At 51.6% G+C, this 71167-nt stretch overlaps 2 long non-coding RNA genes across 3 annotated transcripts; one reads left to right on the top strand and one right to left on the bottom strand.

Annotated features, from left to right (window-relative positions):
• Positions 1-42483: 42483 nt before the first annotated feature.
• On the bottom strand, positions 42484-49576 carry LOC120384661. Its single transcript, XR_005589020.1, has 4 exons — positions 49415-49576; positions 47979-48123; positions 47423-47557; positions 42484-42543 (listed from the first exon to the last, which is right to left on the bottom strand). It is a non-coding gene; the product is annotated as an uncharacterized LOC120384661 (long non-coding RNA).
• A 7330-nt stretch (positions 49577-56906) lies between these two features.
• LOC120384793 lies at positions 56907-63821 on the top strand. 2 transcript variants are annotated; one of them, XR_005589114.1, is made up of 4 exons: positions 56907-56970; positions 57660-57786; positions 61189-61302; positions 63777-63821. It is a non-coding gene; the product is annotated as an uncharacterized LOC120384793 (long non-coding RNA). The 2 variants fall into 2 exon arrangements; XR_005589113.1 differs by lacking the exon at positions 63777-63821 and having other exon boundaries at positions 61189-61337.
• The last annotated feature ends 7346 nt before the right edge of the window (positions 63822-71167 follow it).

Genomic DNA, 71167 nt, shown 5'->3' with positions numbered 1-71167 from the left:
TCTAACACAAAAGTCTAACATCGGTACCGGGCAAATTAGTTGAAACAATAGTAAAGAATAAAATTGTCAGACACATAGAAGAACATAAACTGTTGGGCAAAAGTCAACACAGTTTCCGTAAAGGGAAATCATGTCTTACTAATCTATTAGAGTTCTTTGAGGGGGTCAACAAACATGTGGACAAGGGGGATCCGGTGGACATAGTGTACTTAGATTTCCAGAAAGCCTTTGACAAGGTTCCTCGCCAAAGGCTCTTACATAAATTAAGCTGTCATGGGATAAAAGGGAAGGTCCCTTCAAGGATTGAGAACTGGTTAAAAGACAGGGAACAAAGGGTAGGAATTAAGGTAAATTCTCAGAATGGAGAGGGGTAACTAGTGGTGTTCCCCAAGGGTCAGTCCTAGGACCAATCCTACTCAACTTATTCATAAACGATCTGGAGAAAGGGGTAAAAAGTGAGGTGGCAAAGTTTGCAGATGATACTAAACTGCTCAAGATAGTTAAGACCAAAGCAGACTGTGAAAAACTTAAAAAAGATCTCACAAAACTAAGTGATTGGGCAATAAAATGGCACATGAAATTTAATGTGGATAAATGTAAAGTAATGCATATTGGAAAAAATAACTCCACTTATACATAAAATATGATCGGGACTAATTTAGTTACAACAAATCAGGAAAAAGATCTTGGAGGCATCATGGATAGTTCTCTGAAGATGTCCACGCAGTGTGCAGAGGCGGTCAAAAAAGCAAACAGGATGTTAGGAATCATTAAAAAGGGAATAGAGAATAAGACTGACTATATTATTACCCTTATATAACTCCATGGTATGGCCACATCTTGAATTCTATGTACAGATGTGGTCTCCTCATCTCAAAAGATATACTGGCATTAGAAAAGGTTCAGAGAAGGGCAATTAAAATGATTAGGGGTTTGGAACGGGTCCCATATGAGGAGAGATTAAAGAGGCTAGGGCTTTTCAGCTTGGAAAAGAGGAGACTAAGGGAATATGATAGAGGTATATAAAATCATGAGTGATGTGGAGAAAGTAGATAAGGAAAAGTTATTTACTTACTCCCATAATACAAGAACTAGGGGCCACCAAATGAAATTAATAGGCAGCAGGTTTAAAACAAATAAAAGGAAGTTCTTCTTCACACAGCGCACAGTCAACTTGTGGAACTCCTTGCCTGAAGAGGTTGTGAAGGCTAGGACTATAACAGGGTTTAAAAGAAAACTGGATAAATTCATGGAGGTTAAGTCCATTAAAGGCTATTAGCCAGGATGGGTAAGGAATGGTGTCCCTAGCCTCTGTTAGTCAGAGGATGGAGATGGATGGCAGGAGAGAGATCACTTGATCATTGTCTGTTAGGTTCACTCCCTGGGCTGCTTCTGCTCTACAACTATAATTGTCTTTTTACACCAAAATCACTAACTTGAGCACCCAATTCCATGTACAGTCCTAGTGGATGTAAGGCACAGGTAACTTTTGCCTCAGAGTAGCTTGTTGGCATCAACCCTCTCTCCCCCACCTGGAGCTGATGAAATTCCTGGCTGGAGGGACACACGCTCTTACAAGTCAAAAGGAAAGGAGGTGATAGAAAAGATCACAGGACTGACCCCAAAGAAGGGTGAGCTGCAAAAGGCAGAAGCCGGCAACTCATCTGGCAGAGCTGAGAGACCACAGTGAAGCTGGTGCAAAGATCACTATATTGGAATTAGCAAATGTGATTTTTTTTTTAAAAGAAATCTTTGGGAAGCCCTAATAAAGGCATTTCTTACAGTTCTCTCCGATTTGGATTTTCTGATCTCCAATAGGGAATGACATCTGATTGAAGCTTTTCCCAAATGCAGAGCCTGTGTAGGGTCTCTCTCCACTGTGGATTCTACGATGTCTGACAAAGTCTGAGTGCTCAATGAAACTTTTCCCGCACTCAGAGCATGTGTAGGGCGTCTCTCATGTGTGGATTCTCTGATGTGTGACAAGGCTTGAGCGCCGACTGAAGCTTTTCCCGCACTCAGCGCACGTGTAGGGCTGCTCTCCTGTGTGGATTCTCTGATGTCTGATAAGGCGTGAGCGCCGACTGAAGCTTTTCCCGCACTCAGCACACGTGTAGGGCGTCTCCTCTGTGTGGATTCTCTGATGTCTGATAAGGTGTGAGCGCCGACTGAAGCTTTTCCCGCACTCAGCGCACGTGTAGGGCTGCTCTCCTGTGTGGATTCTCTGATGTCTGATAAGGTGTGAGCGCAGACTGAAGCTTTTCCCGCACTCAGCACACATGAAGGGCGTCTCCCCTGTGTGGATTCTCTCATGTCTGATAAGGTGTGAGCGCCGACTGAAGCTTTTCCCGCACTCAGCACACGTGTAGGGCTTCTCCCCTGTGTGGATTCTCTCATGTCTGATAAGGAGTGAGCGCTGACTGAAGCTTTCCCCGCACTCGTGGCATGTGTAGTGTGTCTCTTCCAAGTTGATTCTCTCATGTGTAATAAGGGCTGAGAGGCTACTGAAATTCTCCTCTGGCCTCTGCTGAGTCTCAGAGGCTTTTACTGTTTCTCGGAGTGCACAACTCTTGGAAACATTCCCTTTGGGTCTTCCTGATAATGTCCCATGTGGTGCTCCTTGTTCAGCATCTTCCTGCTGGGGTTTCTGCTCCTCATTCTCATGCACCATCCCATCGCCGGATGGGAGACAGAGAGAATCCAGACATAGATCACTCCCTGTGCCTGAGAGAAAGGAAATCTCAGAGACAGGAATTTTAAAAGGGATGAACAAACCAAAATATGTGCAGGAGAGATCAAAGTTATCAGGAGCTGATTTTCCCCAGAGGAGAGAGGAAGGGATCAGTTTTGGTCTGCATTTCACCAGAACATGGAGGGGGGAAAGTGGGATCAGGTAGGGATCTGCTGCCAGTTGTTAGTCAGGATAGGTGGGAAGCCATGAGTGACATCTGCCTAATTATTCCGCATCTGCAGAGAACAATCCTGAACTTGGAGAGCTCACAAGGTCTTTGTAGGGCATCCCGAATGTTTCCTGTAATCACGGACAGTTTTTGACTTGCTTTAACCAAGTCCTCACCTGTGCAGGCAGCTCTTGGAAGCACTTCTTTCTCAGAACCCTGGAGGTCCAGGACCCATGGCTCTTCCCCTCGTTCCAGCTGGGAGACCACATCAGGTTTGGAATTTAGAAACCCTATGCCAGACAAAGAAAACAAGGGAGGTCGGTGGAATTTGTGGGATACTTGTCACAAAGAATATTCCATGGTTTTAAGCTCAGATCATTTTTAAGCAGTAACATCCCAAGACCAGCTTCCTTGGCTCCAAGTGGCACGAGAGTTATTATTATTATTAATCATACGCATTACCTTAGAGCCTAAGGACCAACTAACAGTGTGTCTCCGTTGTGCTAGGCACAGTACAAATGCAGAATAGTAGATGGCCCGTACTCTGAAGAATTTACAGTCTAAATAGACAAGACAGACACAGGCTGGGGGAAGGGGTAGAATGGCGATATTCAGGCCTGCCTGCAAAGCCTGTATTTTAAGAACTTAGGTGTATTTTTATCACATAGCTAGTTACAGGAGTATGAAAACAAAGAATCAAAATCACAGTCTGCCTGTGTCTGGGCCTTCTCTCACTAGGATAGGCTGAGGCCTTGTTCTTAGGCTAAGGCCTTTGGCTAAGCAGCAGGGGCAGCCATAAGCTGGGAAGCGAAGGGTCACATCCCAAACCAGTCACACTGAAATAAGGTGCTATTGGGCTGTTAGGAAGACAGTCCTGTCTGGATCTTAAGATGGTTAAAGAAACCTTAACTTGATAGCATTCTGTCTGGCAAGAAATCACTTATCAATGGTTGTGGTTGTGAAACCCTCATTTCTGTATTGCTTTATCTTTATGGCCACCACTTTTACATTGTTAATCAGTCTGGTTCTCTAATTGTTTCTCTCTCCTGTATAATTAATGTTGCCAGGTGTAAGTTAATTAGGGTAGTGTTTTATAATTGGTTAGAGCAGGAGTAGGCAACCTATGGCGGCACATGAGCTGATTTTCAGTGGCACTCACACTGCCCAGGTCCTGGCCACTGGTCCAGAAGGCTCTGCATTTTTAATTAATTTTAAATGAAGCTTCTTAAACATTTTAAAAACCTTACTGACTTTACATACAATAGTTCAATTATGTATTATAGACTTATAGAAAGAGACTTTCTAAAAATGTTAAAATGTATTATTGGCACATGAAATCTTAAATTAGAGTGAATAAATGAAGACTCAGCACACCACTTCTGAAAGGTGGCCGACGCCTGGGTTAGAGAATTATGTCACAATATGTTAGAATTGGTTAGTTAAATTTCAGCACAATTACTGGTTAAGGTATAGCTGAGAATATTACTCTATAAATGGGGTCAAACAGGAGGGAGGAAGGAAATTGGAATAATAGAATCTCAGGGTTGGAAGGGACCTCAGGAGGTATCTAGTCCCACCCCTGCTCAAAGCAGGATCAATCCCCAACTAAATCATCCCAGCCAAGGCTTTGTCAAGCCTGATCTTAAAAACCTCTAAGGAAGGAGATTCCACCACCTCCGTGGGGAACTCATCCCAGGGCTTCACCACCCTCCTAGTGAAATAGTGTTTCCTAATATCCAACCTAAACCTCCCCCATTGCAACTTGAAATCATTACTCTTTATTCTGTCATCTGCTACCACTGAGAACAGTCTAGGCCTGATCTACACTGGGGGGGGGAGTTCGATCTAAGATACGCAACTGAAGTCGAATACCTTAGTTCGAATTACTTACCTGTCCTCACGCCGCGGGATCGATGTCCGCGGCTCCCCCGTCGACTCCGCCACCGCCGTTTGCGGTGGTGGAGTTTCGGAGTCGACAGGAGCGCGTTCGGAGTTCGATATATCACGTCTAGATGAGACGCGATATATCAAACTCCGAGAAATCGATTGCTACCCGCCGATCCGGCGGGTAGTGAAGACGTACCCCTAGATCCATCCTCTTTGGAACCCCCTTTCAGGTAGTTGAAAGCAGCTGTCAAATCCCCCCTCATTCTTCTCTTCTGCAGACTAAACAATCCCAGTTCCCTCAGCCTCTCCTCAGAAGTCATGTGTTCCAGTCCCCTAACCATTTTTGTTGCCCCCCGCTGGATGCTTTCCAATTTTTCCACATCCTTCTTATAGTGTTGGGCCCAAAACTGGACACAGTGCTCCAGATGAGGCCCCATGAATGTCGAATGTTGGTTAGGGGGAGAACGGGAACAGGGACAGAGGCCAGGCTCTGCGGCATCAGAGCTGGGAAGGGAACACTGGGGATCGGCATATAGAGATAAGCCCGACTGGTGTGAAGGGCTTCGGAATATGTAATCTTATAGGTGTAAAAATTGTACAGACTATACCACCCTGACACATCATCAGTGAAGTGCCCATTTGTGCCTGGGTAGGGGCCCTGCTCTGGGAGGGAGGATGCAGCAAGGACTCAGGGTCGGTGGCCGGGGTCGCTGTGCATAGGAGATGGGGAGGTTATGTGAGGAGGGGGGTAATGAGTGGGAGAGGGAGGTCAAGAGTTAAAATAATAATATTTGAGGAAAAAATTTATAATAAAGTGAAACTGAACAGAAATAAAACTGGAGTGGAGGCTCTAAAGCAACAAGGCTTCGGTAGGGATTTGGGGTTAAAGGTCTGGGATCCCCAACAGCTCCAGATCCCCAAACCTCTCCTCCCTCCCACTGACCCACCCACCCCACTTCCTGGGTGCCCTTCCCCCACACTCCCCTCCGCTTCTTCCCATTACTCTCAGCCAGCACCACCTCCCGGCACCTTGAGAACTTCTTGTATTTTCTCCTCGTCTCTCACAGCCTCCTACCTCCCTGCTGCTTCTTAGCTCTAACTGCACACACCCGCCCCATGTCCTGGCATATCTACTACCCCCCCCCGTCTCCGTCCCTCCCACGGCTCGCTTAACCCTTCACCCATGGGATCCTGAATGGCAACATTACACGCTCTCCTAAAAGAGCTCATCTGACTGTCACACAAGCCATGCATGAGTCACACACCTATTTACTCAATTTAGAATTCTACAGGCGGCATATTTTCCTCTTAAAATGAGGAAAAGGCATGAAAGCTACAGTGATTAATGTAGTTATGAATGTAGCCAATAAGGATACATTCAGTGATTTCCCTACACCCCCCACCCCCCCTGAATTTTCCCAACACCCCCCCAGTTTTGTGAGCTAGTTACATACCAATTTAGTGACTGTTTGGAAATCTGAATTTAAACTGAAACATTAATACACACTTTAAAAGCTTATACAGTGTATGATAAAATATGTGTATCTGAAAAAGTATAATAGATTTGAAAAGTATGAACATAGACTAGCTTCCTTGCTTCCTTATACAGCTGTTTTTTATGACAGTGTCAGTGCATTCATTTCGGTGATGTTGGCCAACCTAATAATTTCAAATGATGATTTGTAAGCAAAGTCTAAATGAGTTCTCCCTGACAGCTAGTGATGAGCTGGGGGCTAAGGCTTCAGGGCCAGATTATATTTACATTCACACCTAATCTACCTAGGTATCCAGCAAACAGAGCTGTGTTGTCCAAGTGATAGATTTTGGCTGGGGTTGGGTTACAAACCACTTGAATGTGGGGGAAAGGGGGGATGAAATGTTGTTCTTATTGATGAATAAAGGGCAGTAGAACTGTACTTAGTCTGTGATGTGGAACTTAGTCAACTTGTGGAACTCCTTACCTGAGGAGGCTGTGAAGGCTAGGACTATAACAATGTTTAAAAGGGGACTGGATAAATTCATGGTGGCTAAGTCCATAAATGGCTATTAGCCAGGATGGGTAAGAATGGTGTCCCTAGCCTCTGTTTGTCAGAGGATGGAGATGGATGGCAGGAGAGAGATCACTTGATCATTGCCTGTTAGGTTCACTCCCTCTGGGGCACCTGGCATTGGCCACTGTCGGTAGACAGATACTGGGCTAGATGGACCTTTGGTCTGACCCGGTACGGCCTTTCTTATGTTCTTATGATTTGAAGGCATCAAGAGAGAGGGTGGGGACCTGTCCCTCTCCACTGTTTAAAGACAGAGCTGATTAGGCTCCATAGATAGTCTTTTGTTCTGTTAAGTGACCACTGCAGCCGAAATCACTGACAATCAGGTCTAAGTGCTTAGTCCTGTTGTGGGGACAGTGTTCCTGTGGGTACAGTGTTTTTGTATAAGAGACAGCCCAGACTGCACTAGCAGCGAGGTTCCCGCATTGAGGGCTCAGCTGAAATCACTGAGAGCTCGCAGAACCTCAAGAGACCAACTCGCAGAGGTCAACTCACAGAGGTGGTAGGTGACAGCAGAAGGTGACTGTGCAGGGCCATGGGCAACAGAGCGGTGGAGTAAACGGTGGCACAACGAACAGCCGTGGCCAGAGCAAACTGTGCCTTTTTGTCCCCCACCTGGAAGGTGTACTCACGTGAAAGCACCTCTGAACTCTGAGTCTCCACTGACCAAGGACAACACCGGTGAGTGGAGTGCGGTGGAGGGAAAAGTGAGGGGCATGTTAAATAAACATTTGTTTGTTAGACTATATTTTAGTCACTTTGCTCCAGGATGCTAGATTTGTGACTGGGAATGGAAACTTATATAAATATGTTTCCCAGTAGGCCAAGATTTTTAAAATGCAGTATTTGCCAAGGTTGTTATCTCACATTGTTGCTATCTTGGGAGGTCATTATGTTGGGGAGTTTCTGTACTAAACATTTTTATTATAATTAATTTTTACATAAGAATGGTCATACTGGGTCAGACCCGTGGTCCAGATAGCCCAGTACCCTGTCTTACAACAATGGTCAAGGCCAGGTGCTTCAGAGGGAATGAATAGAACAGGGAATCATCAAGTGATCCATCCCCTGTCGCCCACTCCCAGCTTCTGGCAAACAGGCTAGGGACACTCAGAGCATGGCATTGCATCCCTCTCATCCTGGCTAATAGCCACAGATGGACCTGTTCTCCAGGAATTTATCTAGTTCTTTTTCAAATCCTGTTATAGTTTTGGTCTTCACAGCATCCCCTGGCAAAGAGTTCCCTGGGTTGACTTTATATTGTGTGAAGAAATACTTCCTTTTGTTTTTTTTTTTAAATCTGCTGCCTATTAATTTCATTGGGTGACTGCTAGTTCTTGTGTTATGTGAAGGATTAAATAAAATTTCCTTATTCACTTTCTTCGCACCAGTCAAGATTTTGTAGACCTCTATCATATCCCCATTAGTCAACTCTTTTCTAAGCTGAAAATTCCCAGTCACTTTAATCTCTCCTCCTGTTTCATGCCCCTCATCATTTTAGTTGCCCATCTCTGTACCTTTTCCAATTCCAATATATATATTTTTAGGATGGGTGACCAGATCTACGCACACTATTCAAGGTGTGCATGTACCATGGATTTATATAGAGGCAATATGATATTTTCTGTCTTATTATCTATCCCTTTCATAATGATTCCCAACATTGTTTGCTTTTGTGACTGTTGCTGCACATGGAGTGGATGTTTTCAGAGATCTACAGTGCTCCTGTTCTTTTTAAAAAAGCAAACAGAATCACTGAGTGGATGTTTTCAGAGAAATATCCACAATGATTCCAAGATCTCTTTCTTGAGTGTTAACAGCTAATTCAGACTCCTTCATTTTGTATATATAGTTGAGATTGTTTTCCAATGTGCATTACTTTGCATTTATCAACATTGAATTTAATTTGCCATTTTGTTGCCCAGTCACCCAGTTTTGTGAGATCCCTCTGTAGCTCTTCGCAGTCTGCCTGGGACTTAACTATTTTGAATAGTTTTGTATCATCTGCAAATTTTGCCACCTCACTGTTTACCCATTTTTCCAGATGAATATGTTGAATAGGACTGGTCCCAGTACTGACCCCTCAAGGATACACTATTTATCTCTCTCCATTCTGAAAACTGATAATTTATTCCTACTCTTTGTTTCCCATCTTTTAACCAGTTACTGATCCATGAGAGGATCTTCCCTCTTACCCCATGATGGCTTACTTTTCAAAAGTCAATTTAAATTCAATACATTTTTTTAAATTATATATTTTTTTAGAAATCTAGATCTGTTATGTGTTTTGGTGTAACTTTTATTTTCCTTATGTTAAATTTGGATTATCCTAACAAAACATTTACTTTATTCACTTTCTTCACATCAGTCAAGATTTTATAGACCTTTAGCATATCCCCCCTTAGTCGTCTCTTTTCTAAGCTGAAAATTCCCAGTCATTTTAATTTCTTCTCCTGTTTCATACCCCTAATCATTTTAGTTGCCCATCTCTGTACTTTTTGCATTTCCAGTATGTCTTTTTTGGGATGGGGTAGCCAGAGCTGCACACAGTATTCAAGGTGTACATGTGCCATGGATTTATATAGAGGCAATATGATATTTTCTGTCTTATTATCTATCCCTTTCTTAAAAAAGCAAAGGTTTCAGAGTAGCAGCCGTGTTAGTCTGTATTGCAAAAAAAACATAAGCTTTCGTGGGCTACATCCGATGAAGTGGACTGTAGCCCACGAAAACTTATGCTCAAATAAATTTGTTAGTCTCTAAGGTGCCACAAGTGCTCCTGTTCTTTTTAAAAAAGCAAACAGAATGTTGGGAATCACTGAATGCCGCTGCACACTGAGTGGATGTTTTCAGAGAAATATCCACAATGATTCCAAGATCTCTTTCTTGTGAGTGTTAACAGCTAATTCAGACTCCTTCATTTTGTAAGCATAGTTGAGATTGTTTTCCAATGTGCATTACTTTGCATTTATCAACACTGAATTTCATCTGCCATTTTTGTTGCCCAGTCACCCAGTTTTATGAGATCCCTTTGTAATTCTTCGCAGTCTGCCTGGGACTTAACTATCTCAAACAGGGCCGCCCAGAGGGGGGGGCAAAGGGGGCAATTTGCCCCGGGCCCCGGGCTCTGCAGGGGCCCCCAAGAGAAGAGCGGGGGCTCCCACCTCCGCCCCTCTCCTGGAGCCTCAGCGCATCAAGCGCCGAGTCTCCGCCGGAGCCCCTGAGCCCCGCCCCGATCCGCGTGGTGAGGGGGCGGGGCTGGGAGCTCCAACGGGGCCTGAGCCCCGCCCCACTCAGAGCAGCGTGGTCAGGGGGCGGGGCAGCTGCCTCCGCTCGGCGTGGAGCTCCCAGCCCCGCCCCCTGACCATGTGGCTCTGAGCGGGACGGAGCCCAGGCCCCGCCAGAGACGCGCTTGGGTAAGAGGCTGAGGCTGAGGCCAGGGCCGGGGCCGGGGCGGGGGAAGCGGGACACGCCGCTGCCGCCGCTGCGCAGCCCTGTCTTCAGCGGCGGGGGACCCTTCTGTTCCGGGACCCGTCGCCGAAGTGCCCCGAAGGCCCGCGGCGGGGACCCCCCCCCCGCCACCGAATTACCGCCGAAGACCGGGCTGCGCTTCGGCGGTGGGTCCCGCTTCGGCGGTAATTCGGCGGGGGCTCCGCCGCTGGTCTTGGGGCACTTTGGCGGCGGGTCCCGGAACGGAAGGGCCCCCCACCGCCGAAGACCCCGGGCCCCCGGAATCTTCTGGGCGGCCCTGATCTCGAATAGTTTTGTATCATCTGCAAATTTTGCCACCTCACTGTTTACCCATTTTTCCAGATCATTTATGAATATGTTGAACAGCACTGGTCCCAGTACCGACCCCTCAGGGATACCATTATTTATCTCTCTCCATTCTGAAAACTGATAATTTATTCCTACCCATTGTTTCCCATCTTTTAACCAGTTACTGATCCATGAGAGGACTTTCCTCTTACCCCATGATGGCTTACTTTTAAAAAGTGAATTTAAATTAAATACTTTTTTTAAAAATGTATATTTTTTTAGAAATCTAGACCTGTTATGTATTTTGGTGTAACTTGCATTATTCTTATGTTAAATTTGCATAATCCTAACAAAACATTTACTTTATTCATATCTCTTTTATATATCTCATTGGTCCTGACACCCCCCCCTGTAAATTCAAACACCCTCCCTAATTTCAATTCCTGGGGAAACCACTGCTTCTGCCTGCCCCAGGGAGGCTCCTCGCCCCCTCCATCGCCCCCCCCCCCACTGCAGCTCCTGCAGGGGCCCGGGGCTTCTCCTCCCCCCCCCACCCGCCAGCTCTGCTCCTCTCCCCCCCCGCGGCTTCTGCCGTATCTGGAGCTTCTCCTCCCGCCAACCTCCCCCTGCCCCCGCCCAGCTGGGCTCCCCGGGGCACCCGCCGCTGCTGTGGCCGGAGCTGAGCCTGGCGGGCAGGGAGCAGCGATTCACGCGGGGGCCCTGGCAGAGCCCCCAGCCCGAGCGGGGCGGGGCAGCCCCAGGGGAGCGGGGGGGGGGCTCTGCTGCTGCTGGCCCCGCCCCCCACCGACCCCTGGGGCTGTTTGGGGGGGGTCACTCAGCCCCCCAGGAGTGGGGGGGGGAGCAGCGGAGCGGAGCCTGCCCAGCAAACAGCTGATCGCAGCTGCGCCCAGGCCGCCCCCGGGGAAAAGCTCAGCGGAGGAGGCACCACAAGCTGCCGGCAGCGGGTCATTCCCGGGGGGGCCGAGCACCCGCCTGCAGCCGCCGCAGCCTCCCCCCCGGAGCCCCCACGGGAGGGGGGAGGAGCCTCCCCAGCCGGGGCTCAGGGCATTGGGGTGCCGGGGCTCCCCCCCTGCGCACGCCTGGGCCCGGGACACTCACACACACACTCTGCCCCGGGGCTCCCCTGGTGCCCAGAGACCGATCAACCCCCCGCCCTTCCCCGCCTGCAGCTCCGGCCTCTCCCCTCCCGCCCCGCCAGCCGCACCCAGGGGAGCCCTGGGCCCCAGGCTCTGTCCCCACCTGGAGCCCAGCGGGGCCGGGGGCAGCTCCTGCGGCAGCTGAGAACAGCGGCTCCGCTCCGCCCGGGCGGCTCCAGCGCTGCTGGCAGCACGTGGCCACCAGGGAGCAGCTGCTGGGCCCGGGCTCCTGCCTCACAATGTGCCAGAGCCCCGCCCCCAGGAGCTGCCCGGCCCCCGGCCTGTGCCAGAGCCCCGCCCCCAGGAGCTGCCCCGCCCCTGGGCTGTGCCAGAGCCCCGCCCCAGGAGCTGCCCCGCCCCGGCCTGTGCCAGAGCCCCGCCCCAGGCACTGCCCTCCCCGGCCTGTGCCAGAGCCCCGCCCCAGGAACTGCCCCGCCCCTGGCTGTGCCAGAGCCCCGCCCCAGGAGCCGCCCCGCCCTGGGCTGTGCCAGAGCCCCGCCCCAGGAGCTGCCCCACCCCGGCCTGTGCCAGAGCACGGCCCCAGGAGCTGCCCGCCCCGGCCTGTGCCAGAGCCCCGCCCCAGGAGCTGCCCCACCCCGGCCTGTGCCAGAGCCCCGCCCCAGGAGCTGCCCCGCCCCGGCCTGTGCCAGAGCCCCGCCCCAGGAGCTGCCCCGCCCCTGGCTGTGCCGCTGCCCCGCCGGCCTGTGCCGCTGCCCCGGCCTGTGCCAGAGCCCCGCCCCAGGAGCTGCCCCGCCCTGGGCTGTGCCAGAGCCCCGCCCCAGGAGCTGCCCCGCCCCGGCCTGTGCCAGAGCCCCACCCCAGGAGCTGCCCGCCCCGGCCTGTGCCAGAGCCCCGCCCCAGGCACTGCCCCACCCCGGCCTGGGCCAGCGCCCCGCCCCCAGGAGCTGCCCCGCCCCCGGCCTGTGCCAGCGCCCCGCCCCCCGGAGCGGCCCCGCCCCCGGCCTGTGCCAGAGCCCCGCCCCCAGGAGCTGCCCCGCCCCCGTCTGTGCCAGAGCCCCGCCCCCAGGAGCTGCCCCGCCCCGTCTGTGCCAGAGCCCCGCCCCAGGAGCTGCCCCGCCCCGGCCTGTGCCAGAGCCCCACCCCAGGAGCTGCCCCGCCCCGGCCTGTGCCAGAGCCCCGCCCCAGGAGCTGCCCCGCCCTGGGCTGTGCCAGAGCCCCGCCCCAGGAGCTGCCCTGCCCCGGCATGTGCCAGAGCCCCGCCCCAGGTGCTACCCGGCCCCGGCCTGTGCCAGAGCCCGCCCCAGGCACTGCCCCACCCCGGCCTGTGCCAGAGCCCCGCCCCAGGAGCTGCCCGCCCCTGGCTGTGCCAGAGCCCCGCCCCAGGAGCCTCCCGCCCCTGGGCTCTGCCAGAGCCCCGCCCCAGGAGCTGCCCCGCCCCGTCTGTGCCAGAGCCCCGCCCCAGGAGCTGCCCTGCCCCCGTCTGTGCCAGAGCCCCGCCCCAGGAGCTGCCCCGCCCCGGCCTGTGCCAGAGCCCCGCCCCAGGAGCTGCCCCGCCCCTGGCCTGTGCCAGAGCCCCGCCCCAGGAGCTGCCCCACCCCTGGGCTGTCAGAGCCCCGCCCCCAGGAGCTGCCCCGCCCCCGGGCTGTGCCAGAGCCCCGCCCCCAGGAGCTGCCCCACCCCTGGGCTGTCAGAGCCCCGCCCCCAGGAGCTGCTCCGCCCCCGGCCTGCGCCTGAGCCCCGCCCCCAGGAGCTGCCCCATGTTGGGTCTCTGGGCTTTGTTCGCCTGCCTCCTACTTCCCAGCACCCCCCACCCCCAGCTGCTCCCTTCCTGTGTCTGTAAACCCCCCCCCCCCGGGCTCCAGCGCTCGCTGGGGCTGGCTCCAGTGGCTGAAGTTGCCTCCATCTCTGCTCACCTGGCGGTGGGGGAGGGACGAAGAGAGGAGATGGGCCCAGGGTGTGAAAACAGAACCAGGGGGCAGGGAAAAAAGGACTGTTTGAAAAGGTGGGTTTTTGTGAGGGGGGGGGTGATCCAGATGGAGTCAGAATCAGTTGGGCAGCAGAGGCTCAGGGAAATTGAGGGGAACCCCCTGGGTGTCCCAGTGTTGGCCAGGGATTGTACAGCACCTAGCGCAATATGGGGTCCCAGAGCCGTAACAAGCTATTTTTACACCCAAGCCAAGAATACAAAATTGCCCCCCCCACTGTGCCACCCAGCCCCCTTGAAACACCCCCCCAGCCCCACCCATCCCTGTGGAAACAACCCCCCCCAGCACCGCCCGCCCCACAGAAACAAACCCTCCTTCCCCAGCGCCGCCCCCCTGAAACAGATGTGGGCTGAAAAGGAAGGTTTGGGGGAGGGAGAAGAAATGGCCCCCATAGGGTGACCAGATCTCACCGTCACACCCCTCTTCACCCCCCAGCTCCCCACTGGCCTGCTGCATCTCCTGCTAGTTAGTCCCCCACCCACCACTCACCTCCTTTCACCTCCTCCCTCCCCTGCCAGAAACCCCCCGTGCCCGCCCCTAGAGCCCCTGCTGGCTCACTGCTCACCTCTGTGCCCACCTGTCACTCGCCCACCCGCTCACCCACCTGCTCCCCACTTGCCCCCTCACCCCCCCAGTGTAAAGCCTCATTCACAGACCCAGGGGTCACCATATCACTGCACCCAGCAGTCACTCAATGCGGTTGTAGATAAATCTCTGCATTACGCATTTTTGTATAACTTGTCTATGACTTTGTATTGAACCTTGGTAATATGTTATAGGGGGCCCCTAAGGTAATGTAATTAAGGTAACACAAAAATGTCTTTTTGCTAGAAGTAGAATAATATCTTCCCCCCACTTGGTAATCCGTTGCCCTGTGGAGTGAATGAGGTGGGACTGAGGAAGGCGTGGAAGGCAGCACCTCCAGACAGCTGCACCCCTTGGAGAGGGGCTGGGAGCCCGACCAAGGCCAATCAGATCTGGCAAGTGGGCTGGCTAGAGAAGAGCCGACACACTGACAGCCTCAGGGGTTAGGACCAAGCACCTTCCTGTGGGAACCCCCTCTGTGCAGCTCTGGGACAACCCCCAGCCCAGAGAAAAGCAGCAAAAAGCACCAACAGACACTGTCCCAGATTTTGAATCTGGGAGATTTGCCCCTCTCCATCCACTGACTCGCCACTTACTGTGGGAATGTATTGCTAACTTGGCGGATGGGAGTGTGGGAAGCTAAGGCATGTAGGCTTCAAGGACGGGCTAATTAGGCTGTGAGCTGTGTAGTGAGATGCTGGCCTTGGGCTGGTTCTCATCTGCCAGTAGGCAGTAAACAGGATAATAAATTAGAAAGTTGTACAATTACCCTATGAAGTTATAGCTGTGCCTGTGTGTATCTTATTAACCAATTAGCAATTGCTTGATTGCCTGCCATAATTGTATATAAGAGCATGCTGGAGAGACATAAATGACTTTTGCTACCAATCACATTGATTGTTGGGCTCTGTCCATGCCCGCTTGAGAAGCACTGAGATGCAACAACTTACCTCCTCGCTCCCCCTCCCCCAGTATAAAGCCTCATTCAAAGCCCCAGGGGTCACTATATCACTGCACCCAGCAGTCAATCAGTGCAGTACCAAACATTAAACTATTGAAAACACCCCCTCCAGCCACCGACGTTTTGGACTAGAAAGCTTTGCCCCAGACATCCCCTTCAGAAGACACCCCCAGACGGGCTGAGGGATAGTGGTGTGACCTCACCTGGCAGCCCCCAAAGAAGGAATTGGGGGGGCTAAATGGACAGGGCCCCTCTCTAGCTGAAGCCTGGCAAGGGAGGTACGTGGATCCCACCAGAATTTAAAATGAAAAGTGAGGGAGGGGAGGCTCTGCTGGACCTGGGCAGCTCTAGTTACAGCACCAGGCACATAGCAGGATTTCCACTCCTGAGCCGTGGAAGCAGGAATTGACTTTTCCTTTCCAGATTTAGTTAATGTTCAGAAACGGAATCTAGCACCTGCCTTCCAGATTTGAACACCTCAACATTCAGGAGTGCTCCAGCTCAGTTTGGGCAGCTGTTACTTCATTTCTCCCAAATCAAATATACTGATCCACTGTCATTTGCTGTAGAAAAAGTAGGATAAAATTGAGCAAGAAATGCTTCCCAGGGGTTATTAGGACTGGAATTGCTATTTTCAACAGCCATTGCCTTTTTGTTTGTTTTTGTTTTATTTGTTTAAAAGGAAGACAGTGATATTGCACTGGCAAATTCCCCAGAGAAAGAAAGAGTGGAACAAAAGGATAATAATGACACCTCAACTTTTCCTCATTTATGGAGGACAGTCTTATAATATGCATCCAGATATACTACAATCACACGCTGAAAATTGTTCCATTTCACTGCAGTTCTGTAACCATATGGGAACCAATCCTGTCTGTGTTCTGTGCACATCCAAAATCCCTGCTGAATGACCCGCCCTGGGAGCAAGTTACCAGTGACCCAGGGCTGGGGTGGAAGGAGAGTGCAGGGTGTGTGTGTGTGGGGAGAGCCCAGGGCTGGGGTGGCAGGGGGTGTGTCAGTAGAGGAGCAGTGGGGGGGAAGGGCGGAGCCAAGAGCTGGGGCAGCATGGGGTATGTGGGGGGGGAGAGCCCAGGGCTGGGTTGGCAGGGGGTGCAGGTGGGGGGAAAGCCCAGGGCTGGGGTGGCAGGGGGTGCGGGTTGGGAGTGGAGAGCCCAAGGCTGGGATGGAGGGGGTGTAAGTGGAGGGGGCAGAGCCCAGGTCTGGGATGGCAGGGGGGTGCGGGTGGGGAGCCCAGGGCTGGGGTGGGGGCAGCCAAAATTTTTTTTTGCTTGGGACGGCAAAAAACCTAGAGCCGGCCCTGCCTCTACCCACCGTGAGGTAGGTAGGAGCAGATCATTATTATCCCTACTCGAAAGAGGGAGAAGCTAAGGCTGAGAAAGGAGAATTGACTTGTCGTAGGTCACACAGCCAGTCAGTGGCAGAGTTGGGAATAGGACCCATGAGCCCTGATTTCAAACTAACCATCGGATCTTGAATTTCAGACATTGAATGACCTGAGTAAAGTGCTCTCAGATGAGCTCCAGACCAACAACAGTGCACACGAATTATTCAGCAAGTATTTGAGGAGAACTGCAACGTTAGAGAGAATCATGAACTGCTCTGAGACCATTAATGCAGAGAAGCAGCAAAATTTATCAAACATAGAACTGGTTCTGACTTATTTACTTGGTCTTGAAAGAGAACAACAAGGATCTGAGTCTCAATAATCCCCTGCTCAGCCAATCAGGGTAGAGACTGAGGACAGGAGGCTGAGGGGTCTCACCAGAGAGCCCAAAGGATGGCCCAGGTCACTGGTGGGGATCACTGCCCGAGCACTATTTCAGCCCCACATTTTTGGGTGGACCTCCCACAGTGGGAGCTGAAGAGCACTCCCCCGCAACACACACACACACACACACAGGTGGCAGTGGGAGGGGAACAGGAGAAAGGACAAAAGAAGCAAGAGACGAAGAGAAAGGAGAGAGGGAGAGATGGAGGAAAAGGTGAAACAAAAAGCACAAACCCCAATGTCTCCAGTGATTCTAAGGGACAAAATCCCAGGTGCGGAATGAAATTCTGCCTCTTTAAGCTCGTGTTTTCCATGCCTAGAATTCAACTCTCACCAAATGGATCAGACTGAACAGGTTTCAAACCTCCAGGAGGCTCTTACCTTCTAAACAGGGACGGCTGTTTTCTAGTAAAATCACTAAAAGGGAAGGAGAAAACTCGAAAGAGGTTCCTCCTGGCGCTCACGTCTGTGAACCCGAATACTCTCTCAGTCCTGAGAGAGTGACCTGGAGAAGGAGACTTGCTGAAGCAAAGCCACAGGGGTCTCTGAGGTTTCCCTGGCCCCTCGCCCCTGTCCTGCCTGGCTGATGTCAGCATCTCTCTGTGAGGTCACCACCTCCCCACCACCTTGGACCAATAGTCTGAGCCCCTGCAAAAGGCCTTTGTGATGTCACTGCCACACCCCTCCCTTGCTGTGCCAATGTCCTGCCCCTGGCCAGGCACTTTGGAGGTTTGAGCTACTCCCTGTGGATCACCCCACTCAAGGAGCGTTCATTCTAGGCAGCAAGCCGGCTAGACAGGGAAACATCAGACGCTGCTCCCAATGTTACACTCAGTTTTTCAGAAATTAGTCGACTTTATGGCCAGAAGAGACCATTTTAGAGCATCTAATCTGACCCCCTGCATATCAGAGGCCTCCTGTAGGACACAAGAGCTACTTTTGGGGCAAACACATTGCAGAAAGGCATCTAGTCTTCATGAAATGACATCAAGAGATGGCGAATCCACCACTTTCCTTGGTAGCTTGTTCCTGTGGTGAATCATCCTCGCTGTTGAATATTTGAGCCTTAATTGTAATATGAATTTGTCTCTTTTCACCTTCCAGCCACTGGGTATTGTTATGCTTTTCTCTGCTCGATTCAAGAGCCCTTTAATACCCAGTCTTATCTCTCCATTAAGACACTTCAATACTTCAGTGAAGTCACCTTTCAATCTTCTTTTGATCAGCTAAACAGGTTGAGCTCTTTCAATAGCTCACTAGAAGGCATTTTTCTCCAGCCCTCAGAACATTTGGTGGCTCTTTGCTGTCCTAAACTCTAATTTCACAACATCTTTTTCAAACGAGGACACCAAAACTGGAGGCTATTCCAGTATCAGTCTCACTGATGCTGTGTCACCTCCTGTGACGTTATTGACATAAACTGTAACTGTATAGATCACTGTTGCGACTACTGTTCTATATTTGCAGCCAATATTGTAGAAAGGTTGTTGTGTAAGGGGTCTATGGAGAGGTTCTGATTGGCTGATTATAATGATGCTATCTCTAAATGTGTATCATTTTTGTAGTTGACATTATGAATATTGGTTCTGTGCTGCCCGTATTTCAAAGTTGTGCTCTGCTTAAAGGGAACACCTGAGAGATGATGGTGTCAGTTCTGCCTAGCCTGCTTGATGCAGGTTAGGCAAATGTGATAACCACTACACTACAGAAACTCCATTACAGTGCCCTGCCCTGCCCTCAAATTCCCTGCACTTTGGTGGTGCTCACCCTGGCACACACTGATGGGCGAACCTGGAGAAACTGGCAGCAGCTCTTTGATGGGTCAGCTGGAAGAACAGAGGACGGGAGCCAGGGATCAGGAAGTCGTCCTTACATCACCTTTGTGACTCTAGCTTGAAGGGGAGCTTCTTTTTCTTCCCCTTGCTGAGAAGCAGCAAGAGAAGAAAGAAAGGTCCAGTGGGCCAACTGGGTGCAGAAGCCAATGCTGCTTTTTCCTGCAGTGAAGCCCAAAATGAGGGACTTGCATTGAGTAAAGGCAGTGCTGGGCTTCCAGGAAAGAGCCCACTGCTGCAGCAAGAGGGATGAAACAGCCTGCTGGAGCCTGGGATTGAACTAGGGACCTTTAGATTTTCAGTTTAATGCTCTCCCAACTGAGCTACTTCAGCACCTGCAGGAGACCTTTCTGGGCTGCTGCTTCTCACCTTGAAGTTTATTCTCCATAAACAATCTCTCCAGTCAACAATGGCCAATGCAAGATGGACATCGCTTGCTGTTTTAGCCCTTGGAAACGTCATCAACTAGTCTCTGGATCTCTCAAATGCTGCGCTTCAGTTCATGGGGGAAAGGTGAGAGAAGTGACCTTTGAACAAAGGGCCTGGGGTTAACATCCTAACGCTGTCTGTCTCCGACTGTAACACTATTTAATACCAGCCCACCCTGTGCTGGTGAGTGCTCCATTGCTAGATGTTAGTACATTTCAGTTACTGTCAAAATTAAAAGTTTCTATATGCTTAAAAGAAATGATTTTTTAATTTGCTTATATACGGCATGAATAAATACCCTTTTACACATCCTAGCATGAACATTTATTGTCTTATATGATAGAGAAAATCCTGCATCCAGATTGTGCATCAAAATCATGAAATGAGCTACAAATGCAATAAAAATAAGGTATTCAATGGCTTAACATATGGAGCGGGGGTGGGGGGCACTGAAGACACTTCTTGCCTGGGATGCCACTTGGTTTAGGGGAGGTCCTGTCAGGGAAAGCAGGAGTTAGTCTCGCACGCCTATTTCCAGGCTATAATCTGTGGGCACCCTGCTCTGGGGGAGGGATCGCAGCAGCCCAGACTCAGGGCTGGAACAGGCCCCGGATTGAGGGGGTGGCTGCAGGGTTTGCAGCGCTCTGATGTCTCAGACAATGTGTCTCTCCCAAAGCCTCAGATCTGCGTCCCCAGAAGGCTTCTGCGCTGTCTCCGCTCCTTTCACAGTCTATAGCAAGGAGCAGCAGCAAGGGTCAGGGGTGAGCCATAGGCACTAGGTCAGGGGGCAGAGGCTTCAGGAGGAAACCCAGCCCCCAGAGCAGAGGGGGATAGGAGGCTTTTTCTCTCTCCTTAGACACGGGCTATAGCTCCGAGAGCTCTGTGAAATGCCTCCCGCCCACAGCCTGGGGAAGGGGAAGGAGTCTCAGGTTCTAGCTCGATTTGGAGGAGGATCACTGGACCCTAGAACCACTCGCTGCCCTTTCCTGGAGAAACCTGTGATGCCCAGAACGGGGCTGAGATAAATGCTGACAGGAGTCAGGAATTGTTCCCCTGGAATAGCAGCAGGATTGGGCAGCTGGAAATCTCCCCAAAGGAGCTGAAGCCTTGGTGGGTCAGACATAGATGCCCCAGGTACTGCATGGGGGGCTTAGGTTTGTTTCTGGACAAGAGCAGTGAGAGTTTTATTGCCTCAACATTTCAGTAGAAAAATTCAGACCTAAAGTGTGTGTGGTGGGGAGGTCGATAGCGGTTTCTTTGGGTTTGGTTTAGTTTGTTTTCTCATTCTCGTTGTAAAAGCCCTGGATCATTTTGATGGGAACGTTTGTGGAAGGCCAAGGACAAGTAAGAAAAGTTAAAAATCTGCGGTGGAGTGAGGGGGTCTGTGTGGGCCAGGGCAGGGGTGGAGATTTTCATGGGGAGGGGGTTAGGGGATAAACGAGAGGCTTTTGCGGGAACACAGGGGGATGTTTTGCAGTTTAACCTCCCCACTTTCCTGTGCTGCTGCCCAGCTCCGACCCCACTGACACCCCTGTGACGAAGTGGAAATTTTCTGGATGTTTTGTTTGCATCTTGTGTGTACCTCAGTTTCCCCTATTTGTTGCACGATTATCTAGGTTAAAGGTCCAAAATGTGGGGTGCACCCTGCCAGGGGGAATGGAGTAACATTCAGGGGGATGCAACTGGGCCCGGGCCAATCCCCAGGGGGGGTGGGGAGGAGGAGCCACCCAGCTCCTCTTGGCTCTGGCCCCTGCCTCAGCCCCCTTACCCCTGTCTGTGTCCCTTCCCCCTTAGCTGCGGCCCCACTCCCAGCCACGACTTGGGGGGAGCATGGACAGGGGTGAGGGGCATGACCCTGAAGTGCTTTGGGACCACGGATCTCGGTGGTGGGACAAGGGGGTTAAATCTTGGCAGAGACCCCAAAGGGCAGGTGTGGCTGCTGTCGAGCTGCCTGGGCCCAGACAATGGCCACAAATTCTGTCTCCTAGCAACCGATGGCCGGGGCGCACCTGCTGCAAGAGGCCAGCTGGCTGGGAGCAGTCGGAGAACAAAGAACGAGCTGGAGGCCAGGTGAGCAGGTTGCCAGGGAAACAGGACAAAGGACAGACGAGGGGCAAACGGGACTGGCTGAGTCGGGCTGTTGGGAGCAAGGAGTCTGCTGGGTTGGGGACTCGAGGGGAGAGCCCAGGCTCTGAGTTCGGGGTCTGCCCAAGATGGACGTTGCTGAATCTTCCTGCTTCCTGTGCGAACACAGAACTTTCCCAGGCTGGATCCCAGACCCCTAACGAACCTTCTGTTGTACAGCGCTGGCTGAGAGTCACTGGGGACTGTGGAAGTTGGTGGTGCAGGACTCCCCTTTGGGGGGAGTGAGGCTTTCCGAGGTGTCTGATTCAGGTGGACTCACTGCAGGAAGCTCCTGGTGTGGAATAGGGGGGCTGAAAGGTCCAAAGTCAGTCCCAGGGGGGTGCTGAAGCCAAGGAGGCTTCCCCCAGTGAGAGCGTCCCCTGGGGGGGTCACACTGACGAGGCTCCTGCCTGGGTTTGACTCCGAGCTGTTCCCGAGCACGGAGCCTGTGTGCCCGTCACAGCCCCCCAGCATGTGACCTACAGGCTCCACTCTGGCAAAGCTCCCTGTAAATCAGAGACAAACTCCCCCCTTCTCCCAGTTACTCTCCCCTGCAGAGAACCCAGAGCAGCTCCTGCCTCGCTGGGTCTCCTGCCAGCCACAGCTGGCCAAGGAGCTGCCCGAGCCGTTCCCCTGGGTCCCTGTGCAGGGGCAGTGTCAGTTCCGACCTCACGAGTACAGTGGTGACTCTCCCTGCCTGTCACGGGGGGGACGAGGGCTTGATTCCCTGAGGAGAAAGCTGGGATTGTGACACCCATGTATGTCTGCAGCGCAATTAAACCCCACAGCTGGCCCAGGCCGGCTGACTCGGGCTTGCCAGGCTCGGGATCCAGGGGCTGGAGCCCGACCCCCCCAGTGGTTTCCCCAGGAATTGAAATTAGGGGGGGTGTTCAAATTTACAGGGGGGGTGTCAGGACCAATGAGATATATAAAAGAGATATGAATAAAGTAAATGTTTTGTTAGGATTATGCAAATTTAACATAAGAATAATGCAAGTTACACCAAAACACATAACAGGTCTAGATTTCTAAAAAATATACATTTTAAAAAAATGTATTTAATTTTAATTGACTTTTGAAAAGTAAGCCATCATGGGGTAAGAGGAAAGTCCTCTCATGGATCAGTAACTGGTTAAAAGATGGGAAACAAAGGGTAGGAATAAATTATCAGTTTTCAGAATGGAGAGAGATAAATAGTGGTATCCCTGAGGGGTCAGTACTGGGACCAGCACTGTTCAACATATTCATAAATGATCTGGAAAAATGGGTAAACAGTGAGGTGGCAAAATTTGCAGATGATACAAAACTATTCAAGATAGTTAAGTCCCAGGCAGACTGCGAAGAATTACAAAGGGATCTCATAAAACTGGGTGACTGGGCAACAAAAATGGCAGATGAAATTTAATGTTGATAAATGCAAAGTAATGTACATTGGAAAACAATCTCAACTATACATACAAAATGAAGGAGTCTGAATTAGCTGTTAACACTCAAGGATCTTGCAGTCATTGTGGATATTTCTCTGAAAACATCCACTCAGTGTGCAGTGGCAGTCAGTGATTCCCAACATTCTGTTTGCTTTTTTAAAAAGAACAGGAGCACTTGTGGCACCTTAGAGACTAACAAATTTATTTGAGCATAAGCTTTCATGGGCTACAGTCCACTTCATTGGATGTAGCCCACGAAAGCTTATGTTCTTTTTGCAATACAGACTAACACGGCTGCTACTCTGAAACCTTTGCTTTTTTAAGAAAGGGATAAGACAGAAAATATCATATTGCCTCTATATAAATCCATGGCACATGTACACCTTGAATACTGTGTGCAGATCTGGTTACCCCATCCCAAAAAAGACATACTGGAAATGCAAAAGGTACAGAGATGGGCAACTAAAATGATTAGGGGTATGAAACAGGAGAAGAAATTAAAATGACTGGGAATTTTCAGCTTAGAAAAGAGACGACTAAGGGGGGATATGCTAAAGGTCTATAAAATCTTGACTGATGTGAAGAAAGTGAATAAAGTAAATGTTTTGTTAGGATAATCCAAATTTAACATAAGGAAAATGCAAATTACACCAAAACACATAACAGATCTAGATTTCTAAAAAAATATATAATTTAAAAAAAATGTATTTAATTTAAATTGACTTTTGAAAAGTAAGCCATCATGGGGTAAGAGGAAAGATCCTCTCATGGATCAGTAACTGGTTAAAAGATGGGAAACAAAGGGTAGGAATAAATTATCAGTTTTCAGAATGGAGAGAGATAAATAGTGTATCCTTGAGGGGTCAGTACTGGGACCAGTCCTATTCAACATATTCATCTGGAAAAATGGGTAAACAGTGAGGTGGCAAAATTTGCAGATGATACAAAACTATTCAAGATAGTTAAGTCCCAGGCAGACTGCGAAGAGCTACAAAGGGATCTCACAAAACTGGGTGACTGGGCAACAAAATGGCAAATTAAATTCAATGTTGATACATGCAAAGTAATGCACATTGGAAAACAATCTCAACTATATATACAAAATGAAGGAGTCTGAATTAGCTGTTAACACTCAAGAAAGATCTTGGAATCATTGTGGATATTTCTCTGAAAACATCCACTCAGTGATTCTGTTTGCTTTTTTAAAAAGAACAGGAGCACTGTAGATCTCTGAAAACATCCACTCCATGTGCAGCAACAGTCACAAAAGCAAACAATGTTGGGAATCATTATGAAAGGGATAGATAATAAGACAGAAAATATCATATTGCCTCTATATAAATCCATGGTACGTGCACACCTTGAATACTGTGTGCAGATCTGGTCACCCATCCTAAAAATATATATATTGGAATTGGAAAAGGTACAGAGATGGGCAACTAAAATGATGAGGGGTATGAAACAGGAGGAGAGATTAAAGTAACTGGGAATTTTCAGCTTAGAAAAGAGATGACTAATGGGGATATGATAGAGGTCTACAAAATCTTGACTGGTGTGAAGAAAGTGAATAAGGAAATTTTATTTAATCCTTCACACAACACAAGAACTAGCAGTCACCCAATGAAATTAATAGGCAGCAGGTTTTAAAAAAACAAAAGAAAGTATTTCTTCACACAATATAAAGTCAACCCAGGGAACTCTTTGCCAGGGGATGCTGTGAAGACCAAAACTATAACAGGATTTTAAAAAGAACTAGATAAATTCCTGGAGAATAGGTCCATCTGTGGCTATTAGCCAGGATGAGAGGGATGCAACACCATGCTCTGAGTGTCCCTAGCCTGTTTGCCAGAAGCTGGGAATGGGCAACAAGGGATGGATCACTTGATGACTACCTGTGCTGTTCATTCCCTCTGAAGCACCTGGCCTTGACCACTGTTGTAAGACAGGGTACTGGGCTATATGGACCATTGGTCTGACCCAGTATGACCATTCTTATGTAAAAATTAATTATAATAAAAATGTTTAGTACAGAAACTCCCCAACATAATGACCTCCCAAGATAGCAACAATGTGAGATAACAACCTTGGCAAATACTGCATTTTAAAAATCTTCATAGAATCTCAGGGTTGGAAGGGACCTCAGGAGGTCATCTAGTCCAACCCCCTGCTCAAAGCAGGACCAAACCCAACTAAATCATCCCAGCCAGGGCTTTGTCAAGCCTGACCTTAAAAACCTCTAAGGAAGGAGATTCCACCACCTCCCTAGGTAACCCATTCCAGTTCTTCACCACCTACTAGTGAAAAAGTTTTTCCTAATGTCCAACCTAAACCTCCCTCTCTGCAACTTGAGACCATTACTCCTTGTTCTGTCATCTTCTACCACTGAGAACAGTCTAGATCCATCCTCTTTGGAACCCCCTTTCAGGTAGTTGAAAGCAGCTATCAAATCCCCCCTCGTTCTTCTCTTCTGCAGGCTAAACAGTCTCAGTTCCCTCAGCCTCTCCTCATAAGTCATGTGCTCCAGCCCCCTAATCATTTTTGTTGCCCTCCGCTGGACTATCTCCAATTTATCCACATCCTTCTTGTAGTGTGGGGCCCAAAACTGGACACAGTACTCCAAATGAGGCCTCACCAGTGCTGAATAGAGGGGAATGATCACATCCCTCAATCTGCTGGAAATGCCCCTACTTATACAACCCAAAATGACATTAGCCTTCTTGGCAACAAGGGCACACTGTTGACTCATATTCAGCTTTTCATCCACTGTAACCCCTAGGTCATTTTCTGCAGAACTGCTGCCCAGCCATTCGGTCCCTAGTCTGTAGCAGTGCATGGGATTCTTCCGCCCTAAGTGCAGGACTCTGCACTTGTCCTTGTTGAACCTCATCATATTTCTTTTGGCCCAATCCTCTAATTTGTCTAGGTCCCTCTGTATCCTAGCCCTACCCTCCAGCGTATCAACCATTCCTCCCAGTTTAGTGTCATCTGCAAACTTGCTAAGGGTGCAGTCCACACCATCCTCCAGATTGTTAATGAAGATATTGAACAAAACCGGCCCCAGCACCGACCCTTGAGGCACTCCACTTGATACTGGCTGCCAACTAGACATGGAACCATTGATCACTACCCGTTGAGCCCGACCATCTAGCCAGTTTTCTATCCACCTTATCGTCCATTCATCCAGCCCATACTTCTTTAACTTGCTGGCAAGACTACGGTGGGAGACTGTATCAAAAGCTTTGCTAAAGTCCAGAAATAGCACATCCACTGCTTTCCCCTCATCCACAGAGCCGGTTATCTCACCATAGAAGGCAATTAGGTTAGTCAGGCATGACTTGCCCTTGGTGAATCCATGCTGACTGTTCCTGATCACTTTCCCCTCCTTTAAGTGGTTCAGAATTGATTCCTTGAGGACCTGTTCCATGATTTTTCCAGGGACTGAGGTGAGACTGACTGGCCTGTAGTTCCCTGAATCTTCCTTCTTCCCTTTTTTCCAGTCGTCCGGGACCTCCCCCCGATCGCCATGATTTTTCAAAGATAATGGCCAATGGGAAACATATTTATATGTTTCCATTCCCAGTCACAAATCTAGCATTCTGGAGCAAAGTGACTAAAATATAGTCCAACAAACAAATGTTTATTTAACGTGCCCCTCACTTTTCCCTCCACCGCACTCCACTCACCGGTGTTGTCCTTGGTCAGTGGAGACTCAGACTTCACTTTCACGTGAGTACACCTCCCAGGTCGGGGACAAAAAGGCACAGTTTGCTCTGGCCATGGCTGTTCGTTGTGCCACCGTTCACTCCACCGCTCTGTTGCCAATGGCCCTGCACAGTCACCTTCTGCTGTCACCTACCACTGTGATCTCTGCAAGTTGGTCTCTTGAGGTTCCACCAGCTCTCAGTGATTTCAGCTGAGCTCTCAGTGCGAGAACCTCACTGCTAGTGCAGTCTGGGTTGTCTCTTACACAAAAACACTGTACCCACAGGAACACTGTCCCCACAACAGGACTAAGCACTTAGATCTGATTGTCAGTGATTTCAGCTGCAGTGGTCACTTAACAGAACAAAAGACTATCTATGGAGCCTAATCGGCTCTGTCTTTAAACAGTGGAGAGGGACAGGTCCCCACCCTCTCTCTTGATGCCTTCAAATCATCACAGGCTAAGTACAGTTCTACTGCCCTTTACTCATACAATAAGAACAACATTTCATCCCCCCTTCCCCCTACATTCAAGTGGTTTGTAACCCAACCCCAGCCAAAATCTATCACTTGGACAACACAGCTCTGTTTGCTGGATCCCTAGGTAGATTAGGTGTGAATGTAAATATAATCTGGCCCTGAAGCCTTAGCCCGCAGCTCATCACTAGCTGTCAGGGAGAACTCATTTAGACTTTGCTTACAAATCATCATTTGAAATTATTAGGTTGGCTAACATCACCGAAATGAATGCACTGACATCATAAAAAACAGCTGTATAAGGAAGCAAGGAAGCTAGTCTATGTTCATACTTTTCAAATCTATTATACTTTTTCAGTATTTTATCATATTTTATCATGCACATATTTTATCATACACTGTATAAGCTTTTAAAGTGTGTATTAATGTTTCAGTTTAAATTCAGATTTCCGAACAGTCACTAAATGGGTATGTAACTAGCTCACAAAACTGGGGGGGGGTGTTGGGAAAATTCAGGGGGGGTGTACACCCCCCCTGGGGGGGGTGTAGGGAAATCACTGATGGGGACCCTCCCCCCTCGCTAGGTTCAGTGGCCGATATACTGAAGATGAGTTTGTAAGTGGGGAATGTGCACTGGGTGCTGCCACTGGACAGACACTTCCCAGCAGAAGACCCACCCAGTGAATGTGATCTACTCTAAAAACATGTGATGACAGAAAGTCAGCCTGGGGCTCTGGATTTATCATCTTGCAACGACTCGATTCAACTTGCTCAGGTTAGAAAGAAAGATTTTCTTTTTATTGTGAGCCTGAAAATTGCCTCCGGTGTGAAAGTCAGAGCTGGATGATTTCACGCTCACGCACCCTTATCACTAATGGAGTAAAGGAACATGCATACCAATGAAGCCTTAACATGTCATTTGCATCCTCAAGCCTTGTCCCTGTGGCAGGATCTCAAGGACAGACAGAAATGTTACACCCAGTGTCAGGAGGAGAGAGGAAAGCACTTCCCCTCGTGTATTTCCCCAGGCTGTTGTGCAAGGCAGCAGAGGCGCTTTATGGCATTTTCTGTCACTGATTTTTTCATTGGTGTGGGAGGAAAGATTTACACCTGCCCACTTTGTGACCCTGTGACCAAGTGGTGAGTTAACAATGATGCTGTTGCACAGGATTTGATTGGAACCAGAAAACAAAAAGCCCTTAAAGTGGAACTCTTGGGTGAATAGAACGATCTGATTTGTATTCAACCTTGGAAGGCAATAGATTGTTACATCGGTCAGAACAGCGTGGTTTGGTTTGGTTTGGTTGGTTCATGGGTTGGCTGCTTTCCCTGATAAATTGCAGAGGCTTCAGAGAAGAGCCACAGGAATGATTAAAGGCTTGAGCAGGGAGAAGAGTTTAAAAAGAAACCGAACCTTTCCTGCTCCTGCCGGCTGTGACTGCTGAGGACATTTTCCTTCTCTACTCCAGGGTCTCTCTTCTGCCAGATTCTCAGCAAGTCAGGTCCCCTGCAGACTGTGGCAGAGCAGTTTGGTATTAAGCTGCAGGACTCACAATGTAAGAGTGCAGCTGCTGTAGCACCTTGACCAATCATGGGCTAAATCCTGCAGCCCTGGCAGCCCAGGATAACCTCCCACTGGTGGTGATGGGAATTCAGCCTTTGTAACTATCTGCTGGTACCTGAGGTCTCAGATGTGAATTAAACTGGGGGCAGACACAGCTCTATCCAAACAAGTGAAGGATGTAAGTGAAAGAGCAAAGCTGGCCCTGGGGAGCTGCTGCAGTCCCAAAACCACAGCTGGGAGGGAGAAGAGGGAAAACACCTGGAGCAGCCCTGAGAAAAGGAAGTTTGTCAGGGAGACCAGTAGCAATAAATGTGAACTGAAGGAGTGCTTTCTCCTCTGTGCCGACAGGTTTGAATTGTGTTACTTTACTATGAGATAAAACTTCAAAAGATCCTGCTCTAATTTCAGGAGGGGTCTGTAACCATAATCAGTCTCTGTAGAATTGGGACTTTCAAAATTCCCAAGGAATTTAAGGGGTGGGATTCACGGTTGGTCACCTGAGGTCAGTGCAGTAGAGTTCAAATGGAAGACCAGAGAGGCGAGAACAGGGATTGTGGGACACCTCCCGGAGCCCAATCACAGCGCTGGAATTGACCAGAATGTCTACACTGGCACCGTGGTGCTGCAGCCCCGACGCAGAAGCTGTACACCTCTCGTTGGGGTGGGTTTTTTTTTTTTTTTACAGTGCTGCAATTGCGCAGTTTCTGTGCACTAAGTGGCTTGGCAGTGTGTACACCTCAGATGTTACACCACAGAAAGCTGCTTTACTGTGCAGAAACTTGCCAGTGTAGACAAGGCCGTAAATGGCTTACATAAGAACGCAAACCTGGTCATACTGGGTCAGACCAATGGTCCATCTAGCCCCGTGTGCTGCCTGAGAGTGACCAGTGCCAGATGCATCAGAGGGAATGAACAGAACAGTCTTACTGGCCTGCAAGATGAGGCTCTTTTACTCTTACCTTTAACTTCATTGTTTTCATTCCTACTTATCCTATCTCACCACAACTCCCCCAGGGTCTCTGGGCAAATCAGGTGTGAACCACTCCCGTGATACAGGCCTGTCCCAATCCAGCTGAATTGAGGCAGTCTTTGGGCCAATGTCAGTTTGGAAAAGGCCCACTTACCCCTGCAGGTTTCTCAAAGCATCTGTTGCTGTGAACAGCATGGAGTGCGGATGTGTGAACCCCAAAGACATCAAACATGAAAGAAACACAAGGCCAGCGCTGAGGAGGTTTCCAGAGCCAGGCCTGAGGGTTAAACAGCTGTGCTCAACAGGAAAAGGGGCCTCCGCACCTATAAAAACAACTGGTTGCAAAAACAAAGCAAAAAATTAAATAAATTAAAAAAAACCAACAAATGTAAGAAACCAACCCAGAAAAGCTCCCAGCAGACACCCATCACCATTTCGGATTTTGACATCGCCTGCCTGGTGTGACGTCTTTGCTTTGCAAACAAGAGACCTGGGAAACTCTGTGGCTGTTACCCTCGAACTGGGTAAAAGGTTACACCTCTTGTCTCGAGTAATTTTCCTCCTAGTAGAAGATTTATTTTAAAAGATATCAAAGTAAATTCCATTTGAAATAGAAATAACTACAGTCTATCCTGGGTCTCTAATCTCGTACATGCTATTTGTCTCACATATTCCCCCACTCTAATTCCTTTGGAGTGAGGGTTTAATTTCAGGATTAGCCACCATTTCCGATATAGTAGGAGGGGGCAGGGAGAGAACTAGAAGAAAACCTGAATTATATTGTAACACTGAAAGTTATCACAGAATCAACCTCTTACTTTACACTAATTAACTTCCTGTTTAATTTCATTGTTGCAGGTAACAATTTATTCAAAGATTACAAAATATAAACCTATAGGGCAGTTTTCTCTTAATTCCCATTTCCACCCACTCAGCTTTGTGTGAAGTCACGTTCTACAATAACCCAGGAGCCTTCCATTTCTGTGAGTTCACTTCTCCCTGGGGCTTCTCCCGTAAGTGTGGGTGGAAGGGGTCTCACACTATGGGGGAAGGCTGCATCATGAGAAAAACCACCTGTGCTCTATTTTCACACTTTCTAATCTTTCAAAATAGCAGGAAGCAGGGAAATGATACTAATCCTTCAGACTCAAGAGCAAAACTAAGAGACCAAACCACAGACTCTGGACTCAGCATTCATGTATCCTGCAGTCTGAACTTGGAATCTGATACATTCCCTCATTGGCTACCATCATTTGCCCAGCATGGAAGTGCTTCTTGTCCAACAAGGCAGCCAGATTGGGACCCACAGGCATGGAATGGCTCTGAAGGAATCAGCTGTTTCTCTCTGTGCTTCATGAAACTTTGGATCCAAATGGTAAAAGCCGGTTGTTCCCAATTTAATAGTGGCGGCCTTTAGGAATGTGCCAGTTAACTAGCAGCAAAGAATCCTGTGGCACCTTATAGACTAACAGACGTTTTGGAGCATGAGCTTGCATCAGACGAAGTGGGTATTCACCCATGAAAGCTCATGCTCCAAAACGTCTGTTAGTCTATAAGGTGCCACAGGACTCTTTGCTGCTTTTACAGATCCAGACTAACACGGCTACCCCTCTGATACTTGACACCAGTTAACTAGGGAGCAGCATTCTAAAAATAGTTTACCTGGGCCACAGGTCACCATAGCTTACATCTCGGGGGTGAAAATCAACCACTCGTACCTGCGATTTCTACCTGAGTTCTTGTCAAATCTCTGACCTCACTTAGAATAATTTTACACTTCTCTGGTGTAGAATTCTTCACCAGCCACACAACAGATCAGTAGCGATAGTGAGATACAACTCCCCCAACTATGCTCTTTTATTTCTTTAATCTGGAGGCACAGATTTAAATTAGGGACTAAATTCAGTATCCCTGTAAGATACCAAAAGTCATATATATATTAAAAAGAGGTATCTTTCTGCAGCTATAGCACATTGAACACTCATTTCATTTTCTACACATTTGCGGCACGTCCCAGGGTTGAGCTGAAGACAAATGTCATTTCCATTTTTCCTATCCCTACCTACATAGGGATTGTATTTCCCAAATAATAGGCAATATGCACCTAATTACAAAGGAGATCTCTTCAGAAGCCACCTCCTGCAGGGCCTGAGCCACAACAGGTTTGGTAGTGAAATACATGGGTATTTTGCTTAGTTTCAAATCAGTCACTAGGGAATCCTCTTCCCAGCCCTTTAGAAAAAATACTGACCTAACCAATTGAACAAATGGGGGATTGGAATGGTGATGGGGAATAAGGGAATCCCTCTGACTTACCCTAACTACGTCTCTTGCTACAGCAGGTGAAATTACATTTTCCCCTATCCCTGCCCTCTTCCTGCTCTTTGATATAGTTCAATATATTTTAAGTGCGGAAAATGATCATAAAAATATCTGCTCTGCAGCACAACGTGAAGCAACATCAGAGCAACTGGGGAAAAAATTGTTTCTGAAGGGAGAACTTGATGACTAACAATTGCTGTGAAATGGGGGAACAGTATAACCGGGATGCTCAGGGTTTGTTTAGACTAGGAAAAGTGATGGAGTTTAGGTCAGGTCAAGGGAAAGCTAATGCCAACCCCTGCACCTGGGCTGCATCTGGTCTACAACTAAAATTGTCTTTTTACACCAAGATCACTAACTTGAGCAGCCAACACCACGTACAGCCCTAGAGGATGTCAGGCACAGGTAGTTTTAGCCTCCGTGTAGGTTGTTGGGAATCAAATCTCTCTCTCCCACCTGCAGCTGATGCACATTCCTGGCTGGAGGGACACATACTCCGACGACTCAAAGGAAAGCAGTTGATAGAAAAAAATGACAGGACTGACCCCAAAGAAGGGTGAGCTGCAAAAGGCAGAAGCAGGGAACTCATATGGGGAACTAACAGACCACAGTGAAAATGGTGCAAAGATCACTATGTGAGAATTAGCAAATGTGATCTTTTTAAAAAAAAAATCTTTGGCCTGCACTAGTTAAGGGATTTGTTACAGTTCTCTCTCATGTGGAATTTCTGATGTCTAATAAGGTTTGAGCTCTGATTGAAGCTTTTCCCACACTCAGTACATGTGTAGGGCGTCTCCCTGGTGTGGATTCTCTGATGTCTGATAAGGGCTGAGCTCCGACTGAAGCTTTTCCTGCACTCACAGCACGTGTAGGGTCTCTCTCCTGTGTGGATTCGCTGATGAGAGTTGAGGGCTGAACTATCAACGAACCATTTCCCACACTCAGAGCATCCATAAGGTCGCTCTCCGGTGTGGATTCTCTGATGTGTGATAAGGGTGCAGCTCTGATTGAAGCTTTTCCCACACTCAGAGCACGTGTAGGGTCTCTCTCCTGTGTGAATTCGCTGATGTGAGATGAGGGATGAACTATCAATGAACTGTTTCCCGCACTCAGAGCATCCATAAGGTCGCTCTCCAGTGTGGGTTCTACGATGTGTGGTAAGGTATGAGTTCCGACTGAAGCTTTTCCCACACTCATGGCATGTGTAGCGTGTCTCTTCCAAGTTGATTCTTTCACATGTAATAAGGTTTGAGTAGCTACTGAAGTTCTCCTCTGGCCTGTGCTGAGTCTCACAGGCTTTTGCTTTTTCTGGGAGTGCACAACTCCCGGAAACATTCCCTTTGGATCTTCCTGATAAAGTTCCATGTGATTCTACTTGCTCAGCATCTTCCTGTTGGGGTTTCTCCTCCTCATTCTCTCTCACCTTCCCATCACCTGATGGGAGACAGAGAGAATCCAGACATAGGTTACTCCCTGCACCTGAGAGAAAGGAAATATCAGTGAGAGGAATGGAAAAAGGGGGGAACAAACCAAAATATGTGGAGGAGAGATCAGTCCTATCAGGAGCTGATTTTCCCCAAACCCTTCCCCAGAGGAGAGAGGAAGGGATCAGTTTTGATCCACATCTCACCAGAACGCTCAGGGGAAAGTGAGATCGGGGAGCGACCTGCTGCTAGTTGTCAGTCAGAATAGGTGGGAAGCCATGAGTGACATCTGCCATAATGATTCCACATCTGTAGGGAACAATCCTGAACTTGGAGAGCGCACAGGGTCTTTGTAGGGCATCCCAAATGTTTCCTGCATTCCCACACAGCTGTTGAGTTGTTTAACCAATTCCTCACCTGTGCAGGCAGTTCTCGGGACCACTTCTTTCTCAGAGCCCTGGAGGTCCGGGACCCACGGCTCTTCCCCTCGTTCCAGCTGCGAGATCACATCAGGTTTGGAAACTGGAAACCCTACTGCAGGCAAAGAAAACAAGGGAGGTCAGTGGAATTTGTGGGATACTTGTCACAAAGAATAGTCCATGGTTTTAACCCCAGCTCATTTTTAAGCAGTAACATCCCAAGGCCAGCTTCCTTGGCTCCAAGTGGCAGGAGAAATATTATTATAAATCATACGCATTACCTTAGTGCCTAAGGACCAACTAACAGTGGGTCTCCGTTGTGCTAGGCACAGTACAAACCCAGAATAGTAGCTGGCCCATGCCCTGAAGAATTTACCATCTAAATAGACAAGAGAGACACAGAATGGGGGAAGGGCTAGAAGCCACTGTTAGAATAGAGATATTCAGGCCTGCCTGTAAAGCTGATGCTTTAAGAACGTACGAGTATTTTTATCACTTAGCAAGTTACAGGAGTATGAAAACAAAGAATCAAAATCACAGTCTGCCTGTGTCTGGGCCTTCTCTCACTAGGACAGCCTGAGGCCTTGTTCTTAGGCTAAGGCCTTTGGCTAAGCAGCTGGGGCAGCCATAAGCTGGGAAGCGAAGGGTCACGTTCTCACATCCCAAACCAGTCACACTGAAATAAGGTGCTACTGGGCTGTTAGGAAGTCGATCCTGTCCTGATAGTGCCCATCACCACCAGATATAGAAACAGATCTTAAAATGGTTAAAGAAAACCTAGTTTGACAGCAGCCTGTCTGGTAAGAAATCACTTCTCAATGGTTGTGGTTGTGAAACCCTCATTTCTGTATTGTTCTATCTTTATGGTGCCCACTTCTCTGTTGTTAATCTGTCTGGTTCTTTAATTGTTTCTACTGCTGTATAATTAATTTTGCTAGGTGTAAGTTAATTAGGGTGGTGGGATATAATTGGCTAGAGAAGTATGTTACAATATGTTAGGATTGATTAGCTAAATTTCAGTAAATTGATTGGTTAAGATATAGCTGAGATTACTACTATATAAACTGGGACAAACAGGAGGGGGAAGAGAAATTGGAATCATGTTTGTTAAGGGGGGGAAGGGGAACAGAGGCACAGGCAAGGCTCTGCAGCGTCAGAACCGGGCAGGGGCACACGTGGTAAACGGTCTGTGGTGTCAGAGCTGGGAAGGGGGACACAGGGTAAACGCTCTGCAGCATCAGAGCCGGGCAGGGGCACGCGGGGTAAACGCTCCGTGGTGTCAGAGCTGGGAAGGGGAATGTGACAGGTTGGGTCACAGAAACCCCCTTGGAACTGCCACTTGATGTGCTGAGACGACCTCTGAGCCCATTTTCCCTGCCAGCTTGGGACTCCAGTGCCCTGTCTCTCTGAGCCGGACACACCCAACCTGCTGCAACACAGACCCAGGTCCGAACCACATCTCCCAAAAGCTGCAGACTCAACTGAAAACAGTTTAAGAAGTGCTCCTCTCTCCAGCACCCTTCTGGTCTTTTGCTGCTTGCTGTCTGCGTGACAAGAACCAGGGAAGTGGGAGGGTGAAGGGAAAACCCTCTAACAAATGGACATGACCTGATAACCAAGAGGTGAGCCTTAGAGGAAGGTTTTAATACACTTTGGAACGGATCAGGGATTCCCATGAGGACTGATGAGGGGCTGATGGTAAATACGCATTTAGATCCTTTTCTTGTTTTATATCTTTTCCACCATAAGGCTGAACCTCTGGCACTGTCATGGATCCATAGGATCTCTGCAATGCCCTGGCTTTTAAACAGTCCTTGGGAGGTGCCCCTTGAGTGCACTAGACCCCCAAGAGCTCCCACTCTTCCACAAGGACAGGCCACTTAGCTTCAGCACCTGAGAATGAGCCACTTCCTCGGTGCCCTTCCTCCACACTCCTCTCCACTTCTTCCCATTACTCTCAGCCAGCACCACCTTCCGGTACCTTGGGAGCTTCTTGTGTTCCCTCTTCACCTCTCACTACCTTGTCCCCACCGCTGCTTCTTAGCTCTAACCCTGCACACACCCTCCCCATGTGCTGGCACCCCAGAATTAGCTACTCCCCCCTTCTCCTCCCCTCCCACAGCTCTGTTCTCCCTTCACCCATGGGGTCCTGAATGGAAACATTATACGCTCTCCTATCAAAATAGGAGCTCATCTGACTGTCACACAAGCCAGGCATGAGTCATACACCTATTTACTCAATTTAGAATTCTACAGGTGGCGTATTTTCCTCTTAAAATGAGGAAAAGGCATGAAAGCTGCAGTTATTAATGTAGTTATGAATGTAGCCAATAAGGATACATTCAATGCAATTTTAAAATGACTGACGGCACCAAAAAGTCACATGTCCAAAAATGATACTAGTGGGTGGGAGATAAGGGGAAAAAAGGGGGGCAAGGAAACTTGTCAAAACTTGTATGACAAATAAAGGTATAAAGTTATTACTACTCAGGTTCTTCAGAGACCCAACAGCTTCTAATAACCCAGGGGACAAGACTCCTTACCCAGGGAGGTCACCGTCTCATAGTTCTCCTGCATGACATCCCTGTAGAGGGCTCTCTGAGTGGAGTCCAGCAGAGCCCCCTCTTCCCTGGTGAAATACACAGCCACCTCCTCGAAGGTCACCGGCCCCTGAAAGAGCAAGAGTCCAACACTCAGTACCTGCTGCCCCACTCACAGCCCCACTATTCACGGAACAGCAGCACCAGGTAAATGGAAGCTCCGGGAGGCACATGTTAACAGAGTCCCACCCCACCTTGCTTAGAGCAGCCAGGCGGCATCAGAGGGTGGAAAGAGAGAAACTTTGTCTCTCCCAGCTGACAGATGGAGGCAGGGTCATCACATTTATCACATACCTACTAGCCAGGGCTAGATATAGGAGATGGGGCTGTCTCTGGACCCTGCTGGTGGTTCCCTGGTAGGAATCCCAACACTCTCCAAATAAAATATATGGAAGAAAGGGGAAGTCAATAGTAAAGAATAGAAGTTAGAAAGTCAGAATTGTAGAAAATTGGTAAGGGAAGCTATCAGAAATCAATGACCAATTTATGAAAATAAGAAGGAAGTTTTTAAAAAGTATATTAAGTACAAAATTAATCCCTAACAATGGTTGTCACGGAGGGTGGGGGAGTCAAGGCCCTGCACCCCCGGGCTCCCTGCGATTCACCAGGACTCTCATACAGCCAGTAAAGCAGAAGGTTTATTTAGACGACAGGAACACAGTCCACAGGTCTTGCAGGCACAGATAACAGGATTCCCCCTGTTAGGTCCATCTTGGGGCCCCAGGAGCCCCATAGCCCCCATTGGGGATCAGAGCCCTGTCTGAGCTTCCCTTCTTTCCCCAGCCAGCTCCAGTTTGCCCAGCCTCCTCCAGCCCCTCCCCTCTCCTCCGCTTCTTTCCCGGGCCAGGAGGTCACCTGACCCCTTTGTCTCCAACACCTTCAGCCGAAAGGTGCCGAGGGCCCAGGCCATCAGTTGCTAGGAGACAGAGTGCCAGGCCTTCAGGTGCACTGGCCCCTCCCTCTGCAGCAATCACACACCCTGATCCACCACCTAGATATTAAGAACTGCACAGGGGCACTGAGGCACCAACCCAGCATTCACAGACCCTAGTGAGAACAGTCCCACTTCGCCACAATGGTAGTGGTAAATTACTAGATGGAAATGGCAGAATTATCAAAATAATGCAGAAGAGGTAAAAGTGTTCAATAAATATTTCTCTCCTGGATTTGAAGAGAAGCGGATGATGTAACTCATATAAGATGTTGACGCTGACAGTCTTTCCATCCCAACAATAACTCACGAGGATGTTGAACAGCAGCTATTACAGTTAGACATGCTTAAATAAGCAGGTCCAGATAACTTGTATTCAAGAGTTTTGAAAGACCTGGTGGCAGGGCCGGCCTTAAGCCGATTTGCCCGATTCCCCTGAATCGGGCCCCGCCCCTGACAGGGCCCCGCTCTGCAGCGTCTCTCCCGGAAGCAAAGCTCTGCATCTCCCGGAAGCAGCAGCTGTTGCTAGGCAACTAGAGACGCTGGCCGGCTGAGGCAGAGGCGGCCCCTGGCTGTACTTGCAGGTCAGGAGGGGGGAGGGGGGAGAAGGCACATGTGCATTGCAGCCTTCCTTCCCCTTCCCCTCCCCCACCCCCAGCATGCACCTGGAGGAGATGCCGAGGGAGCTTCTGGCCCGGTGGGAGAGAGGAATCTCTGCAGTGCACCTCACTCACCTGAGGAGCCGCTGGGGCTTCCAGCGGTGAGTGTCTGACCCTGCGATTCCCCAAGGGTTGTAATATTGGGTTGGTTTTGTGGTTTACGTGGTGTTGCTGTTTGAGGGTGAGCTTGTGCCTGCCTGTGTCTGGTTCAAAACTAAAGTTGGGATCATGTAACCCAGGAAAAAAGCCCCGAGCGGGTACCTAGTGCTGTGAACTCCAGGTGAGAGAGAGGGAGGTTTGGAGGAGGAAATCAAATACATCAAGAGGGGAGAATGTGAAAGGTCTGCAACAGGGCAGGCTGAGACTTTTATCTCCCTCCCCCCCACCCGCAGGAGGGGAAACTGAGGCACTGAGTGATCAGATTCCCCTCTCCAAATTATTTGCAAAGGAGGAGGATGGGGGCTCCTGTCCAAACCAGTTCCCTTCCCATCAACTCTGCTTTCCCTGCTGCAAGACCGCTGTAGGGGATGAATATTTCCATTAAACTATGGCTCCTTCGTTTGCCCTGCAACAATGAAATAGACCGGCTTGGTGGGGGGGAATAGCCCCCCCCAAAGCTTTGTGGATATTAAGGTTTTTTGGGGGGGTGGGGGCATGATAATATTCTAGATCAATCAAATGCCCAGCTCAGCTTTCTAGCCATCCAGCAGCTTTAGGGCAGGGAAGGTAGGTGCTCTTGGTGCAGAGTGGTCGCAAAACAGGGGTGAATTTAGCGGGGGTTTGTGGGGTCTGCTTGAAATCCCACCCGATGCAGCCACACAGAATCATTGGCAGCCCTGGGAGAGGCCAGGATTGGAAGCAGGTGCCCTGGGGGTGGGGGGACATTTGCCCTCAGTCCTGGGCTCTGGGATGGACTAGGCTGGGTGGTGGGTTCAGTCTAGTCTTCCAGCCTGTTGCTCTCATTGGGGTTTGTGGTTTTCATCTGGCTCCACCAAAAAGATCAAACAAGCCCAGTAGAAAAGGGGAGTGAGAGAGGCGGGAAGGAGTTTGTAAGGGGTTTAAGTGACCCATCAGTGAAAGAGTAAAACCAGAGTTTGACTGGGTTTCCCCCCAGCCACCACTCCTGCAAACACTGGGCAAGGGGCAGCTCCATCCCCCACTGAGGCTATGGTGAGGGACAACAGGGGAGGAAGGAAGCCACATGGCAGTCCCTTCCCCCCAGCACCCCCCTCCAGCCCCCAAACTCTGTCCCAAAGCCTGCACCCACCCCTCCGCACTCCCTCCCAGAACCTGCACCCTTCCTGCACCCCACCCCGTGCCCCAGCCTGGAGCCTGCACCCAGCACCCAAACTCCGTCCCACTCAGCCCTGGGCAAAGCTCCTTGGTCTGGCTCCCAGCCCCTCTCCAAGGGTTGCAGCTGTCTGGAGGTGCCTGCCTTCCACACCTTCCTTATTCACACCTCATTCATTCCTTCAATAGGGCAACTGATTACAAAGTGGAGAGAAGATATTATTCTACTTCTAGCAAAAAGACATTTTTCTTTTACCTTAATTACACTACCTTAGGGGCCTGCTATAACATATTACTAAGGTTCAATACAAAGTCATGTAAAAGTTATACAAAAATGCATAATGCAGAGATTTATCTACAACTCCATTGACTGACTGCTGTGTGCAGTAATCTAGTGACCCCTGGGTCTTTGAATAAGGCTATATACTGCGGGGGGGGGTGGTGCAGCAGCGAGTCGGGGGCGAGCGGGTGGGCAAGTGGCAGGTGGGCACAGAGGTGAGCAGTGAGCCAGCAGGGGGTTTAGGGGCGGGCATGGGGGTTTCTGGCAGGGGAGGGAGAAAGTGAAAGGAGGCGAGTGGTGGGTGGGGGACTGACAAGGAGGGACGCAGCAAGTCAGTGGGGGACTAGGGGGTGAAGAGGAGTGTGATGGTGGGGCCGAGCGGGGAGGGGGTGGGTCCTATTTTACTGCTGTGATCTGGTCACCCTATGTGTGCCAGGTTTCAGAGTAGCAGCTGTGTTAGTCTGTATCTACAAAAAGAACAGGAGTACTTGTGGCACCTTAGAGACTAACAAATTTATTTCAGCATGAGCTTTCTTCGGATGCATAGAATGGAATACTTCTTTTTGCCTATGTGTGCCGTTTCTTCCCCCTCCCCCTCAAACCTTCCTCTTTGGCCCACAGCTGTTCTGATGGGGTGGCGCTGAGGAAGGAGGGTTTGTTTCTGCGAGGCGAGCAGCGCTGGTGGGGGCAGTGTTTCCATGGGGCTGGGCAGTGCTGGGGGGAAGGAGGGGGCATAAAATAAACATTATTGAAGAAAATCAGTTGTACAACTATCAAAACAAATTATTTTCCTAATATGAAAGTGAAAATCTATAATTAATATTCTTTTAGAATGTGGTGACTTCTATCAATATGGGCAAGAGATCAAGAGATATTGGTAGAAAGTACCCAAGTGGGAGTAAGAAAAGAGCCATATACAATATTATGTAGTAATATATAATTTTGTTATTATGTATCTAGTCATGGAAAGTAAATAATACATGTAAGAAATGAAAGGTGGTTTTTTTAAGTTTTTCTTTTTTTTTTTTTAAGTCATCCCTGCCGGGGCCCCGTCAAAACTGTTCGAATTGGGCCCCGCACTTCCTAAAGCCGGCCCTGCCTGGTGGAGGAGTGTGGAGGACTGTTAATGGTGATTTTAATTAGGACTTGGAACACTGCAGAAATTCCAGAAGACTGGACTAAAGCTAATGCTGTGCCAATATTTAAAAACAGTAAAAGAGATGACCCAGCTAATTACAAGAGTGTCAGTCTGATACTGGGCAAGATAATGGAGCAGCGAATATGGATTTAATTAATAAAGAATTAAAGGAGGGTAATATAATTAGTACCAATTAACAAAGGTTCAGAGACAATCCAATCCAATCTAATCTAACTGGATATCCTTATTGCATGAGATAAAAAGTTTAGTTGCAACTAATAGTATTGATGTAATATACCTAGACTTCTGTAAGGCATATGATTTGGTTCAGCACAACATTTTGACTAGAAAACTAGAAAGATACAAAATAAACACAGCATACAGTAAATAGATTAAAAACTATGATTGTAAATAGGGAACCATGGTCGAGTGGATTTCTTTCTAGCGGGTTTCCACAAGGACTGGATCTTGGCCCTGTGCTATTTAACATTCTTATCAATGACCTGGAAGAAAATATAAAATCATCACCGATAACGTTTGCAGTTGCCACAAAGATTGGGGTTGGTGGTAACTAATGAAGTGTCAGTAGATTCAGGCTCCATCACTGGGAGTCTGGGAAGTTTTCCCAGTCCTGGCTAGAGGGTTATTTCCTGTTCCACAAAGAGGGGAAGTTCCATTCCCAACTTCTGTGCCTTGAAATTAGGCCCTGACACTACACCCCACATTCAGCATAGTGGTATGATTATCAAATGATTAGGACATAATTATGATGCATTTTGTGCAAGACGCATCATATGTTCAGTGTCTTTGGAAAACTTAGGATTTGCTGAATATGATTGTCCTATTTGTGTGCATGTATCATATTCGTATCTGAAGTTATGGATATTGACTCTGTATCTGTATTTCAAATGTGCTTACTCTGGGTAACATCCACAACGAGCCTTTCAGGTACAACAAAGAAGCCAGACAGTGTTCATGGCTCATCAACAAAGACAATGGACCGTGGAAGAGCTTAGCCTTCCTGTGAATGTTTCAGCCAGCCTATGAGTCACGGCTACTATGACTCAGCAGGCCATGCGACCAGACCATATGCAACTAAACTCCATTTTGGTATCTCTATTTTTTCCACAAACTGGACTGGGAACTGAGTTTGGAACAAATGGTTCCTGCCATATGGAAAAGCTACATAAGGTGGGGTGTGACATCTCTTGGCCTCATTCCGCACACAAGAAAACTCCTGGAAACACCTCAGGAACAAAGACTGAACTGGGGGAAAGTGCTGGTCCCAGGGTAAAGGGATTTCTAGCTTGTGTATGGAAACTTGGTGGACTGCTTCTATCATCAGTCAGGGTGAAAAATTGCTAATTCAAATTCTATCCAGATAGTATGTTAGGCTTAGTTTGAGTTTTTGGTTATTTAAGTAATCTGCTTTGATCTGTTTGCTATCACTTATCGCTGGGAAATTGGCTGTTGTCCTCTGTCTGTCCTTGAGTGGCTTAGGTAAAACACTCAAGTAGCTTAGTTGGCTGTATGGTGCCACCTGCTGTCGTGCTGGGTGATAACAGGCCCTGGAGAGGCTGGCTGAATCTCCAGCAAAGCAGTGTGAGAAGGGCCAGCCCAGCTTGAGGGTTAGAGGGCACAGCGGTTCCCAGAAGCCCCCCAGACTGCACCCCGGGGTAACAACCCATCACACCTTAGAGTACACAAGTCTCAGCAGGTTTGTCACATCCTGTCCCCTCCCATTCCACACCCTAGATAGTTCCTGCCTCCCACCCTCCTATACATTTACTGCTCCTCTCCCTCCAACCAGAACCCACCACCAGCTCCCTGAGAATCCCTTACCTGAGCCAGCTCCATTGCAGCCATTTCCTTCCCCTGGAGGGGATGATTTGGGGAGAAACGTGGACGTTATTCTGTAGCCTGCCAGGGTGACAGGGGCAATGTGAGAGAATTCAGACAGGGTTTCTGTCCTTTCCACATGTCGATTCCCCCCAGCATTGTTCCCTGCTAATCGACATTCTAGGTTCTGCCACACTGTGAAGCACAGAGTGACCTTATCCCAGTACAGGCCTAGCCCCCTCCCACCAGGCTGTGACCCTCTGAGACAGAGTGACACCCTCCCAGCAGCAGAGTCTCTCTGTTACACTTATCAAGTTTGTGGACGATACCAAGCTGGGAGGGGTTGCAAGTGCTTTGGAGGATAGAACTGAAATTCAAAATGATCTGGACAAACTGGAGAAATGGTCTGAAGTAAACAGGATGAAATTCAATAAGGACAAATCCAAAGTACTCCACTTAGGAAGGAACAATCAGTTGCACACATGCAAGACAGGAAATGACTGCCCAGGAAGGAGCACTGCAGAAACGGATCTGGGAGTCACAGTGGATCACAAGCTAAATATGAGTCAACAATGCTACGCTGTTGCAAAAAAAGCAAGTATAATTCTGAGCTGTATTAGCAGGAGTATTGTAAGCAAGACACAAGAAGTAATTCTTCCGCTCCACTCCGCACTGATTAGACCTCAACTGGAGTATTGTGTCCAGTTCTGGGTGCCACATTTCAGGAAAGATGTGGACAAATTGGAGAAAGTCCAGAGAAGAGCAACAAAAATGATTAAAGGTCTAGAGAACATGACCTATGAGGGAAAACTGAAAAAAATGTGTTTGTTTAGTCTGGAGAAGATATGATCAGCTTTCAAGTACATAAAAGTTTGTTTCAAGGAGGAAGGAGAAACATTGTTCTTCTTAACCTCTGAGGACAGGACAAAAAGCAATGGGCTTAAATTGCAGCAAGGAAGGTTTAGGTTGGACATTAGGAAAAACTCCCTAACTGTCAGGGTGGTTAAGCACTGGAATAAATTGCCCAGGGAAGTTGTGGAATCTCCATCATTGGGGATTTTTAAGAGCAGGCTGGACAAACACCTCTCAGGGATGGTCTAGATCAGGGGTGCCCAACATGTGGCTCTTTAGAATTTAATATGCGGCTCCTTGTATAGGCACCAACTCCGGGGTTGGAGCTACAGGCACCAACTTTCCAGTGTGCTGGGTGTGCTCACTACTCGGCTACAGGCGCTGCCCCCAGTCCACCCCTTCCCTGAGCCTGCAATGCCCTTGCTCCATTCCCCTCCCCCCCTCGAGTGTCTTGCATAGCGTGAACAGCTGATCGGGAGGTGCGAGGAGGGAGTGGGGGTGCTGATTAGTGTGGCTTCCCATGGGTGGGAGGCGCTGGGAGCAGGGGGTGGGAGCTGATGGGGGGCTGCTGACGTATTACTGTGATTCTTTGGCAATGTACATTGGTAAACTCTGGCTCCTTCTCAGGCTCAGGTTGGCCACTCCTGGTCTAGTTAATACTTCATCCTGCCTTGAGGGCAGGGGACTGGACTAGCTACCTCTCGAGGTCCCTTCCAGTTCTGTGATTCCATGAACCAAAGGCCAGAGACGAGCAGAATCAAAGGAGTCACTCTGGGGATTCTCCCTGTCATTGTCCCCAAGGCAGCTCTCTCAGGTTAACTAAGTTGTTGGATGCTCCAGCCTTTATCCAGTCTCTCCTGGAAGTGCCCCTTTCCTAGGCTGGGCCTAGTTTTAGCTTTTGGGAAGCGTGACCCCGGGGGCTCTGAGACTAGGTCTTCTTGCCTCAGCACATCTTGTTCCTTTCTGTGGCTCCCCTGAGTCTCAATGAGTAGATACTCCTCATACAGACTGTGAACATAAGAATGTGTTTAGTGTTTAGACTTCATTGAATGCTTGTGAGTTGCTGCCTGGGTTAACATCTGACTAGTTGCTCTGTGAGCCTCTGTGGCTCTGTAAATCACCAGACAGGAGAGAGACTTTACCTAGGAGAAGTGCTGATTGGCAACAGAATGCATTACATCCTGCCTGGCAGGAAAGGTCCATCAACATCAGAGAGACTATTATGGGATGTTAACGAAGACACAAAAAACTGTTGTTGTGGTCTTGACTTCCCATTAGCTGAGTTTCCAGCTCAGAGCACATGGTAGGAAGGGGATAAAAAAAAACCATGCAGAAGGAACTGATGATCTGTATGTTGCTTGGACTCTGGGGGGCAAAGTTTCTAGGCATAAGCAAGAGATCCCCAGCTGCTTAGACGGGGTTAGTCCTAAAGAATATGTAGAGCTTGCTTATAATAGAAGCTTCTATTACCTTTGAAATTTAGGACTGCAACTCATCTGCATCTATAGGATTACCTGCTTTAACTTTGTAAACAACTCTCCTTTCCTTTTAAATAAATATTAATACAGGTTATGACAGGACTGGCTACAAGTGTTGTCTTTGTTGGAAGATCTAAGATTCAGTTGACCTAAGGAAGTGACTGGTCCTTTGGGACTGGCAGTAACTTGAACATTGCTGTGATTCGTGGGGTAAGGCAGTGGTTCTCAACCAGGGATCTGGGGCCCCCTGGGGGGCCGTGAGCAGCTTTCAGGGGGCTGCCAAGCAAGGCCGGCATTGGACTCGCTGAGGCCCAGGGCAGAAAGCTGAAGTCCCAGCGCATGGGGCTGAAGTCCAGAGTTCTGAGCCCCACCACCAGGGCTGAAGCCAAAGCCTGAGCAATGTAGCTTTGTGGGGGCCCCTGTGGCATGGGGCCCTAGGCAGTTGCCCTGCTTGCTACCCCCTAACGCCAGCCCTGGCTTTTATATGCAGAAAACCAGTTATTGTGGCCCACATGGGCAGTGGAGTTTTTATAGCGGGGGGGGGGGGGGCTCAGAAAGAAAAAGGTTGAGAACCCCTGGAGTAAGGGACCATCTGTCACGAAGGTGAGCTCACCTGCGTGGTGAGATCTATGGGATCACCCAAGGGGACTGTCTGTGATTCCATGTTAATGCTGTTACAGAGCCTGAAGCGTTTACACTGGATTCTAGGTTGGTGAAATCTCCATACAGACCTCACACCCAATTTGGGGTTTGTTCCCTGCTTCTTACCAGTCTGCCCGAGGCTGGTGCTCGTGCTCTCGAGTCACTGAAGACAGCGTTACAGAGAGAGGGGCTGTGATTTCCCCACGGTCACTGAACAGGTCTGTGACAGAGCCAGGAACAGACCCTGTTAACTCCAGAGCCCCGTCACCCGCAGCTTGGGAAGGCCCCCAGAGCACACTGTATTAGGCTGCAGGAAGAGGTGTGCAGGGCAGCTGAGCTGCAGTCCCTGCCAAGACGGCCTGTGCATCCGTGGACAAACCACCTTGCTGGGGGGAATGTCCCCTGGGTCAGGAGAAGTCAGTGCCCAGCCCTGTGGGGCTGTGCTCCTGGCTCATACCTCCAGCACTCACTGCTGCCCCTCCGTTACCAGCTGCACTGTTCAGCCAGCCCCAGGCCTCAGCGAGGTCACTGCTCCCCACCCCCACCACCTCAAACCTTCAAACAGGGACATGGTGCACCAGTACCAATCAGAGTGCACTAGTGTAAATTCTGTCTGTACTAAGGGTTTGCACCAGTGCCTAAAACACCAGGGTGGCAGAGACCTTCAGAAACAGCAGTACGGTGGCACTAGAACCTATTTCTAGCTCGGTCACAGACAGCCTGGGTGACCTTCGACACATCAATGTTTCTCCTCCCAACTTCAGTCTCTTTACCCAGCTGCCACTCACTGGGGTCTCCTCTCTCTCCAGAGCTGCTCACCACTACAATCTGTGTGCGTGTCCCCAGAGCTAAGGCAGGTCAGCTCGGGAATAGTCTTACAAGGGGGGCTGGGGAGTCTCTTTCCCTGGAAGTTTTTAAGAACAAGTAGGACAAAGCTCTGCCAGAGATAATCTACAGATACTTGGTCCTGCCTCGGCAGAGAGAGCTGGACTTGATGACATCTTGAGGTCCTATCTAGCCCTACATTTCTGGGATGCGATGCAATATACACATATAAAAACACAACATACAGCTGGAGAAAGCTTCCCCCCCGCCGGGCTCCCCTCCATCCCAGAGATACACCAGCCTGGGAATGTCTAGGGATACAGATGGTGTATCTCTAACCTGGTCTTAAAGACCTCCAATGAAGGAAATTCCACAGCCTCCCTTGGAAGCCAATGCAAGGCAAACACTGACCAAAACAATGCTGCACACACACATGCTGGGCTTGGGGTTAACGGGAGAGGCAAGAATTCAAACAATCTGGGTTCAGTTCCCAGTTTTGCCCCAAATTCTCCATGCAAACTTGTTAGACACCGGCGGCTGGCCCGTGCCCGCTGACTTGGGCTCACACAGCTCAGGCTGTGGGGCTGTTTAATTGTGGTGTCGATGTTCCGGCTGGGGCTGCAGCCCAAGGTCTGGCACCCTCCCACCTCGCAGGGTCCTACAGCCTGGCCCCAGTCCGAGCCCAGACATCTACACTGCAATTAAACAGCCCCTTCGGCTGAGCCCGTGAGCCTGAGTCACCTGGCATGGGCCAGCTGGGGGGTTTTTAGTGGCAGGGTAGAGATACCCTTGGTGTCTGTGCAGCACCTGTCACAATGCGGACCCTGATCTCGGTGTCTGTGCAGAGCCCTGCACAACAGGGGCCTGACCTCAGTCGGGGACTCTGCAACTCCCAGCATTGCAGGATCCCTGATTTTGTTTGGGGTCCCTGCAGCATCTGGCAAAATGTGGGGCCAGGATCTCTGTCAGGGTCTGTGCAGTGCCCAGTACAGTGGTGGGACGTGATCTGGGTCGGGATCAGTGCAGGGCCAGGCCCAACGGGGACACAGATCTCAGTCGAGGTCTCTGAAGTGCCCAGCACAATGGAGGCAGAAATCTGTACCACAGTCGTGCGCTGCCCGGCACAAGGGGGGCCGTGATCTTGGTCCAGGTCTCAGTTTTACCTGGCACAATGGGCGACCTGATGTCTGTGGGGTCTCTGCAGTGTCCAGCACAACAGGGGCGCAGATCTCAGTTGGGGGCTCCACAGCACCTGTCATAACAGTGGTGTCTGACCTCTGTTGGGGTCTCTGCAGCACCTGGAAGAACAGGGCCCAGATCTCACTTGGGGTCTCTGCAGCTCCAGGAACAACAAGGTCCCTGAGTTTGTTTGCTGTCTCTGCAGCACCTGGCACAATGGGAGCCTGATTTCACTTGGTGTTGATGCAGGGCCTGGCACAACAGGGGCTTGGAGCTCAGTCAGGGTCACTGTAGCCCCCGGCACAACAAGGTCCCTGTTCTCTGTAGGGGTCTGTGCAGTTCCTGGCACCACCAGGACCCCAAACTCGGTCAGGGTTTGTGCAGTGCCCAGCACACTGGGGGATGTCAGACCCAACGGGGGCACAGATCTCAGTCGAGGTCTCTGTAGTGCCCAGAACAATGGAGGCAGCGGTTTGGGTCACAGTCGTGCGCTGCCTGGCACCAGGGAAGCCGTGATCTCGGTCCAGGCCTCAGTTTTACCTGGCACAACAGCGGGATCTAATCTCTCCTCAGGTCTCTTCAGCGCCTGGCAGAATAGGGCCCAGATCTCAGTTGGGGTCTCTGCAGCACCTGGCAGAACAGGGCCACGCCCAGTACGATAAGAGCCCTGATCTCAGTCACACACCTGGAGAGAAAAGTGGGAAGATTTTTGAGAATTTGATATCAGTATTTCAGAACTGAGGAGAAAATGGGGCACAAACTAAATATTTGGCAACATAATAGAGAGATTATGGGGAGATTTTATGTCAACAGTTCAAGAGAAAAGATGGGAAATTTGAGGGGATTACACAGTGATATTGACTCAACAACAGAATGGGAGGGGATTGTCTTGCCTCACTCTCACATGGTTGGCAGGGAGCCCTGGGTGATGTCTTTTCACAGGGGACAGGAGTGGGGCTGGAGCCAGAAGGTCACTGGCTGTGGGGAGGGGCTGGCAGTGGGGTTTGGGAATATGACTAGCAAGTAATGGGGGGGCTGCTGGATTGGGCAGGTCGGGGAGGGGAAGTAGCTGGGAGGGAAAACCTGGGGCTGGGCCGTCTCCATGGGGGACACTTGCTCCTCCCTCCCCTTCCTGGCCCTTCCCAGGCCCCGTTGCCAGCAGAGAGTGGCCCCCCCAGCCCAGCCCAGAGGTGTCCCTGTCTCAGGGCCCCCCCCGCCTCTGCCCATTCACCCTCTGCCCAGCTCAGGAATCACTCGGGGGAACCATTTCCCACCCGCACAAGGACAAATCCCTGCAGGTGGAAATGGGGGGAACCCCCCAAACCTGAGACCTGAACTGGCCACTGGCGAAGGGGAGATAAATTGGGGCACAATCGGGGGACAGGGAACTTCTCAGGGGTTGGGGGAGGGGGGTCACCCTGGGCGCTGCTCGTGGCTCTCTAGGGAGAAAGGGGGCAGGACGGGAGAGGAGGGGGTCCCCACGGGAGGGGGCAGCGGTAAATCCGAGGATCTCAGCCCCCTTCTCTCCCCGCTCCTCGGGGTCACCTGCCCCCGGCCATGTCCGGGCTGCACAGACATTTCCCGCCCCAGCCCGGTCTCACCCCCCCCTCTCCCCCCCAGCCCCACGCAGGGACCCCAGTGGGGCCGGGCCCCTCCCCCCGGTACCCTCCGCGGGGCCCCAGGGCAGAGCCTGGCCGGGCCCGGGGGCGCTGGGCTCCTGCGGGGCAGCAGCTCTGAGCCCCCGCGGGCGCTGCCCCCAGGAGCAGATCCCGGCGCTGCGAGATGCCGGGTCCCCCCCGGGCACTAGGGCAGAGTCACCGCCCGGCCCCGCCCCCGGGGCTCGCTCCGGGACCTGGAGGCTGCAGCTCCGCAGCGGGGCGGGAGGAGCCCGGGGTGGGCAGAGCACGGCACGGGGGGGTTAATGAACGGCTCTCCCGCCGCAATCTGCGCATGCCCAGAGCTCCACCGGCACCAACCCTTCTCCGGCCCGGGAGAGGCTCCAGCGGCCCCGCGCGAGCCAGGCGGAGCCGCAGCGCCCCGCGCGCGTTTGCAACTCGGCTTGGTCTCTCCCCCCCACGTCACTTCCGGTCTAGGGAGAGTCAGGAACTACATCTCCCAGCCTGCCCCGGGGCGCTTCCGCTCTCTCCATCCCAGGTAAGGGAGGTCCCCGGGGTCAGCGAGACCCTCCCCCCACCGCTCATCCTTTCCCCCGGCCCCGCCCCCTCTCCCAGCCGGTGCCTCTCAGACCCCCCCCCCCGGCCTTTTCCTGGGGAGCGGCAGAGCTGGGGGGGGGGCTTGTGACCCCCACGTGATAACCAGCCCCCCCGCAGCCCAACCCCCAGCCCTGACCCTGCCCCGGCAGGAACATGTCCGCCCCACGCGTGTTCGCGCCCCCCCGCGGGCTGCAGGGCTGGAGCAGCCCCCGCGCCGCGCTCCCGGCCCCGCTGCCGCACAAAGGGGCGGGGGCTGGGGGGGGGGAAGGGGCGGCTCCTCCCCAGGCCCCACGCAGGGGGGCTGGGACACGAGGGGACCTGCCTCAGCCCGGAGGGGGCAGGAGAGGGGCCGGGGCTCCCCAGGAGAAAAACAGGGACAGGGGCTAGTGTAGCAGCTCCCGCCCCCCCAGCCCCTGCATTGGGTGTCAGCTGGATCCCAGCCGCTGCAGCCCGCCCTGGCGAGCACTGCAGCCCGGGGGGAAGGGGGGGGTTTGCAGGGCAGGGCACGGGAAGGAGCTGCAGCAGCTGGGAGCGGGGGGCGGGGGGTTGCAGGGCACAGGAAGGCATTAACCCCTCTGTGCCTGGCCGGGGGGGCTTCTCCGGCTGTAGTGGAGCCAGCTCAGGTAGGGGTTATTGGGGGGTTGCTGGTGGGTTCCTGCTGGAGGGGGAGGGGCAGGAAATACTGAAGAGGTGGCAACTTCTGGGGAGTTAGGTCTGGAGGGGGCAGGGAATACCCTGGGTGAGGATAGGGAGTGGGGACAGAGTGTGACAAACCTGCTGGGACTTGTTAATATGGGCCTAGATCCTCAGAACAAACACTTGGGTGTTGGGGGAGAAAATTCCCTAATTTGTGAAACAGGAAATAAAGAAACCAACCCTCTGGGCAGGGCTGGGAAAACTGACAGAGGCTGGTGTGACATGGAAAGGGGGCACCCAGCAGGGAGGTGTAGGGAAGATGTCCCAGCCCCTCACATCCAGCTGCTGGCAGTGGGGAGGGTGTTGGGTTCCCCGCCATGGGGTTGTATCAGCCTCTGGCTAGTAGGGGTGTGATGGATCTGCCGGGAGAGACAAGGAGTCCCTCTTTGTTCTCTCACTGTGATGCCCCCTAGCTGCTCTCAGGACTGGGGGGCACAAATTTTCTAAACTGAACCAAAAGTTCCTGCAGTTTTCAAAAGAGGAGAAAAGCAAAATCTGTGATTTCACACTCACAGTGTCTGATAAGTGGATAGAAAGTGATCACAGTGACAGGGCCGGTGACTGGGGAATGCCGGGCAGTGCTTGGAGCCAGGACTCTGGCACGAGTTGATCAGAGAGAAGGATCATGGTTAGTAGAAGTTCCCACAGCCAGGGGCCCAGCAGCTATTCCCTGGGACGCAGCCCCCAGAGTCCCCAGCCAGGGACCCCAGATACCCCTCAAAGCCCCACCGGCCAGGGAATCCCCACCAGACCATGACTGTCAGGTTGGGAATCCCAAAGGGTTCCCCCCACCAAGAGCCCCCAGCAGCCAGAGACTCGCCTACTGGGAAGTCAGTTCCTCACTGCCTGCCTAGGACCCGCCCCGCACACCACCCAGCAGGATCTGCCCTGCCATTTGTCTGGGACCCCCTCCTCCACCCAGCGGGACCCCCTGATGCTTTACAGTGGGACCCCTCACTCTGCTTCCCTGGCATCCCCTGACCTAGTGCTAGGGATCCCCTCCCCCAGCTCTATGCACTGGGCATGGCAGCGATCCCAGGAGCCAGCCGGGGAAGCCCAGACGGAGCCCCTGGCACAGCACCAGGCTCCCTCTAACCCCCTGTCCCGCCTCCCCAAGAGACGCCCACCCCGGCTCTTCTGCAGCCAACGGCCCCCAGCGATACCCACCTCCAGGACCCACAGCCTCAGGGCTGGGCACATCACAACCACCCCCTGAAACCCCAAATCTCCAGAACCCACCAACCTCACTAGGGTACCCCTTGCAATCTGCCCCCACAGACACCTCCCCCCACCCCGCACAGCACTGTTACCTCAGAGTGTCTGCTAAGTGGATAGAGAGTTATCACTGCCCCCTGCTGGCCAGTCACACAGGCAGAGGGAGCCCTGGGGGATGTCTCTTGAACAGGAGAATGGAAGATCTGGAGGGCAAGAAAGGTAAGAAAAGTCCATGGCCTGTCACTAGCAAATAATGGCCACCATGGATCCACCCCAGAAGTGGCTGCATCTTAGCACAGGGGGAATCAACCCCTCCCAGAGGCCATTTGCTATGGGGTTTGGGATACTTCTGGACCCACACTGCACTCACAGAGACCTCCTCATCCCGTGCCAGCTGGAGAAAAAAAAAAGGGTCCAGCCAACTCTCCCGTTACCAGCTGGGAACCACTGAGCCCCAAACAGGGGGAGGCCTCTGGCTTTGATGGGTATTAAAGATGTGGCTGGTCTCTTTCATCAGCAAACATTTTAACACAGATAAAGGGGGGAAGAAATGGTTCCCAAAGGAGAGGGGAAAGATCAACACTGGGAAATTTAACCCCCTGCAACCTCCAGGATGGACAGTGATTCAGGGCAACAGGTTTCCTCCAAGAAAGGAAAAGTTGCTGGGATTGAGAGACAGGGGGAACAGCCCCAAACATGAAAGCAGGGCCGGCTTTAAGCCGATTCGCCCGATTCCTGGGAATTGGACCCCGCGCCTAAGAGGGCCCCGCACCTTTGGCGCCTTTTTAATTTTTTTTTTTTTACTTACTCCAGCTGCCGTCTCTCTGCTCCGGGGTCTTCTGTGGCCCCGCTCCCCTGACCAAAGCACAGGCGGGAGAGCGGCTGCTCCACAGCCTCGCTCTCCCAGCTGCAGCTCCGGCCGGAGCGCGGCAAGCCCGGCGGCCCCGCTCTCCCAGCTGGAGCTCCGGCCGGAGCGCGGCAAGCCCGGCGGCCCCGCTCTCCCAGCTGGAGCTCCGGCTGGAGTGCGGCAAGCCCCACGGCCCTGGCTGGAGCTTCGGCCGGAGTGCGGCAAGCCCCGCAGCCCCGGCTGGAGCTCCGGCCGGAGTGCGGCAAGCCCCGCAGCCCCACTCTCCCAGCTGGAGCTCTGTCCGGAGCGCGGCAAGCCCCGCAGCCCCGGCTGGAGCTCCGTCCGGAGTGCGGCAAGCCCCGCGGCCCCGCTCTCCCAGCTGGCGGGCCGGCCGGAACGCGGCACGCCCCGCAGCCCCGGCTGGAGGTCGGGCGGGAGCGCGGCAAGCCCCGCGGCCCCGGCTGGAGCTCTGGCCGGAGCGCGGCAAGCCCCGCAGCCCCGGCTGGAGTTCCGTCCGGAGCGCGGCAAGCCCCGCAGCCCCGGCTGGAGCTCTGTCCGGAGCGCGGCAAGCCCCGCAGCCCCGCTCTCCCAGCTGGAGCTCCGGCCGGAGCGCGGCAAGCCCCGCAGCCCCGGCTGGTTTTAGGTCAGGTGCGCGGCTAGCCCCGCTGCCCCGCTCTCCCCTCTGGAGCTCCGGCCGGAGCGCGGCAAACCCCGCAGCCCCGGCTGGAGTTCCGTCCGGAGCGCGGAAAGCCCCGCGGCCCCGCTCTCCCATCTGGAGCTCCGGCCGGAGCGCGGCAAGCCCCGCGGCCCCGCTCTCCCATCTGGAGCTCTGTCCGGAGCGCGGCAAGCCCCGCAGCCCCGCAGCCCCGGCTGGAGCTCTGTCCGGAGCGCGGCAAGCCCCACGGCCCCGCTCTCCCATCTGGAGCTCTGTCCGGAGCGCGGCAAGCCCCGCAGCCCCGCAGCCCCGGCTGGAGCTCTGTCCGGAGCGCGGCAAGCCCCGCAGCCCCGGCTGGAGCTCTGTCCGGAGCGCGGCAAGCCCTGCGGCCCCGCTCTCCCATCTGGAGCTCCGTCCGGAGCGCGGCAAGCCCCGCGGCCCCGGCTGGAGCTCCGTCCGGAGTGCGGCAAGCCCCGCGGCCCCGCTCTCCCATCTGGAGCTCTGGCCGGAGCGCGGCAAGCCCCGCAGCCCCGCTCTCCCAGCTGGAACTCTGGCTGGAGCGTGGCAAGCCCCACAGCCCCGCGGCCCCAGCTGGAGCTCCGGCCAGAGTGCGGCAAGCCCCACGGCCCCGGCTGGAGCTTCGGCTGCAGTGCGGCAAGCCCTACCCTGCAGCCCCGCTCTCCCAGTTGGTGCCCTGGGGTAGCGGGGGGCTCCAGGGACTATTTAAAGGGCTGGGGCTCCAGGTGTCTCTGCCACCCCGGTCCTTTAAATAGCCGCCGGAGCCCCGGGTTGCCCCTATGCATTCATCAGGGCTCCCGCGGCTATTTAAAAGGTCTGAGGCGGGGTAGAAGCAGGGGAGCCCCGGGCCCTTTAAATAGCCCCCAGAGCCCTGGGATAGAGGGGGTCTTGGGGGCTATTTAAAGGGCCAGGGCTCCAGCTGCCTCTGCTGCAGCCCTTGCCTTGCCCTGCCTGCACCAGCTCTGCCCCCCCATGCCTGCAGCCAGCTCTGCACCCTGTGCCCACAGCCAGCCCCTGCCAAACCCCCTGCCCTGTCTCCAGCCAACCCCTGCCACACACCCCTGTGGCCCTGCCCAAAGCCGGCCAGCCCTTCACACACCCCTGCCCGCACCCAGCCCTGCACCCCCTGCTCTGTCTCCAGCCAACCCCTGCTGCACCCCCCTGCCTGAAGCCAGCCAGCCCACCCCACACCCCCGTCTCCAGCCAGCCCCACACCCCTTGCCTTGCCTGCAGCCAGACCCTACCTCCAGTCAGCCCCTGCCCTGCCTCCAACCAGCCCCATGTCCACTGCTGCCCTGCAGTTCCCAGGGCAGTAACCCTGCATACCTGCTTCAATGAGGGAGGGCAGGGAGCAGCTGGGACCCACACATGTGCACACCCCCAGGGATTGGCGGTGACCCACACATGTGAAACGGCGTTCATTAATAACCAATCAACAGCATATATGAATCAATGTACATAATATATAATTTTATTATTTATATAGTTATGGAAAGTAAATAATAGAAGGAAGAAATGAAAGGCTTTTTTTTTTAGTTATCCCTGCCAGGGCCCCGCCAAAAATGTTCGAATTGGGCCCCGCACTTCCTAAAGCCGGCCCTGCATGAAAGGAATTTTAACTGATATTTGATAATAATGTAGAAGTGAAAGAGAAAGGGGGGAAATCTGAGAGATTTTGGCTCTATTTTTGCAAATAATAGAGAGGAAAGTGGAAAATCAAAGGGATTTTATATCAGTTTATATCTGATGTGCAGTAAAATGTCAGTGTTTCACATCAGTATTTGTTAAATGAATAGAGAGAAAATGGGCAACATTTGCAAACATTTTATATCTATGTTCAAGAAGCTGAGAAAAGGGGTAAATCTGAGATTTTCTTGTTATTTTATAATTAGAGAGACAGGGGGAAATCTCAGGGCATGTTCAATTAGAAACAGACAACTAGAGAGAAGTGGAGCGAATGTTTAGGGTATTTTATATCAACCTTTGAGATGTGCAGAGAAAACGTGTCACGACCTGCAACTGGGGGTGGAAAATCAGACTCCTGGAGAGACCAGGGGGAAATGGGGGAGACGGGAGAGCGGCTCATTGGCGGGGAAAGGGGCGAATCTCCCCGGATGTTACAGCCCGGGTGAGACACTGAGCGAGAAAAGGGGCAGAACTGGAGAGAATTTGTATCGGGGCGAGAGGCAAGTGGCACCAACAGGGACAGGATCCAATTAACCCCCCTCCCCCCGCGTCCCAATGACCTTCCCCCCCCCCGCAGCTCCAGCTTCGCCCCCCCCCCGACACCCCCTCCCCAGGGACCCCCCGCCGGCCCCCCCATCCCATCCCATCCCATCCCATCCCAGCGAGGGGGGGCGGATCCTGCTGCGGCTCCGCTGGGGCCGAGGCGGCTCCGAGGCTTCTCCCGGGTTCCCCGGGGCAGAGTCACGTGCCCGCCCCCCCCGGGGTCTCTCACTCACCGGGGCTAGGGCGGGCAGAGAGGCTCCAACAGCCCCGCGCGCGTTTGCAGCTCAGCTTGGTCTCTCCCCCCAACGTCACTTCCGCTCCAGGGAGACTCAGGAACTACATCTCCCAGCCTGCCCCGGGGCGCTTCCGCTCTCTCCAGCCCAGGTAAGGGAGGGTTCCAGCAGGTAAAATCGCGCATGCTCCGTGCGAGCCCCGCTGCGGGCGGGAGAACAAAGCTGCTGCTGCCGCCTCCGCGTGAGCCGGGCCCGGGCTGAGCCGCTGCTGCTCCCCGGGGGGTTCTCCAGCTGGGCCCCGCCCCCCGGGCAGCCCCGGGCTCTGCCCGCCCCAGCCCCGCCCGGAGCCCCCGGGGAGTGAGAGACCCCGGGGGCGGGCACGTGACTCTGCCCCGGGGAACCCGGGAGAAGCCTCGGAGCCGCCTCACCCCAGCGGAGCCGCAGCAGGATCCGCCCCCCGCTGGGATGGGGGCGCCCGGGGCCCGGCGGGGGGGCGGAGCTTTCTCCAGCTGGGCCCCGCCTCGGGCTCTGCTGAGGCTCCCGGTGACCGAGCCCGGGGGGCGGGGCAGGTCCCGGGCTCTGCGCGGTGCCCCATCGCTGCCCCCGGGGGCCCGGAGCTGCTGCAGCGCTGAGGCCGGGAGGATCCTTCCCGCAGCGAGTCTGAGCCGCCCCCCCCCCCCGGCTCTGCTGTGCCCGGTACCGGGGGGGGGGTGAAGCGGGTCCCCCCGCCTGGTGCCCCCTTCCCCGCACGGGCGGAGCGGGGCAGCCGCGGGGAGAGAGACCCCGGGAACGGGGCGGTGACCCCGGCTCCCAGCCCGGGGCAGGGCGCTAGGGGATGGGGGGAGGAGACGGGAGAGGGTGTGAGGAGAAATTAGAGGGGGGCAGGTTCCCAGATCTCTGCCCCCCCCCCCCCGCACACTCACTGCAGCGTCCCTGCCCAGGGTCACTTCCCTGTGACCAAGGTGAGGGGCAGAGAGAGGAAGAACCAGCCCCGGACTCTCCCTGTTCCCCCTGCGGCAGGAGTGCGCTGCCCTGGGGGCAGGGGCAGGGGGACCCCCCCAAGGGGCTCCTTTGGGTCTGGTCTGGTCCAGGGTTTGATTCACTCCCTGTTGCTGGGAGGGCTTCAAAATGTCTTGGTTGGTTACTGCTGCTGGGGGGAGCACAAGGGGGAAAGGAGGGGCCGGGGGCCAGGTCTGTGCTGCACTGTCGGGACTGAGCATGTTCCCAGCCTGGCAGAATCTACAATCTCTGTCTGCAGGGAAAGGGCCTGGGGGAATCGTGATGTGAAATGATCTAAAGCCTGTTCTGAAACCTCCACAACTGCCCTTCTCGCCCTGCCAGGCTGCAGAATGACGCCCACCTCTTGCTCCAGCTCGTCCCAGCCTCCCATGGGACAGGAGAAATGGCTGTAGTGGAGCCAGCTCAGGTAGGGGTTATTGGGGGGTTGCTGATGGGTTCCTGCAGGAGGGAGAGGGGCAGGAAATACTGAAGAGGTGGCAACGTCTGGGGAGTTAGGTCGGGATGGGGGCAGGGAATACCCTGGGTGAGGATAGGGAGTGGGGACACAGTGTGACAAACCTGCTGGGACTTGTTAATATAGGCCTAGATCCTCAGAACAAACACTTGGGTGTTGGGGGAGAAAATTCCCTAATTTGTGAAACAGGAAACAGACAAAGCAATTCCCTGGGCGGGGCTGGGAAAACTGACCAGATTTCCAGGGCTGAACCCTCAGCCTGCTAGCCAGGGGCTGGTGTGACATGGAAAGGGGGCACCCAGCAGGGAGGTGTAGGGAAGATGTCCCAGCCCCTCACATCCAGCTGCTGGCAGTGGGGAGGGTGTTGGGTTCTCTACCATGGGGCTCTGCCTGGACCCTACTGGGGACTCCATCTCCTTTATCAGCCTCTGGCTAGTAGGTCTGTGGTGGATCTGCTGGGAGAGACAAGGGGCTCTCACTTCGTCCCCTCACCCAGATGTCTCTTGGCTGCTCTCAGCAGTATGGGGATAGGACTCTGCTGACTCTCTCAGAGCTTCCATTTGATTGGCTCCTTTCCTCCATGAATAGTGGGGCTGTGAGTGGGGCAGCAGGTACTGAGTGTTGGACTCTTGCTCTTTCAGGAGCCGGTGACCTTAGAGGAGGTGTCTGTGTATTTCACCAGGAAAGAGTGGGCTCTGCTGGACCCCGCTCAGAGAGCCCTCTACAGGGAGGTCATGCAGGAGAACTGTGAGAATGTGACCTGACTGGGTAAGGATTCCTGTTCCCTCGGTTTTTAGAAGGAGAAATGCAGAGTTAAGGTTCATGCCACTCCCCCAATGCCACCTCTGCTCTGCCCTGTTTCAGCATCACCCCGACATGCCAGAGACACCCACACTAGCCCTCTCCCCTCCCCTGTTACAGAGCGCTCTGGGAACAGAGCAGTACAGCAGAATGTCTAACGTGTTCTTCTCTTTGCTAAGATAATATTCGGGTTCATCTCCATCATAGCAAACAGAAGCTTCCTCCCCCTGGCCTGCTGTCCAGTACTGAACCTCCTGCACACAGGCCAGCTGAGACTTGCACAGTGTTACTACCCCATTGCCCTCAACCTGACTTTTCCTTTTGAGTCACTGCCTTCACTTACCCCTCACTAAGCCCCACAGATCACTCGAACATACGCCACCAGGGTGCTGACAACCCCCATGGCAAGAACACACCCTTGGGCACCTTTGCTGACAAAGCCTACAACACTCAGCACGGAAATGAGGCAGAATTGCCCCCCCTCCCCCCCCAAGTTTCACATGCACCTCTCTGCATAGCACAGGCACAGCTCTGCCCAGCTGCTGCAACCCATCCCTCCATCAGCCAGTCACAGCTACAGCTGGCCCAGTGCACACAGCTGGAGGCATGCGGATAGATGCTGGGATTCCCACCTGTGAGCACAGCACAGACAATGTCTTAGTCTTAGTCTTTCCTTGGGTCGATTATCGGTTCATAGATTTTAAGGCCAGATGTGACAGGTCATCTACTCTGACGTCCTTTATACCACAGACCATAGAATTCATCCCGTTACTGCTGCATTGAGCTGAATACCTGAGTCCCTGTGGCAGTTGGTTAACCTTTGCACGGCCCACGCAGAACCATTCTCACTGGTTCTGGCTAGCTACAGGGTTAAGGGTTGGGGGAAAGTTTACATTAACTTTTCATTTCCTGGTCTGCAGAGGTTTAAGTTTACTCACTGTCCATATGGTGCAAGGCAGGAGACAGCACTGGGCAACCTTAACGCTGCATTAATGTAGCTTATGAGCATTTAGTTTCCTGTTTTAAAAAATGGATGCTTTTGCCGCTATAGCTGTGTCTGTAATTGAGCTTTGGCCAGCAGAGCCATGTTGGATGGTGTGCGTCTGTGCGCATGCGTGTGGGCACTTTTTCACAGCCTTAAACAATAGAGCTGGACTGGCAAAGCTTTTAAGAGCTACCTAAGACCTACCTAACTAGTTCCTCGCCAGACACCTGACACGCCCCCTTTGGGTGAACGAATATGCGTGTACCTGGTCTGTGGGATCCCAGTAAAACATTAGGCACCCTGTGCCCTCTGCCAGGTGGCATCAAGAGGTCCATGATGAGTCACATCCTTCTCCTCCTCCAGTCGCTGCATTAGAGTGTCTTTAGAATGAGCCGGCTGACCCCCGTTCCAGCCTTCTGTTTGGGTTCCACAGGGCTCTGTCCTTGGGCCTCTTCTTTTCTTCCTCTGCACCTTATTTCTGGGAATCTCATCCGCACACACAACTACCATCTCTGTGCTCCTAACTCACAGTTCTGCCTCTCTGCTTCTGGCCTGTCTCCTTCTGTCGCAACTGAAATCTCAGCCCCTCTCTCTCTCTTTCTCATCTCCTCACTGATGTCCAGCCATCAGCTAAAGATCAACAGCTGAAGCAAAGCTCTTAATATTTCCCCCAAGCCTAATATTTCCCCCACCTTCTTTCTCTACCGCCGCAGACAGCACCATTGGGCTGCCTGTCACTCAGGCCCATAACTGTGCAATACCTTTGTCCCGGAGCTCCCTCTGGGGCCTCCTATCCAGGCTGTGCCTACATCTTGCATTTTCTCTTTGCGTAACATCCTTAACAATTGGCCTTTCCTATCCATCTGCGCAGCTAGAGCTCTTAGTCATCCTTTCCTGTCTCAGTTACTCCAACATCCTGTTCTCTGACCTCACCTTGCACATCTCCATTCAGAAGGGGAAAGCGCCCTCCTGGTCCTCAAACATGACTTGTGAGGGAAGGTTGAAAGAACTGGGCATGTTTAGTTTTGAGAAAAGAGTGAGTGGGGAACTGAGAACAGTCTTCAAATATGTCAAGGGTTGTTATAAGAGAGCAGTGATTAACTGTTCGTCACGTCCACTGAAGGTAGGAGGAGAAGTAATTGGCTTGATCTGCTGCAAGGGAGGTTGAGGGTGGGTAATACAAAAACCTTTCCAGCGATAAGGATAGGGGAGTGCTGGAATGGATTACAAAGAGAGGTGGTGGAATTCTTGTCCCAGGAGGGTTTAAGAACAGGTCAGACAAACTTCTGGCACCTGCTCCTGCCGCAGGGCGATGGGAATGGAGTAGATAACTTCTTGAGGTCCCTTCCAGCCTATATTAGAAGATTTTAGGATTCATTGCCTTAGCCCTTCGCTTTGATCACGTCTCCTGATGGAGAATTCGGACCTTTTTTGTGGATGGGCTGCGGGTACAAATTTTGTTCCTAGAGCCCTGAAAATCTGCAGATATCCATGGACCATTTTTGCAGATCGCAGATCGGATGCGGATATAAAGTTTGTATCTATGCAGGGCTCTACCTGTGTTACTTCTGTCTATACCTACAACTTAAATCTATTTCGTACACAGCGACTACATCTGAAATAACATATGAGATCACCATAACAATGATCAATGAATGATAAAACGAACTAATTGGCTCCATGAACCACGGAGACTCTTCCTTTTCCATCCCCACCTGCAAGAGCCGCCGTCTCTCTTCTCTGCATCTTCTTTGGATCTTCGAATTTCTCCCTCCTGATGGCCTGATTCTTATTTTTCACATTCTCCTTTGGCAGAAGAATTGGGCTGTGGCTCTTGAACTACACCATCTAATTTGCCAGCTTTCTCCACACAGTGTTTTTTATGCTCCCTCCCTTTATACCTGACTTGCTAGGTTCCCTAATGCCGCAGGATGTGCTTTCCTGACATCTAATGCTGCTGAGATCCTGCCTTCAGTGATATCCCTGCCCTTCCTGGTCCTTACTTCACTGAACCCCCCCAGCCCATGGTTCCTGTTTCCAGCTTCCCATGGACTCTCTGGCTCTGGACCTGTCTGTCAGCAAGAAGCAGGGCCAGGGACACTTGCCCTCTGTCTGGAGTCTTCACTTTCTGGGAAATGCAGTTCCAGTCTCTGTTTTTTAGGAGCCTCTTTGATAATGAGTGTCTGGCTGTGTGTGTTCCCAGCAAAGATGGGGATAGTTAAATCCCTCCTAAGCAGAGTGTTCTGCAGCTTTCAGCACCTGGGGAGCTGGCCCTGCGATTTTATTGTTTAAAATGGACTGGGGTTAAACTAATAGAATGTTTTTATGATGATAAATGGCCTATGAATTCCCCTGATCTCCTTTGTTTTCTTTCCCTTGAGCAGGGTTTCCAGTTTCCCAACCCTCTGTGATCTTCCAGCTGGAATGAGGTGAAGAGCCGAGGGTCCTGGATCTCCCTGGTTCAGTGGAAAGCGAGATCCTGGGAAGTCCCTGCACAGGTGAGGAAACATTAAACCAACCCAGAAACTGTAAGTGCCTGAGAGAACCCGCTGGGATTCCCCACACAGACTCTGTGAGCTCAGGACAGTCCCCAGCAGATCTCACTCCTGGCTTCCTACAGATGATGATTGACACCTCGGCTGGAGCTCCCTCCCTTCCTACTGAGTGTTTGGATGGGATGTGGACAGGGCCGGCCTTAGGGAAATGGCACCCGGGGCGAACTTGCATTTTGGTGCCCCTGGCTCCCATGGGCTCCTTAGGCAACCCACGTTCCCTTCCCCACAACCTCTGCACTGTGTCCCTTTGCCCCAAATGCTTGCTCCCCCTCCTGCCCCTAATCCCTACACCCCTTCATTCCTAACCTCTGCCCCCCTCGTGCACCCCAACACCTGCCCCCTCCTGAGCCCCTAACCCCTGCACTGTGCCCCCTTCACCCCAGCCCTTGCACTCCACTCCTGTGCCGCAATCATTAACGATCTGGAGGATGGTGTGGACTGCACTCTCAGCAAGTTTGCAGATGACACTAAACTGGGAAGAGTGGTAGATACGCTGGAGGGTAGGGATAGGATACAGAGGGACCTAGACAAATTAGAGGATTGGGCCAAAAGAAACCTGATGAGGTTCAACAAGGACAAGTGCAGAGTCCAGCACTTAGGACAGAAGAATCTCATTCACTGTTACAGACTAGGGACCGAATGGCTAGGAAGCAGTTCTGCAGAAAAGGACCTAGGGGTTACAGTGGACGAGAAGCTGGCTATGAGTCAGCAGTGTGCCCTTGTTGCCAAGAAGGCTAACGGCAATTTGGGCTGTATAAATAGGGGCATTGCCAGCAGATCGAGAGACGTGATCGTTCCCCTCTATTTGACATTGGTGAGGCCTCATCTGGAGTACTGTGTCCTGTTTTGGGCCCCACACTACAAGAAAAATGTGGAAAAATTGGAGAGAATCTAGCGGAGGGCAATGAAAAATGATTAGGGGGCTGGAGCACATGACTTACGAGGAGAGGCTGAGGGAACTGGGATTGTTTAGTCTGCAGAAGAGAAGACTGAGGGGGGATTTGATCGCTGCTTTCAACTGCCTGAAGGAGGGTTCCAAAGAGGATGGATCTAGACTGTTCTCAGTGGTAGCAGATGACAGAACAAGGAGTAATGACCTCAAGTTGCAGTGGGGGAGGACTAGGTTGGATACTAGGAAAAACTATTTCACTAGGAGGGTGGTGAAGCACTGGAATGGGTTCCCTAGGGAGGTGGAGTCTCCTTCCTTAGAGGTTTTTAAGGTCAGGCTTGACAAAGCCCTGGCTGGGATGATTTAGTTGGGTTTGGTCCTGCTTTGAGCAGGAGGGTGGACTAGATACATCCTGAGGTCCCTTCCAACACTGATATTTTATGGTTCTATGCACCCCTTCACTGCTACCCCCTGCACCACTCTCCTGTGCCCTCAACCCCTGCACTGTGCCCCCTTTGCCTCTAACCCCAGCATCCTCCTCCTGCACCCAAGTGGGAACCTGACCTGGATGCACAAAGCAGCTGGCATTGCTGCTCGCTCCCCCACTGGACTGCTGCTCCCCCGCCCCACACAGCCCTGGGGGGCTGGGAGAGGGGAGCAAGGAGCGATGTCAGGGCTTCCTGCACCCAGGTCACTTTCCCTGCAGGCTGTGTAAGGGGAGGGCAGGAGAGCAGCTGCTCCTGATGTCTCAGCACAGCCCAGGGGGGGAAGTGACCTGGATGCAGGGAGCCCTGGTGTGTGTGTGTGTGTGTGTGTGTGTGTGAAGGTAGTATGTGCCTGAGTGAGTGAGTGCGCTGTCTCTTTAAGAAAGTTCTCAGGGTCAGGAGCCTGAACTAGGCTTGTTCCGGCCCCAGAGAGGCAGCAGCATGCGCAGATTCCCCCCGTCCTGTCACCCTAGCTCAGTGGAAGCCGGGTACCCGGGTGGGAGGGAGGGGGACACCCCACCATCAATCAGCACCTCCCCCCTGCAGAGCAGTCAGGAGGATGCTCCCAGTTGGGGGTGGACGGGGCGACTCCGGGGGTGAACGGGGGGTGGGGGGACAGGAACAGCAGCAGCTGCACACGTGGAGCAGGGCGGAGAGGGGCCCCTCTGCTCCGGAGCAGTCACCTGGCTCTGACGGCTGGTCGTCCAATTTCCCCCTGCAGCTCAGGTCTCTCCCACTCCCCCACACTGCTGCTTATCTGCTTCCCTGTGCCGCTTTCATCAGCCCAGCGAGCCTCTCGGCAGCAGGTCAGGTGGGAATCCAAACCCTGCGCCCGGCACCCCCTTGGGTGGGGCACCCGTATGGCCCCCCCTAAAGGCCGGTCCTGGGTGGGGAGCAGAATTGATCCCCTCCACTGTCCCCTGTGGGGAAGAGTTAGGGGGAGTTGAGTCCCTGATTTTTATTTTCTGTCTCTCCAGCACTTACTTGGGTTTGTTCTCAGAATTGGGGATGGAAAGGCAGAGATTCCTCCTCTCTTCTAGCAGGTGATGGGGTGGTGAGGGAGAGCGAGGAGCAGAATCCTCACCAGGAAGATGCTGAGCTCGCCAAAGCTCATGGGGAATTACTGCGAAGAGCCAAAGGGAGTGTGTCCAGCCCCCATGATCAGGGAAAAGCTGGTGAAAATTACCACAGACCAGAGAGAGAGCAGGGAAACCACTCAGAGGAGAGAGTGGATGAACCCATTAATTGTCAGGGAACTCACAGGGACCTCAAGGAAACTATGTCCCAGGAGAAAATCCTCACGGAAAAGCAAGAGAATACATGTAGTGAGTGTGGGAAAAACTTCCACTACCGCTCAGCCCTTATTCGACATGAGATAATCCACACGAAAGAGAGACCCTACAAATGCTGTGAGTGTGGGAAAAGCTTCAATCGTACCTCAGCCCTTAGTAGGCATCAGCGAATACACAGAGGAGAAAGACCTTATGAATGCTGTGAGTGCGGGAAAAGCTTCACTCAGAGATATACCCTTAACTCTCATCAGAGAATCCACACAGAAGAGCGACCCTACAAATGCTGCAAGTGCGGGAAAAGCTTCACTCAGAGATCAGCCCTTATCTCTCATCAGACAACGCACACAGGAGAGCGACCCTACGAATGTTGCGAGTGTGGAAAAAGCTTCTCTCGGAGCTCAAACCTTACTATGCATCAGAGGATCCACACAGGAGAGAGACCCTATGAATGCAGTGAGTGCGGGAAAAGCTTCTCTCGGAGCTCAACCCTTGTTACACATTACAGAGTCCACACCGGAGAGAGACCATATGAATGCTGCGAGTGTGGGAAAAGCTTCACTCATAGTTCAGGCCTTTCTAAACATCAGAGAATCCGTAAAGGAGATAAACTTCATAAAAACCTTCTCTAGAGCTGTCAGGAGATTTTTTCTTTTGACAGTTCCCAGGTAGTGAGTGTTAAGGCTGTTTGCATCTTTTGCACACTGTAGTTCCTCAGCTCCCACACATGAGTTGCCCACTTTTGAAGCTCGCCTGTCTTTGGGGTGGATCCTGTGGTCCTTTGTATCAACTCCATTGTCCTGCGAGTCATGGGAGTGTGTGTCCTTTCTACCAGGAATGTCATCACCCCAGGTGGGGGAGATGGGGGGTGTCTTCAACCAGCTACGTTGAGATAAAATCTACCTGGGTCTCATCACTGGTTGTCATGGAGTTAGCTAGCTTGAGTTCACTTTCCTGATGTAAAAAGAGAACTACTCTTGCACTAAAGACATGGGCCATGGATAGTTGGTGGAGTTATCTTGCACATTTCCTCCTGTCTGAGCTAACCATCATCACATTTCCTTTTCTAAACAAACCTGGAGATTGACATTTATACTCCTCCTCCCAGTGCAAAGTTACTGTTAGAGACGTCAAGTTCCTCTTTGAGGAGAGATTGTCTCATTCCCAGTTGTTCTCACATTACCCTGGATTGTGCAGAACAGTAGTTATTTTGTTGACTTTTTTTCTCATTTAAAATATATTTAAATATGATGAAGAGCTGGAGCAGTGTCAGGGAAATAAGGGTCATTTTAGGCTCTGTGACACTGGAAGGAGATGGGGCGACTCAGACATTCCATCCTTCCCCATCACCCCAGAACTGTTACCTTGTGCCTGAGCCATGCACAGTTCACCCCTTCGTATTCCTTCGCTTCCCAACGTGTCTGGTGGGGTCATGTTCTTGGCTGTCCATGCTTGGGAATGGTGCTTGTACGTCCTTGATCCTAAATCAGAGTCAGTCTGGCAGGAGATGAATGTGTCAGACTTGGAAGGGGATTTCAAATGGATCCCAAGCACTGCTCAAATCCCCTTTTCCCTCAATGGCAAAGCTGCTTCTGGGAAGGTCGGCTGTTTTTTCTCCCATTATGAAGGTGCTAAAACTCCTGTAAATAACACTAATGAGAAAGGTATCAGAGGGGGAGCCGTGTTAGTTTGGATCTGTAAAAGCAGCAAAGAATCCTGTGGCACCTTATAGACTATCAGACTTTTGGAGCATGAGCTTTCGTGGGTGAATACCCACTTCGTCGGATGCATGAGAAAGCGCTGGGTGAAGCAGGTTTCAGTGGATCATGGGAGAATCTCTCATCCTGATTCTGAGACATCAGATGTAACCTAGTCTGGAGTTTCACTTTTAAATTAAAATGAAAGTGTCTTCTACCTCTCTGTGATATGGGTTTTCTATCTTTCATGAAGGCTCCTTGGTTATATAACTGCATGTTAGTTTTTGTTTGACAGAATGTAGCTCAGATTTTTTGGGAAATTTCAGACAAATTACCATTTTTTTACTTCAGGTTTGTTTTCCCCCTATTCCTGCATGATGACATGGAGAAAATTCAAATGCAGTTCAGTCAACAGGAGAGAATACTCCAAGCTGTTGGACATATTATCTAGGGGCCTGGCTACACTTACAAGTTGCAGCGCTGGTGGAGGCTTTCCAGCGCTGCAATTACACCCCATCCACACTTGCAGGGCACAACCAGCGCTGCAACTCCCTGGTTGCAGCACTGGCTGAAAACCCATCCCGGCAGGGGTATAAGGAGTGCAGCGTTGGTGATCCAGCGCTGCTCAGCAGGTGTGGACACTCACCAGCGCTTTAATTGTCCTCCAGGGAATAAGGAGGTATCCCAGAATTCCTGTTCAGCCACTCTGCTCATCAGTTTGCACTCTACTGCTCTTGCCTCAGGTGACCCGCCCTTTAAATGCCCCGGGAATTTTAAAAATCTCCTTCCTGTTTGCTGCAGCCAGGTGTGTGTGGAGTGCAATCAGTTAATCAGTTACAGGTTACAGGTAACCATGCCTCCACGCGGCAAACGAGCCCCAGCATGGAGCAATGGCAAGCTGATGGACCTCATCAGTGTTTGGGGGAGGAATCTGTGCAGGCACAGCTGCGCTCCAGCTGTAGGAATTACGATATCTTTGAGCAGGTATCAAGGTCCATGCTGGATAGGGGCCATGATCGGGACGCACTACAATGCAGGGTGAAAGTTAAAGAGCTGCGGAGTGCCTATTACAAAGCCCGCGAGGGGAATCGCCGATCCGGAGCTGCCCCCACGACCTGCCGTTTTTACAGGGAGATGGACGCGATACTTGGGGGTGACCCCACTGCCAATCCCAGGACAATGATGGACACTTCTGAGCAGGCTGGGGGACAGGAGGAGGTGGCGGCGGCTGGGGGGGGGAGGAATCCGTGAGTGAAGCTCCTGGGATGGGGGAAGACACCCCAGAGTGGGCATGCAGCCAGGAGCTCTTCTCAAGCCAGGAGGAAAGTACCCAATCGCAGCAGCCAGCAGTTGCAGAAGGACAAGCAGAGGAGCGGGTTACCGGTAAGCGGCTTTTATTTTCTGGGTGGAAATGTTTCTGGAGAGGAAGGGGGGTTATGGCTGCATGCATGCCAGACTAGATGTGGAATAGCCCGTTGATGTGGTCTATCACGTCGCGGTAATCTGCTTCAGTTATCTCAGCAAAAGTTTCATCCAGAGCGTGGGCAATATGCCTGCACAGATTTATAGGCAGAGCCACTGTGTTCCTTGTCCCAGTCACGCTGACGCGTCCGCGCCACTGTGCTGCGAGTGGTGGGGGGACCATTTCTGAACACAGGCAAGCCGCATAGGGTCCCGGCGGAATCCACATTGCTCTAAAAGAGCCTCCGCTGTTCCCTAGTGACTCGCAGCAAGGAGACATCTTCCAGGATTAACTCCTGTGAAAAATGTTGGGAGACTCTTTAGTGAAGAGATAGGGAGATAGTGAAGATCACCCCTGCAGCTGCATCTTCACTCAACCCCTCTATCACTCCAGATTACCCGAAGCAACCAGCTCCCCTCTATCAATCAAGCCCCACTTCTCCCTCTATAAGCACCCCTCACTCACCATTTCGTGGCTTCTGTCGTGTTATGCGTGTGGTAAAAGAATGCTAAAGTGAGAACTCCCTCAGTGTAACAATTCATGTCTGGAGATAGTGGATACAATGCTGCCCCTGTTAAATGTTGTCATTTCTGGGTTTCTACAGTGACCTTGACTACTGGACTGAGCAGATGTTCCACAGCACAAAGGCTTCAAAATTTGAGAAAAAATCCCCGAAAGAGCAAAGAGGACATGCTGAAAACTGTTCTTCATCACTCTGCTAGAGAGAGTAAGGAATTGAAGGAGTGGAGAGAGAAGGAAAGCAGGATCCGCAAGAGAAATGCAGTGGCCAAGAGGAAAAGCACAGAGCGGCTGCTAAGCATCCTGTCGCGCCAAGCGGACTCTATCGAGTCACTCGTTGCCATGCAAGCAGAGCACTACCGTGCTACTCCCCCACCCCCCCCGTCCCAAAGCTTTTTGCCTTGTGCCCCAATGTCAGCTCAAACCACCTTTCCCCAGCATTCAGGTTCTTACCACCACCAGCTGCCTCCAACACCTGTACGTTCCCCAACCAGCCCTGATACCTACCACCACCCTTACCCTCTGCACTCAACCCCCATCACCATGCAGTATATGTACCCTGAAGTGCAGGATTCATTAAACAGCACTCCAGACAGGACATATGCAAACTTGTGACTGTACAGTTCACCAACCCACACCCCTGCCCTCTTGTGTTCATGAAATGTTGTGTGTCTGTCTGTCAAGGAAGTTTTTTTCTTTTCAATAAAACAATTCTTGGCTTTGAAAATAGTCTTTATTATAGCAGATAGTGAAAGATACCTTAGCCCAGTAAAGAAAGAGGCACTGCAAATCATTTTAGGGGTAATAGAATAACAGTGTAAACAGTGCAATTCACTCCCATGCAAGGCAGCAAACATTACTGTTGGCTTTCAGCCTCAAATTCTTCCCTCAAGGCATCCCTAATCCTTGTAGCCCTGTGCTGGGCCTCTCTATTAGCCCTGCTCTCTGGCTGTGCATATTCAGCCTCCAGGACTTGAACCTCGGTGGTCCATGCCTGACTGAATGTTTCACCCTTCCCTTCACAAATATTATGGAGGGTACAGCAAGCGGATATAACCGTGGGGATGCTGCTTTCCCCCAAGTCTAGCTTCCCATACAGAGATCTCCAGCGAGCTTTTAAATGGCCAAAAGCACACTCCACAGTCATTCGGCACCGGCTCAGCCTGTAGTTGAACCGGTCCTTGCTTCCCTGTATAGGGTTTCATGAGCCAAGGCAGTAACGGGTAAGCGGGGTCTCCAAGGATCACAATGGGCATTTCGACATCCCCTACTGTGATCTTCCTGTCTGGGAAAAAAGTCCCTGCCTGCATCTTCCTGAACAGGCCACTGTTCCGAAAGATGCATGCATCATGCACCTTTCCAGGCCAGCCTGTGTAAATGTCAATGAAACACCCGCGGTGATCCACAAGCGCCTGGAGAACCATAGAGAAATACCCCTTACGATTAACGTACTCTGATGCCAGGTGTGGGGGGGGGGGGCAGAATAGGAATATGCATCCCATCTATCGCCCCTCCACAGTTAGGGAAACCCATTTGTGCAAAGCCATCCACAATGTCCTGCACGCTCCCCAGAGTCACGGTCTTTCTTAGCAGGATGCGATTAATTGCCTTGCAAACTTGCATCAAAACGATTCCAACGGTCGACTTTCCCACTCCAAACTGGTTCCCGACCGACTGTCTGGAGTTGCCAGCTTCCAGATTGCAATAGCCACCCGCTTTTCCACCATCAAGACAGCTCTCAATCTTGTGTCCTTGCGCCGCAGAGTGGGGGCAAGCTCAGCACACAGTCCCATGAAAGTGGCTTTTCTCATACGAAAGTTCTGCAGCCACTGCTCGTCATCCCAGACTTCCATGACGATGTGATCCCATCACTCAGTGCTTGTTTCCCGAGCCCAAAAGCGGCGTTCAACGGTGCTGAGCATTTCCGTGAATGCCACAAGCACTTTAGTGTCACACGTGGCAGGAGAATCGATATCGATATCATCGTCAGACTCCTCACTGTCACTTTGGAGCTGAAGGAATAGCTCAACTGCCAAACGTGTTGTGCTAGCGACACTCATCAGCACAGTCCTCAGCAGCTCGGGCTCCATTTGCCACAGAAATCGCGATTCACACAGAGAGTAAAACAGAAAGACACTCACAATGGCGCCAAACGTTGCCGGAAAGAGTGAATGCTGGGATGTGAAGCGATGCACCATGGGGCGTTGGCACACAGGAAGCGGAATGACCCACACACTTCCTTCCCCTTCCCACAAAACTCAGCGCCAAAATGGGACGAGGTGCTCTGTGGGATAGCTGCCCACAATGCACTTCTCAATACAGCGCTGGAAAGTGCTGCAAGTGTGGCCACACTGCAGCGCTGGTAGCTGTCAGTGTGGCCACACTCCAGCGCTGGCCCTACACAGCTGCATGACCAGCGCTGTAACTCCCAGCGCTGCAACTTGTAAGTGTAGCCAAGCCCAAAGAAACAGTTGTATGTTTAAATCTCCACTCTGAAAAGGTGAACTGCAGCAGACCCCAAATGGGTGCAACTGACCGAAGTAAGTGCACAGGGTAGTTCAGTTGTTTAAGTCAATATTGTCTCAGATGATCCAGGGATAGAATTCCACAGCAAGTGATTCAGAACTAGGAAAACGCCCAGGTATTTGGTTCCCAAGGTATTTGTGACCCAGTCCCTACAGGAGGTTACTCCTGAAGAGATCTAGCTAATCCCAACATTTGGGAAATGCTGTCTGTGATGAGGTGCATCCACCCTGACCTGGCACTGCTAGGGTTAATTGCACCATGTGGGCTGAAGAGGCCACACCCCCTCACCCTCTCTGGGCATGCTCTGACTGGAGACGGAGTATAAACGGGAGCAGCTCAGACTGGGCGGACTGGGAACAAACCTATGTTGTTGGCAAAGTGGGGCGGGGGAGAGAGCCCAGGGCTGGGGTGGCAGGGGGGTGTGGGGGTGGGGGGAAGCCCAGGGCTCAGTTAGCAGGCTCCTCTGGCGGGGGACCCCAGGGCTGAGGGTGGGGGCAGCCAAAATATTTTTTGCTTGGAACGGCAAAAAACCTAGAGCCGACCCTGTCTCCACGCACCGTGAGGTAGGTATGAGCGGATCATTATTATCCCTACTTGAAAGAGGGAGAAGCTAAGGCTGAGAAAGGAGAAGTGACTTGTCTTAGGTCACACACCCAGACAGTGGCGGAGTTGGGAATAGAACCCAAGAGCCCTGATTTTAAAACTTACCATCGGATCTTGAATTTCAGACAGTGAATGACTTGAATAAAGTGCTCTGATGAGCTCCAGACCAACAACAGTGACAGTAATTATTCAGCAAGTATTTGAGGAGAACTGCAACGTTAAAGAGAACCGTGAACTGCTCAGAGACCATTAATGCAGAGAAGCAGCAAAATTCATCAAACATAGAACTGGTTCTGACTTATTTCCTTGGTCTTAAAAAAGAAGAACAAGGACCTGAG

This window comes from Mauremys reevesii, linkage group 16 (assembly GCF_016161935.1).
Source record: "Mauremys reevesii isolate NIE-2019 linkage group 16, ASM1616193v1, whole genome shotgun sequence".
NCBI lineage: Eukaryota > Metazoa > Chordata > Testudines > Geoemydidae > Mauremys > Mauremys reevesii.
This window is presented reverse-complemented; position numbering and strand designations above follow the sequence as displayed.